The following is a 72089-nucleotide window of genomic DNA, read 5'->3' on the forward strand; positions in this document are numbered from 1 at the left end:
CCCCACTGTCGGCATTCCGTAGGGATCGTTCCCTCCGGGACACCCTGGTCCACTCCTCCATCACCCCCTACTCCCCAAGCCCCACCTATGGCACCACCCCATGCCCATGCAAAAGATGTAACACCTGCCCCTTCACTTCCTCTCTCCTCACCGTCCAAGGGCCCAAACACTCCTTTCAAGTGAAGCAACATTTCACTTGCATTTCCCCCAACTTAGTCTACTGCATTTGTTGCTCCCAATGCGGTCTCCTCTACATTGCAGAGACCAAACGTAAACTGGGCGACCACTTTGCAGAACACCTGCGGTCTGTCCACAAGAATGACCCAAACCTCCCTGTCGCTTGTCATTTCAACACTCCACCCTGCTCTCTTGCCCACATGTCTGTCCTTGGCTTGCTGCATTGTTCCAGTGAAGCCCAACACAAACTGGAGGAACAACGCATCATCTTCCGACTAGGCACTTTACAGCCTTCCGGACTGAATATTGAATTCAACAACTTTAGGTCTTGACCTCCCTCCTCCATCCCCACCCCCACCCCCCCTCTGTTTCTTGCCCCTTCCTTTTGTTTTTTTCCAATAAATTATATAGATTTTTCTTTTTCCCTCCTATTTCCATTATTTTTAAATATTTTTAAATCTTTTATGCTCCCCCCACCCCCACTAGAGCTATTCCTTGAGTGCCCTACCATCCATTCTTAATTAGCACATTCGGTTAGATAATATCACCAACTTTGACACCTATGTGTTCTTTTGTTCTGCCGTCTGTGACATCTTTTGATGATCTGCTTCTATCACTGCTCTTGCCTACAACCACACCACCCCCCTCCACTTCTCTCCCCCCACAAACCACCCCGCCCCCCGCAACAACCCCCCCCCACCCCCCACCCACCACCTTAAACCAGCTTATATTTCAACCCTTCCTGGGATTCACCTAGTTCTGTCGAAGGGTCATGATGACTCGAAACGTTAACTCTTTTCTTCTCCGCCGATGCTGCCAGACCTGCTGAGTATTTCCAGGTAATTCTGATTTTGTTTTGGATTTCCAGCAACCGCAGTTTTTTGTTTTTGTTTTTATCTCCTTGATCCATATTGCTTGATACCCCTTCACGTCTGAGGCCTGAGCAAGATGACCTGCCAGGCTTCCCCTGGCCCCTGGGCTCCTCCCTCCAGCCTCAAAATTGAGGGCAGATGGGAAGCAGCCCTTAAGTTGCCATTAATTGGTGATTCAAGGGCTTCAACTGGGGTGAGCGTAAGCAGGCCTTTGTAGGCCTCACCCACCCCATTTAAAATTGACAACAGTTTGGGGTAGGCGGGAGGACGATGGGAAGGCTACTCAGATAGTTTGACTGCCCATTTCCCCACCCCCCCCTCCGCACCTGCTACCCGCTACTGAGAGACCATAAAATTCTACCTTTGGTCAGGGTTATAAGGCTTCTGCACAAGCCAGTTCCTCTCAGATATGGTTCCAGAAGAAGATGTTTCCCTTGGAATACAGCATTATTGCTGAAAAAAGAGACATGTCAAAGCTTTTCATCTTTCATTCATCAGAACACTTTGCAAAATACCAATAAAGGGAGAAACAAACTTCCAGTGATCACAGCTGCATGTAACAATTTCCTTACAAGTCTTAATGGGCTCCATCCTGCACACAAATTCACCTTTGAAATGGAGCAGTCAAATGAACTCCCCTTCCTTGGACGTACTAGTTAAGAAATCTGCCAAGAAGTTCTCTACCTTCCTGAAGCCTACCTTCACTGGTAAATATAAGCATTGGGATACTAGCAGTTCCACACACTATAATATAGGTCTTATTGGCAAACTTGTAAATGGGGCCCAAGCCATTTGCTCACCATGCAAGCTTGATGCTGAAATGGGGCACATCAAAGGCATCCTGCAGGGTAATGGTTACCTTGATCAGATGATTTTGTGCTCTATACCAGTCTGTGCTTGCAAAACTCAAAACATAGTGTCCATCATTAGAAGTGATTCTGTGATTGGACAACATTTGCTAAATAACCCTCAGTGTATTAAGAATTGTGCTGACAATCAATTTAAGATTGTCAGTCGGACTTGCAGTGTGGCACATTTGCGTGTGCAGGAAGTTATACATATTAATACACAGGGCCCAGTTCTTCACAGGTAGAAAGGATATGAACACACATTGTGCCTGTTTCAGCTAAACAAAATAAGTGACAGCCATTTACTGACTCATTCCTCAGGCCAAGGCCTTCACCAATCAAGGTTAAGCTGCCTGGTTTAAATTTCAAGCAATGCTTGGCAGTTAACTGTCAGTCACCATCATTGGTGCATTCTCCATCTCAATGCCTCTACCACTTGCTAATCAATCTGAACTCTCTTCTCATACAATATAAATTGTTGTTTTTCTCCTTTATTGGTATTCTTGTGAAGTGTCCTGATGAATGCAAGATGAAAATCTTCAGCATGTTTCTTCTTTTAGCAATACTCAAGTTCTGTAATATCAAATGGCTATTTGAATACAGCATTAATGGAAGAATGGACAGAGGATATGTTGCTAGAAAAAGGAGGAGGAAGACATGAAGTTGGGCTCCCAGGGCCTTGAGCCTGGTCCATCATTCAATTAGATCATGGCTAATCTGTACTTCAACCTCATTTACCCATCTTTGACCCATATATGTTGATACCCTTTTACATAACAATCACTTGTTGCATAAGATAACAGGAGCTATCGGAGCAATGAAACTTGAACATCATGAAATAAATGAATGGTAGGACCCTGGAAAGTACTGAAGATCAGAGGGACCTTGGTGTGCATATCCACAAATCCCTGAGAGTAGCAGGGCAGGTAGATAAGGTGGTAAAGAAGACATATGGGATACTTCTCTTTATTAGCCGAGGCATAGAATACAAGAGCAGAGAGTTTATGCTGGAATTGTATAAAAAGCTGGTTAGGCCACAACTGGAGTACTGCATGCAGTTTAGGTTACTACATTATAAGAAGAATGTGATTGCACTGGAGAGGGTGCAGAGGAGACTTACCAGGATGCTGCCTGGGCTCGAGGGTCTGAGCTATGAGGAAAGATTGGATAGGCTGGGGTTGTTTTAGTGTCCAGAGCTATGGGTCAAGCACTGGAAAATGGGATTAGTGTAGTCAGGTCTTTGTTGACCAGCGTGGACATGATGGGCTGAATGGCCTCCTTCTGTGCTGTCAAAGTCTATGAGTCTATAAGATCAGAGGTTTTGGGGGAAGGAGGGAAAATCATCAACAAGTTACTTTGCTTCTACTTTTATGTGCATAGGTAATTCTGCAGTTTCCATTAAAGATGTCTTCATACACATGGGCCCCTATTATAACCCTAAGGTGTGTAAGGAACAGGCAGTCCACTATCACATGCAAAATCCAGGTATAAGTTCAGTGCATCAGTCTATGGCATTTTAATCTTGGATCTCATTATAGGTGATTTCAAGGGCCAATCCAAAGGCGGGCTTCGGAGCAGTTGAGAGCCGGATGCAAGGGAGGAAGAACTTGACAATGAATTCAGAATGGTCAGAGACTGTGCTTTGATTTATTGATACCTCCCTTGATTTTCTGCTGTGGACAGTGAGAGGCCGAAACCTACTGCTGGTACAGGTGTGGTTGTAGCAGCCCAGGAGCTCAGCAGCAGGAGCATAGCAGCACGGTGCTGGCTTCAGCAAGCAATTAATGACCTAAGCAGGTCAGGAATGGTGAGTGCTGTTGCACATTTAATGATACTGTGCTGTGAACATGACACTCTCACTTCCACCACCTTCCTTTCCACACTCACCACCCTTGTCGAGCTACTCCAACACATCGCTTATCATGCAAACACACCCATCCTTCTCTTTCTAAACACTCGTATCCTCAATTGTTCATCCACCACTGCCACTCATGCTCATCTTTATGTAACTTCCTGCCTCTACCTGATAGTCCATGCATTGGGTGAACATATGTCATGACAGTCACGCTGAACAGGTCCAAACTTACATCTGTTGCAGGGAAAAAAAAGATTAGAACACAAGACAGTGGTAAAGGACTGGAGTTGGGCCTCCACAGATTGCACGGGTGAGGGCTGCAGAGGAGGAAGGCTGGAGGTCACTGGCAACTTTGTGTCTCTGGCCAGATGGGGACCTCCCAGTCACCTGGTCCAATAGCACTAATCGTGGTTTTTAAAATCATGACTGTGACATATGACTGTCAATACTGGCTGAAACCACAGTTTACAACTCCACACTTAAAATCACATATGCCTCTTGAAGTAAGATATCATTGTGTCCATTAAACATTTTGGAACATAGGGCAGAATTTTCCCAAATTTGCACCAAGTGTGGTAGTGAGCAGGTAAAACCCTGTTTTAAACACCGGCCTTGATGGTGGGTTTTCACACTGTATCATTCTGATCCAGCCTCATTATTTATGCATTCCTGGGAAACACACCATTTCATGGCAGGCGGGCTCTCATTCGCCTGCTCGCCATCACCCGCCCCTGCATCGCACTGGGCACCTTGTTTAAAGGCCAGCAACATTCACATATGTCAGTGCTTCCAGCTCGCCACTGCTGCATGGAAGATATGGCCCTGAAACTGAAGAGGACTGTAGGCCACAGGCTCAGTGTTATGTCCATTGAGCACCTTTTGGATGCAGTGGAGGCCTACCGGGATGTCCAATACTCCCTCATGACCACAGGATGGGCAGCAATAGCACTAACCTGGCTTGGGAGGCGGTGGCAGCTGTGGTCAGCTCCAACGCCCTGCAAAAGAGCGCAACCACTCAGAGCTGTAAGAGGATAAATGATCTCCTCCATACGTCACTCAGCTCATCACTCAACTCACAAACCCATCACACATCCACAGGGCCCACAATCACTGCCGATTCAAGGGACACCACCATTCACTTTCTCACACTCACTGTCATTGTCCTCATCCCATCCATGGGACCACTCACCACCCACACAGGCCAAGCGTACTTGTCATCAAGGCCTGGTAGGTGCCCTGCTTACACTTTCTCCATCTCTGTCCATGCAGGACAAGCTGCCACACAAGAGAATGAGGTCACGGACATGTGGCAGAATGCCCGAAATCAAGGTCCTCACAGACTTGGAAAATAGAGCCATCCAGCTGGCTGGTGAGGATCTGAATCCTTCCTGTGCTGATGGTGAGGTCGGCACTGCTCTACCAAGTGAGGATCCAACAGTGCAACATCCATCAGAGAAACATGCTGTGAGTGATGTGTCCTGTTTCACAGGCCACTGTCATGAACTAATTATCTCTCTTTGCTTTTGCAGACACATCTGCCAAACAGCCAACAGAGTCCATGACCTAGGGCCTCAATCAAGCCCTAAAGAAACCTCTGATGAGGAATCTGGAGGCACCCTCCCGGAAATCCCATCACAGCGCTCACCCACACCCTCCACCAGCACAGAGACACACACCTCAGTGGGACCTAGCTTTAGAATAGACCCGGATCACAATCTGGTGAGCACATCACGCTGTCTGATCCACAGCAGGCGGAGGCAGGGACTTCCCAGGTCCCGGGTGCTCGGGGGACTGCTGGAGGCCATAACATTGCTGAGTCCAAGTCAGATGACCAGCCTCTGGAATTGGTCATGTCAGAGTTGCTGGAGATGCAAAGGCAAGCTTGGGAACATCTGGAAGGGATGTCTGCTGCACTTCTCAGATCACAATGCCTGATGGGGGAGTCTGCCCACCTTCAGTCTGAGGTGATAGCACCAGCATGCCAACGCACCAACATCAACACTGTTAGATGGCGGCTGCCATGGAGACCTTTGTCCAGTTCTTCACTCCTGAACTGCTGCATGGGCTCAGCTCCATCACTGATGCCATACTTGGCCTCCAACAGTGCGTATGCGAGAGGGGTGTGAGGAGCTCGATCTCACTCCAGCTATCCCTGCTCCTCAAGGAGTCAGCCTTGGGCCCCCAGGCACCCAGAGGGAGGATCCGCATGTGTACACTCCAGGCCCATCTATCCAGGTGACCCCAAGAGTGTCAAGACTCCCCTCTTCCTGTGACCTCAGCAGCTCCAGCTCCACAGGCTGAGGATATGATGTGGTCCTGATCATGGGGTCCAAGCGAGCTGCGTTCTGCCTGACAGGAGTCAGACATTCTCCGAGGCTATGCGAAGATTTATGGAGTGTCCTCTCTGCATGTTGTCATCATCCTCCTGCAATCGAGCGACTATTAGGGCCTCCACTGTTCCTCCATGACAGGAGCATTCTCATTCTCACAGAGGGTATGTGCGCTGCCATAAGCCAGACTGGAGCCAAACGTTCACAACTGCGATGTGAGGATCTATGGGGTCACCTCACTGCATGTCGTCATCATCCTCCACAAATCTAGCAACTATGAGAGCCTCCTGATCACACCTGCTTCATCTAACCAGTGCGAGGGTCTCATCCCCGTCATCGGCGCCTCCGGGGACCTCCTCAGCCTCATTCCCATCAGCATCCTCCTCATCAGAGGAGACCTCCAGCTTCTCCATATGCTCCTCAGCCAACTTGTCTCCCTGTTGCAATGCCAGATTGTAAAGGGCGCAGCAGATGACAACGATGCGTGGCACTCTCTAAGTTCTATATTGCAGGGCTCCACCAGACCGGTCTAGGCACTAGAACCTCACCTTCAGCATCCTGATGGTCTGCTTCACCAAGGTGTGAGTTGCAGCATGAGCCTCGTTATACTGTCGCTCTCATGCAGTCTGAGGCCGCTGCATGGGTGTCATCAGCCACGACCTGCAGCTTCCATGAACCCTAAAGACTCCAGGGATCTGTAACCAACTGAGGATGTATGCATCAAGCACACTCCCTGGAAACCGTGCACACATCTGTAGGGTGTGTTTCTGGTGGTTGTGCGCCAGCTGCACATTCAGCAAATGGAAACCCTTGCAGTTGATGAAGTCACAGTTTGTTGTGGCGGAGATCTGTGTGTCACATGAGTGCAGTCAATTGCACTCTGCACCTGTGGGAAACCCAAGGTCTGGGTGAATCCAATTGCTCTTGCATCCTGGCTGTCCTGGTCCCAGGCAAAATGCACTAAGCTGTGTGCCCTCACAAAGATGGCACCTGTGACCTCATGGATGCATTTGTGGGTGGAGGCTTGTGATATCCCACAGAGGTCTCCTGTGAAGCCTTGAAAGGAGCCACTGGCATAGAAATTGAGCGCCGTGGTCACTTTCACAGCCACTGGCAGTGGATGCCCTCCATGTACCCATGGCGCCAAATCCTGCAGCAGGTGGCAGGTGTGAGTCACCAGATCCCCAGACGTGCACAGCCTTCTACAACACTGGTTCTCAGTCTTCTGCAGGTTGAAAGGCGGTGTCTATAGGCCCTGGGTGTGATTCTGGGGCGGCGTGTGCGGGAGTCCCAGCCGCCCCTTCTTTCTAATATTGCTGTTCCTGTCGCTGCACAGCCAGGAGCCTCGGTCTCTCTCTCTCCTCTGTCATCTTCACTCTCTTTAGGTCATCAGGCATACAGCTAGTTCTCCAGGCTCCATGATCCTGATGTCCTCCTCCTGCAGGATGAAAGAGGGAGACGTGTGGTTAGCATGGGTGTACTAAGAACCTGTCCTGGTTAAGTGTGAAGGCCCCTTAATGCTTCCTGGAGAGTGTTGGCCACCACTTGGATACCCAGAGATTAGTGCACTGCATGGCTGCCCTGTTAGCTTGAACCATGGGGGAGACTGGTCCAAACCAGGCTACTGACATTGCAAGAGGCTGTAAGCGCCTCCAGCAATGATTGATCCATGGCCAGCTTTAGTGAGGAGGTTGTGCAACGTGTGCAGTCATCCAACTGTTCTGCCATCTACTAAAATGCTCATGAATTTGCAGTCTGTGCTGGGGGGGTCCATGGGGTGGGTGACTGGGGTCGGTGCGGGGAGTTCTGGAAAACTTGGTGGCACTTTGATGCCTCTGCATTGCTTGAGTGGACAGATAAGCTAGGAGCCCAACCCCAATCGTATCAATGTGGCTGTGCCTGAACTGTCTCAGTAGCAGAGGAATGGTCACTTTCATCATGTTTCCTGAATGTGTGGCCACTTCACTCGGCCACGCTACCCCCACCCACCCCTGAATGCTTGTCCACTATATTCAACAGAATGGCTGTCACTGTCCACCCACTCCTGCCACCAGTCGCCTCAGAGACAGGGCTGCCCTTGACCCACTGCTACAGTCGGGCAGGGCGGAACTTAAACCCGACCCCCCCATCGCACCTGAAGTCTGTTAAGCAACAGGCAACCCCGGCGAGCTCTGCAGAACGTTACTGTGCACTCACCTCCAGTTCACCCACAGTGCAGGCTGCCAAGTGCACGTCGCCTGCGTGCTGTTGTGGAACACGCGGCGTGCTTTCCTTCCTGCCGACGTGGACAGATGATCCGGGGGTGGGGGTGACGCAAGAGCCTGGTGGGATGGCCTGATAATGATGTGCTGTTGTATTACAATGTGGTTCCCGATGACCGATGGCGGGAAATGTGGCTCGCCGTTGACAAGCTGAGCACATAATCGCAACCTGCCTTCCTGCCGTCGTGAAACCAATCGCACTATATTGTCCGCTCACACCACCTATCACGCCTGCCGCGAACGGGCACGGAAAATTCCACCCATAATTGGAGAGAACTTTTGGCACATTTAAAACACAGTTCAGATACCTGGATATCCTGAGGTGCATTGTTGTACACTGCTCCAAGGTTTGTTAGTTGTTCGTAGCAACCTGTGTTTCTCCACATTTTATTAAGTTTTATTAGACAGAAAATCAGATAAGCTCAGCATACCTGGGGTAGAAGACCAGCAGTTATATTAAAAAGCCAGCAAAATTAGCCCTTAATTACGTACAGGAACTAAAAATTATTTTTAGCAATCTGGAAACATGGAAATATATTTAGCAGCTCAATTGGGATTTTGTCCTGAAATAGAAATAAAGGTAATGAGTCAAATTAGTGTCAGAGCCCCCTTTGGAATTATATCAACCCAAATTCTAATTTCTAGTGCAATCCATTATTTGAATGGACAATATGGTAGTGATTCATTCTTAGGAATACAAAAGCTGGATGGAGGGGATGGGAGGTGGTGGCAAAATATAAAGGGGTTCAATTAAGGCCTAGAACTCATTTTAATTCACAATAACTAGTGATTTGCAAAAGAAGCAAATGTGACGTGAGAAAAAACCTTTTCACACAGCAAGTGGTTCGGGTCTGGAATGCACTGCCTGGAAGTCCGATGGAGGCAGGTTCAATTGATGCATTCAAAAGAGCATTAGATGGTTATTTGAATAGAAACAATGTGCAGAGGTACATTGAAAAGATAGGGCAGTGGCACTAGGTCATAATGCTCATTTGGAGAACCAATGATGACACGAGGGGCCGAATGGCCTCCTTCTGTGCAGTTAAGATTCTGTGATTCTGTGAACTGATCTATGTAGTTTTCAGTTAGAACTTTCTGCAAAGATGATGAGCCTTAGACCACACCTGGAGTATAATGTACAATTTTGATTTCCATATTATAAAATTGATATGGAGTCACTGGAAAGGGTGCAAAAAAGATTTGCATGGATGACAACAGAAAAGTGAGCTTATAGCTATAAGGAAGGGATGAACAGGCTGTCTCTCTTTTCTCTTGAAAAGAGAAGCCTAGGGAGTGTCTTAATTGAGATCTTAAAATTATGCAAGGTTTTGATATAGTGGACACAGAAAGACTGTTTCTGCTTGTGGGGAAGAGCAAAACTAAAGGTTATCATTATAAAATTGTTATAAAAAATTAATTTGGGAATTCAAAAGAAATTTACCCAGAGGCTAGTGAGAATGTGGTCCCCGTTTTCACAGAGGCTGGTTGTGGTGGATAGTACAGATGGCAAAGCTAGATAAGTATATGTTGTTTAAAAAAAAAATAGATTGTGATGCTGATAGACTTAGGTGAGTAAGAAGGCTTGAGAGGAGCATAATAATGACATAGATTGGATGTGCTAAATTACCTTTTCTGCACTCTAAATTCTAAGCAATTCTATGTAAGAACCAATGACATAAATAGAATCAGGACTGAAGTTCTGCTCTGGGAGTTTGAGGAGCTAGTATCCAAATTTTTAAAAAAAACAGAACCTCAAAGGTAATAATCTCTGGATTACTAACTGAATCATGGGCAAATTGACAAAGTAGTAAAGAGGTTAGAGGCTGGACTCAGCAAAGAACCGTGTTGGAGGCAAGGTTTCAGTTCATGGGCCACTGGCACAAGTCATGGAAAACGAGGCAGCTGCCCTTTGAGATTGGATCCACTTAAATCAGAGAATCAAATAACTAGTGCAGTAGTTAGGACTTTAAACTAAAAAAAATGGGTGAGAATTCAGATAAGGATAAACTTATAACTCTGAAGAGAAAAGTCAAGGATGTAGAGTAGAGCAGTGATTTGGGTAAAAATGAGCAAAGTATGTCGGGAAGTGTCAAAAGGCTAGAAACTTGTGTGCCCCAGCTTTTGGATGCAGGAGTTACGACTCACAACTCACTTTCCCTGGATCCAATTGAAATAGGCAACCCGTAAATTTGGTGCATGATTGTAGCATTTTAATGACTTCTGTGCACTGGCGACTGCCTCTGTGCTCTGCAGGGGGCCAAGCAGCATTGTGCAGAAACCCTGTGATGAAGTCAACCTGATCTTCTTAAAGGCACATTGTTCCTTTTAAAGTGAAGCTGCACTGAATAATATAGGCGGAATTTAAATAATGGAACATTGAACACCAGGGCAGAGAGAGGGTTCCCAGGATTCCAAATAGTCTCGGAAAGTGCTGGCCCGCAAGAATTAGAAGAAATAAATATCTAGTCACCTGGTCTTGAAAATTACAGCACTAGCTGCCATAAAGCAGGCAAATTTAAAGGGCCAGGGAAATTGACAGGCCAGGAATAAGTTATGTGTCTAAGGAAAATGGATAGGATTTAGGGGGTGAGGGTGTCCAGGGTCTGATTGGGGGGGCATCGGAAGTCTTGGGGGAGTTCTGTGGGGTTATCTGGGTCTTTACAACTGTTACTCAGAAGTTAAAAGGGGTTTTAATTCTTCTAACTTTTTCTGAGTAGCTATTGGTATAACCGTGGCGGAACCATCTGAAATTTGTGAAAGGGTTTCCCAGCACATTGCAATTGTCCAAAGAAAGCATGCACATCTGGGCAATTGCCATGCAAACCCTTACCTGAGAGCTTCCCAGAGAGGTTCCCCAGTGCATCTTTGGGGTACCTCCCAAATCTGAAGCTGGGGAGCTTGGAAGTTATGGACCAATGTGAGACTGTATGACTTCATGGTGGATCTGGGCAGGTGAAGAGACGCGATGGTTCTGTGGGGACTAGGGCACCTCCAAGGACCATCCTCAGAAAAAAGTGGGAGCAGGTGGCTAGGAAGATCATTTCCCTGCATCTAGACCCAAGGCAGCAGTGCCATAAGAAGTTTAATGAACTAACATAGGCGGTCAAATTCGGTGAATGCATCTTCACAATACATCTCCTACTCACCACACTACCAGCCTCTTATGCTGTTCAATGCACCACACCCCCATAACTCACCCAGCAGCACCCCTGGTACTCAGAGCTCCTGCCTAACATCCAGATACCATCTCATTGCTGTCTGCCTCACACCCACCTCTCGCTGTCTACACATATCCCAGCTATTCAGTTATGGCAGGCACATCAGCAAAACACAGTTTTGCAAGTAATTAGGACAGTTAATAGAATGTTATCATTTATTACAAGGGGAATTAAATACCAAAGTAGGAAGGTTATGCTTCAGTTATACAGGGCATTAATAAGACCACACCTGGAGTACTGTGTACAGTTTTGGTCTCCTTATTCAAGGAAGGATGTAACTGCATTGGAAGCAGTTCAGGGAAGGTTTATCAGACTAATGCTGGAATGGGAGGGTTGGCTTATGAGGAAAGGTTGGCAGGCTAGGCCTGTATCTGCTGGAGTTTAGAAGAGTAAGAGTTGACTTGATTGAAACAGTTAAGATCCTGAGGGGTCTTGACAGGGTGGATGTGGAGAGGATGTTTCCTGTTGTGGGAACAGGAACTAGGGATCACTGTTTAAAAATAAGGCATCGCTCATTTAAGACAGAGTTGAGTAGGAATTTTTTCTCAGAGGGTGGTGAGTCTTTGGAACTCTCTCCCTCAAAAGGCGGTGGAAGCATAGTCTTTGAATATTTTTAAGGCAGAGCTAGATGGATTCTTGATAAGCAAAGGGGTGAAAGGTTATTGGGGGGTAAGCGGGAATGTGAAGTTGAGGTTAAAATTAGATCAACCATGATCTTATTGAACTGCAGAGCAGGCTTGAGGGACTGAGTGGCCTACCCCTACTCCTAGTATGTATGTTCGTTAGACCATAATCTACCTAATCACTGACATCCTGCCCTCTCTTTTGTGGGATGAGGTGCCACACAATATAAAGGAGAAGAGCAGAGCTTGCCTGTGACAAGGATGCCTGCATTTTCCTGAGCTCGGTGGAGGATGTGGCTCTCAGCATCATGGGGCCGGCATCGACAATGATAATATATTCCTGCCTTAACCCCATTCTCAACTCCTGGCTCAGCCTCATCCTGCTATCTGAGTATGATGATGATGCATAAGCTCCTGCTGGTGTGACCATGAACATCTTACCTCCCACTCCACCCATTTTCCTCAATCCTTCTGATTTTCTGGTTTCAAACATCCAAGAACTGCCTCCTGCTCAGTCCAATGAGGAAGAGAAAGAGCAGCAGCACAGCACTGATGAAAAGACTCTCGTTTGCTCTGACACTTGTAGCCATCAGCTCAGATATTGGCACTGCATATAGCTTGGAGGCAAGTATAGAGTAGGAATCAGCAATTGGGTGAGGCACGAGTGGACTGCAGCCATGCCAGGGGTAAAGGATGGCTTGTTTCCCTGTTCATCTGAAAGCGGGGTCACAGACGGATTCTATTTGAACTAGGGCTCAGAATCTCAGCCATTTAGGACTCATTGGGTAAGGAGACATTTCTTCACTCTCAGAGGGTTGTAAATTTTGGAATTCTCTAGCCCAGAGGGCTGCAAATGCTCAAGGATTGAGCATATTCAACAACAAGATTGATAAGATTTTGGACACTCATAGAATCAAGGGGAAAGGGTGGGTGAGCGAAGTTAAGTTGAAAAATCAACCATGATCTTATTGAATCATGAAAAGGTTCAAGGGGCTGTATGGACTTCTTCTGCTTATATTTCTTATGTTCGTATGTACCTGTTCATGATGCAATGGATAAATGTTGGCAATTAAAATGGATATTTTGAGAAATATTCAGTACTTCATTTGAAATGTTATGCTTTTATATACTTGCAGAGATTGCAAGAGATACTAGAAAATTAGGTAGAGCGACACAAACATGTTCATGTGGATACAAAATGTTCTCAAATGTACATTTTACATGAAAATAAATGTCCCTGTGTATGTTAAAATAAAATGTTTTGCTATGGCCTTAAATTAACTTCCTGTTGTGTCATATAACATTCAACAGAGCAGGGCAATACCAGACATTTGTTTTGATACCAGGAAGAACATTAAGTTCGGATGTACAGGTACAAAACTATCAAGATTTACAGAAGTTTAAATATCAAAGCTAAAGAGAAATTCAAATGTTCTTTTTCAAACTCATTCTCAGCTCCTCTTCTATAGCAGGTATGAATGGATTTCAATACAATAATGAGTAATGAATTAATGGTAAGAGAAAACAAGTTTATATGATCAGTGAATTCTGTTGGTAGAAACTCCATAGTAGAATTGTAAAAAGACCAAGAGATTGTGACAGTTTCAATATAATTAGACACCATGTGATTACAAAATGAACATTTCTGGCTTTGTTACATAACTCAGCGGCAGCATTAGTGGATCAGCCAAAGGTTATTTTGCATTTTATTTTATGTTCTATATTTAAGTTGCATGTTTTAACATGGAACTGTAATTAGCTGTGCATATTTTCAAAAACACACTAGATAATGGCTGGTATAGTATATAGAGAAAAACTTTCAGGCAGAAAATCATTCAACCAATCCTTTGACCCTTGAAAAAATGCATTCATCCTAATAAACTGACTGGGAAGGCCAATTTGTTCAGATTATTAAAAAGTACTTTTTAAACATTATGCTTGATGTGCTTTAATGACTCAACTACATAGAGGTGGTTGAAAATTTATCAATAATGGAGGTTGAAATGGCCTTGGTTCACAAAGCTGTGCAACTGAACCAGATTAATTATACTAGATTGAACAAAACCATGTCCTGAAATGATGCAGTGGGAGTTCGACCTCATGGCACTCCATTTTACAGGCATAAAATGGGCACAACAAAACCCAACTTTATGGACCAATGTCCTGCATGCCAAATATGTCGGAAAGAAATCTGATTGAACATGGTGTTGGTGCAGTTTTCACTTGTCCCTGATGGCTACCTAAAACCGCTATTAGTATCCTTAAATATGCAAGTAAGTGACCTGGGGGGGATTTTCCGGCCTTGACGTCGGCAGCACTTCAAATTTTCCCATCCCACCTGCAACGATGCCGCTGGTGGTGGGGCAGGAAAATCCCTGTTTTAGGTGTCCTTAGATGGCCCACGATGAGTGAAATTAGGCAGTTAAAATTGTTCAGGTTTTTACCAGCCAGAAAGCCACCAGGAGCCTATTGAATGTTAACCTGCTGTCCTGGGTAGGTGACTTGTACCAGTGACTGGAATTTCAGTTGGTGGCTGAGAAGCTGCTATGGTTTTTCTGCTAAGTGAACACAGCAGGAATATGTGCCGGGGTGATAAGAGGCCAAAAAAGATGTTTTTCTGTTGTGGAAAGGAGGAGCAAGAGGGCTCATCTGGACCATGTAAAGAAAGCTTCAGTTCATTAACTAAAAGCCCTCTGACATTAATTCCCTTTTCAAATGTGGGATCCTTGAAAGATGGGCTGGGAGTCAAATTGTCACCTACTTTATGTCGGTGGCAACCTCTGGGTCATGCAATTTTCCATTGTTTCCACCCTGAGTGGGTCATAGAATCACAGAATAGTTACAGCTCAGGAGGAGGCCATTTGGCCTTTGTGTCTGTGCTGGTTCTGTGAAGGAGTAATTCATTTAGTGCCACTCCCCTTCCTTTTCTGTACAGTTTTGCATGCTTTTTCCTTTTCAGATAACGCTCCAATTCCCTTTCAAAAGCCACAATTGAACCTGCCTGCACCACATTCTCAGGAAGTGCATTCCAGATTCTAACCACTTGCTGAATGAAAAACTTTTTCCTCATATCGCATTGCTTCTTTTGCCAATTACCTTAGACCTGTGCCTTCTGGTTCTCAATCCTTCTACCAAAGGGAAGTGTTTTTCCCTATCTATTTTGTCCAGACCCTGATGATTTAAAAAACCTCCTCACAACCTTCTCTTCTCCAAGGAGAATAGTCCCAACTTCTCCAATATTTCTATGGTACTGAAGTTCCTCATCACTGGAAACATTCTCATGAATCTTTTCTGCACTCTCTCTAATGCCTTCACACCTTTCCTAAATTGTGAGGCCCAGAACTGGATGCAATACTCCAGTTTATGCTGAGCCAACGTTTTATCCAGGTTTAACATAATTTCCTCGCTCTTATACTCTATGCCCCAATGATAAAGCCCAGGGTGCCTTATGCTTTGTTAACTGCACTCTCAACCTATCCTGCCATCTTCAATAATCACCTACATAATCACCAGGTCCCTCTGCTCCTGCAATACCTTTAGAATTGCACCCTTTACTTTATATTGTCTCTTTGTGTTCTCCCTACCAAAATGAGTCCCTTCATATTTCTCTGCATTAAATTTAATCAGCCAGTTGTCCACTCATTCCACCAACATATCTATATCCTTTTGAAGTTCTTCATTAACCTCCTCATAGTTCACAACACTTCCAAGTTTTGTATCAGCTCAAATTTTGAAGTTGTGCCCTGTAAACTAAGGTCTAATATATATCAGGAAGAGGAGGGTCCTAATACCAACCCCCAAAGAACTGCACTATAAATTTTCCTTCAGTCCAAAAAACATCCATTCATCATGTTATGGATAAGGAGAGATGGTAGGATGGATCTTCTTTTATCCTCCTTTCAACTGATCGAACAGATGTGTTTCTAATAATGAAAATGAGGTGTTTTAACCCGAGTCTGTGACTGTTAAGATTAGACAAATGACAGGTTTCCTCGTAAGTTTTAAAAAGTAGTCTTTATTCCTCAATCCCGAAACACATTCACAACCGCACCCATTCACTCATACACACAGACACACACATGCGTGAACAGATGGTGATGACAAAAGAGGTAGCATGCACTTTGGCCTTAAAAGTCCAAAAATTCACTGTTACTCTTGCTTCTCGCAAGATGAAGTCTTGTAACATAGCAGACATGTGATTCTTTTTTGGTCCATAGAAGAAGTAGAATCTGAACGTTGATGAAGATGGATTCACAGTGGTTTACTGCCTGCGATAGTAGGTTTCTCTTGCTTCACTCAGGTTGAGGTGCAGTCAAACTCCTATAGCAAAAACCTGGTTTGGTTCTTCAAACATTTATGTTAAATTCCCTGCCTTCCGATGGATATTAGGCAGGGTCCTCTTCTTTGTTGGTCTGGAACTTTCTGTCTGTCTTGTTGCTCCCAAATTATGCCTTATCAAATACCTATCAGAAATCTAGTTTCTGTTATGCGACCAAAGTATCTGTTTTTCATTGTCCTCACAAATGGTCTCTGCCAATTTGGCCATTGACAAACAATGGGGTTCAAATTTCACCCATTCACAAATCATTATGATAGAATCAAGCTGTTCACCCCCATTCTTTGGAGTTCCATTCTGAAACCTGTAAGTCCGTAAATCTAGTGTTTTTTTTTATTCATTCATGGGATGCGGGCTTCGCTGGCTGGGCCAGCATTTATTGCCCATCCTGAGTTGCCCTTGAGAAGGTGGTGGTGAGATGCCTTCTTGAACCGTTGCATTCCATGTGGTGTAGGCACACCCACAGTGCTGTTAGAAAGGGAGCTTCAGGATTTTGATAGAGTGAAAATGAAGGAATGGTGATATATTTCCAAGTCAGGATGTTGAGTGACTTGGAGGGGAACTTCCAGGTGGTGGTGTTCCCATCTATCTGCTGCCCTCGTCCTTCTAGATGGTAGTGGTTATGAGTTTGGAAGGTGTTGTCGAAGGAAGCCTTAGTGAATTCTTGCAGTGCATCTTGTAGATGGTACACACTGCTGCTACTGTGCGTCGGTGGTGGAGGGAGTGGGTGTTTTTGGATATGTTGCCAATCAAATGGGCTCCTTTGTCCTGGATGGTGTCAAGCTTCTTGAGTGTTGTGGGAACTGCACTCACCCAGGAAAGTGGAGAGTATTTCATCACACACCTGACTCGTGCAATGTTGATGGTGGATAGGCTTTGCGGAATCAGGACGTGGGCTGCCCTTCGTATGATTCCTAGCCACTGACCTGCTTTTGCAGCCACAGTTTTTATTTGGCTAGTCCAGTTCAGTTTCTGGTCAACGCTAATGCCCATGATATTAATAGTGAAGGATTCAGTGATGGTAATGCCATTGAACATCAAGGAACGATGGTTGGATTCTCTCTTGTTGGAGATGGTCATTGCCTGACACTTGTGTGGCACAAATGTTATTTGCCACTTGTCAGCCAGAACCTGGATATTGTCCAGGCCTTGCTACATTTGGACATGGATTGCTTCAGTTTCTGAGGAGTTGTGAATGGTGCTGAACATTGCATAATCATCAGCGAACAGCCCTATTTTTGACCTTATGATGGAAGGAAGGTCATTGATGAAGCAGCTGAAGATGGTTGGGCCAAGGACATGACCCTGAGGAATTCCTGGAGCTGAGATGACTAACCTCCAACTACCATAACTATCTTCCTTTGCGCTAGACATAACTCTAACCAATGGAGAGGTTTCCTCCTGATTCCCATTGACTTCAGTTTTGCGAGGGCTCCTTGATGCTCAAATGTGGCCTTGAAACCAAGGCCAGTCAGTTTCACCTCACCTGCTTTTTTATTCATGTTTGAACCAAGGCTGTAATGAGATCAGGAGCTGAGTGGCCCTGGTGGAATCCAAACTGGAAATCAGTGAGCAGGTTATTGCTAACCAAGATCTGCTTGATAGCACTGTTGATGACCCCTTCCTTTACTTTACTGATGATTGAGAATAGACTGATGGGGCAGTAATTGGCCGGGTTGGATTTCTCCTGCTTTTTGTGTACAGGCCATACCTGGGCAATTTCCCACATAGCCGGGTAAATGCCAGTGTTGTAGCTGTACTGGAACAGCTTAGCTAGGGGTGCGGCAAGTTCTGGAGCACAGGTCTTCAGTACTATTGCCGGAATATTGTCAGGACCCATAGCCTTTGCACCATCCAGTGCCTTCAGCAGTTTCTTGATATCACGTAGAGTGAATTGAATTGGCTGAAAACTGGCATCTGTGATGCTGGGGACCTCCGGAAGAGGGCTGCTTCATCATTGAGGATGGGGATATTTGTGGAGCCTCCTCCTCCAGTGAGTTGTTTAATTGTCCACCACCATTCATGACTGGATATGACAGGGCAGAAGAGCTTAGATCTGATCCGTTGGTTGTGTGATCGCTTAGCCCTGCCTATAACTTTCTGCTTATGCTGTTTAGCATGTAAGTAGTCCTATGTTATAGCTTCACCAGGTTGACACCTTGTTTTTAGGTATGCCTGGTGCTGCTCCTGGCATGCCCACCTGCACTCTTCATTGAACCAGTGTTGATCCCTGGCTTGATGGTAATGATAGAATGGGGGATATGCCAGCCAACGAGATTACAGATTATGTTTGAGTACAATTCTGCTGCTGTGATGGCCCACAGCACCTCATGGATGCCCAGCCTTGAGCTGCTGGAGCTGTTTGAAATCTATCCCATTTAGCACCATGGTAGTGCCACACAACACGATGGAGGGTATCCTCAGTGTGAAGGCAGGACGTTGACTCTACAATGACAGTGCGATGGTCACTCCTACTGATGCTGTCATGGACAGATGCATCTGTGGCAGGCAGGTTGGTGAGGATGAGGTCGAGTATGTTTATCCCTCACCACCTGCCATAGACCCATTCTAGCAGCTATGTCATTTAGGACTCAGCCAGCTTGATCAGTAGTGATGCTACTGAGCCACTCTTGGTGATGGACATTGAAGTCCCCCACCCAGCATACATTCTGCACCCTTGCCACCTTCATTGCTTCCTCCAAGTGGTATTCAATATGGAGGAGCACTGATTCATCAACTGAGGGAGGGCGGTACATGGTAATCAGTAGGTTTCCTTGCCCATGTTTGACCTGATCCTTCCTGACTGTATACCACTGTGCCACCACCTCTGCTGGACCTCTTCTGTCAGTGGGAAAGGACCTTCCCAGGGATGGTGATGTTAGTGTCTGGCACATTATCTGTGAGGTATGATTCCATGAGGATAACTATGTCAGACTGTTGCTTGACTGGTCTGTAAGACTGCTCTCCCAATTTTGGCACTAGCTTCCAGATGTTAAAAAGGAGGACTTTGCAGTGTCGACAGGGCTGAGATTGATGTTGTCATTTAGGGTGCCTAGGCTGATGCCGGGTGGTCCGTTTGTAGCAGTTTGTTACAACTGAGTGTCTTGCTAGGCCATTTCAGAGGGAATTTAACAGTCAACCACATTCCTGTGGGTCTGAAATCACATGTATGTCAGTCCAGGTAGGAACAGCAGATTTCCTTTCCCAAAAAGAGCATGAGTAACCCAAATGGGATTTTACAACAATCCACAATGGTTCCATGGTCACCGTTAGAGTTTCAATTCCAGATTTTTATTGAATTGAAAATTCCACCATCTGCCATGGTGGGATTTAAACCTGGGTCCCCAGAGCATTACCCAGGGCCTCTGGATTACTAGCCCAGCAACAGTACCACTCCGCCACCACCTCCCAGTGAACCAGCTTCTTTAACTATTTGGATAAGTGCAGCCTTTAAAACATCATTTAAAAGGGAATGAAATAGGTATTTGAAGAAGAATATGGGGAAAGGACAGTAAAAACAGCACTGCAGTAAATTGTTGCAGCCACTCCAGTACAGGAACCATGAGCCGTATAGCCTCCTTTTCTGCTGTATTTTTATGAAGATATAGACTATTCTGTTGAAAATACTTGCTGACAAAGATTCAATTAAGTAGTTCAACTGCATTTGTTCCAATAGTCCAAATATTTTGGAATATTCATCAATTAAGTTCATCTGTTGAAATATTTCCATTTTTTTGTAAAATGACTAACCAACAATGGAGATTCTATTTCTTCCAACTGTTCTATTACACTTACCCAGTACTTACCATTATCTTTTTGTCTCCTGAATTTTTACCATGATTTTAGCTGTTGTGAGAACAGAAAAAAATGTAAGATTACCATGGTAATAATGACAATAGAAATGATAGATCAAAGCATTGTCAAGGGCATTGGGATATTTCTGTGTTAAAACTCTCAAAGGATTTCTTTTCATATAACCATTTGCTACAAAGCTACAAGTGTTCCAATGTCAAATGTATGTGTTAAGTTTTGGCTTTTCGGTGTATAATGTGCAGATTTCAAAATAAATCAAATGGTATAGCTCAATATACCAAGAGCATTAGCATTCCTCAAAGAACTATCTCATTCAATGAAGCTGTTTCTTTGTGCTATAACATAATCTTATTGTTACTGGAATGCACCATGTGCATACTAATCTAATGTGAGTTTGCATGTTTTGTTATAATAAATACAATAAACTTAAACAGGTCCTTTGTTGGTTTAAGAATATCTGAGTTTAGAAAGATAAATCAAGTATTACTAAGCAAAAATGTTCAACTATTATCTGCTCTGAAGAGGCTGCCAATATTGCTAGAAAAGAGTAACCAGCCAAAAATTAAAATATTAGAAAGAAGCAATCATAGTTTATTGACACACAGATTCATGCCAAATCATTTACTCTGAAGTTAAAAAGGGCAAGCGTGCTCAAGCACTGAAGTCATAATGGTATTGTGCCTTTTCGAATGAGAAATATTCTGGCCAGTGAGATTGCACATCACACATAGGTTGTTTTCATTTGAATCACATCAACAATAGTAATTCTTACAATGAACATAGATTGCTTGCATGGTTTGATCATCTGATTCTGAAACTTGATTTGTGACGAGCAAGGTGGAAGCCATTAAAGAGAAGCAAGAAGCCAAAATGATTGACACAAAAATTATTTATTGTCCAGCGAACTAGTATTTCAGCTTGCCTTCTTCAGCATTGATATTCTTCCATTTGGTCCGTACTTCCATCTTTTGCAACATTGTAGCTGTGAACAAGGGTAGCAATGGTAAAGGCTATAGCTAGTAAGAAGGGGGCAGTTGCTAACTGGAAAACTGAATAAATAACTCAAAAAGTGACTTGTGAAGAGCTTGATTTGGAGTGCTGTTTTGTACAGATGAGACTTGGATCTTAACGGAAAGCAGAAACCAACTTGCTAAATACCCTTGAAATGTGGTTTTGGAGGAGAATGGAAAGGACAGCGAAAGTAATGAGTGGAAGTCTAAGGAGAGTGAATAAACAAATACATTTTCTGAATGTAATTAGGTAAAGGCAGAGAGACTGGGCAGGGCACATCTGAAGAGGAAACAGACTGGTAAGAGGCTTTATGGAGGAAAATTTCAAGGAAAAATAAGAAGAGAAAGGGAATATCGATGCTGGGTGGCTTGAAAATTGAAGAAAATTATTGGGAAAGGAAAAACTGATGCAGGACAGAAGGACATGGAGAAGATTATGAGCCAAGGACCTGTCTTTGGGCGAATGAGTGATGATGAGTGAAGTAATGCATCTAAGCAATATCAACTTTAGGTTATAAATCACTGAGACTAAATATTGTGGATAATAGAAACTAGTAACAAAAGTGTCTACGGATGGTGAATTTTGATTTTAATAAGTAGCACTGTTCATATCCATACTATATACAATTTTAACTCACTAGTCATTTGACCTGTCCTCTGACCCAGGCACGTTTAAGTTTCTGTACAGTATTCACGAAACTGAAACATATAAGCCTCATTGCATGGTGATGTCATCATCACCCCCAGCACCCCACATTAAATCAGACAAGTAGCAGAAACATGCATTATTCACCATTGCACCATCAGGGATCACACAGAGAATGAAATTGTTATTAGTTGTTGTCAGTTACACCAACTTTCCAGGCATAAAACAGAAGCAAAACTCACCAACAGTCGCTTGGTAGTATAGAACTTGAGCATTGCTGTATAAGGAGGATGGGGCAAAATCATCTGCACTGATTGGCGGCGACATCATGGCAGGTGTGAGCGGACAATATGGTGAGAAGTCCAAAAATAGGTTTTATGCTGTCGTGAAACCAGTTTGCGATCATCTCCTCCACCCCTCAGTGGCAAGCTGTATTTCCCAGCCATGCATGTCGGGAACCTAATTTCAATATTCAGCATATCGTTATAAGCCCTGCTCGTCAGAATCATATCCCCCATGCAGGATCATCCAAGCACGTCAGCGAGATTGCACTTCAATATGTTTCACAACTGTACATAAGCAACATGCACCTGGCGAGCTGCACTTCACTTGGGACTTTGAGGTTTGTTTGCCTACCTTGCTTTGGGCAGCACTTGTGGTCATCAGTGCCGGGCTTCGCAGGCAGCACCGCATCACTTTTAGGGAAGATCACAGGCAGGTCTCTACCTACCAGACGAGCTGTAAGACGGAGGTGGCTTTTCTATGGCTGCAGGACTAGGGCTTGCTTGGCGAAGGGGGAGAAGTGACCTCAGGCAAGGGCAGACGCTGCAGGGTGAGGGCTGTTCTGGGGAAGGAGGATATCCCAAGTTGTTTGTGGGGGAGCACATGTTGATCTGTGCAAGTGGCCTCAAGATGGTGTGGGCTGAGGAGAAAGTCTCCAGAGGAGATGAGGACAGATGGAGATGTGAGAGTGTGTGTGAGTGAGTGAGTGGTGATATCCCTTGAGCAGTGAGTGAGATGCCATTAGCTTGTGAGTTTAGAGTGATGTGATGGTTGACTTACCCTGGCGGCACGGATGAGATCATTTATCTGTTTCCTGCACTGGATGGCTGACCTCTTGTGTGCAGCATTGGCACTGATTACCTCAGCCACCACCTCCTGCAGCCAGAGTGGGGGAAGACGACATTGTGGCGGGTCTCCAAGGTGTCTAGATGTCCCAGGGATGCGACACTGAATCAAGGAGCTGTACTCTTGAAGCTTTTGGGGCCATGTCTTTGCTCGGAGTAGGCTTGGGCTGCAAGCATTAAGAAGTGTGTGCTCGGCTGTAGTGTAAATATGGCGCCCAGTGTGAGGAAGCGGTGAGGTGATGGGATGGCGGTCAAATCAGAGGCTGCCCGTCAGCAATACAACTTGTTTCCTGTGGCTACATAATTAATGAGGTGAGGAGGAGGGTGATACGGTGTGAAAACTTGCCATTGCGGCCAGCTAGTAAAATATCTTTTTTCACGCTCACTACCACACTTAGTACAAATCTGGGAAGTTCAGCCCATGCTGTCAAAGCTTTTCATCTGGCACTCTTCAGGACAGATGCAGGAATGGCAAATTTAAAAGTGAGCAAAAATTTATGCTGCATGAGAAAAGGGTGCTGACTTGCCAAATTATCAGCACTTTTTTCTCATGTAGTGTAAAGCAGTCAAATGCAAACATAAGAACATATGAAATAGGAGCAGGAGTAGGCCATTCGATCCCTCAGACCTTCCCCACCATTCAGTAAGATCATGGCTGATCTGCTCCAGGCCTCAACTCCATATTCGTGCCAGCTCCTCCTAGCCCTCAACTCCCCGATATTTCAAAAATCTATCTAACTCGTCTTTAAACATTTTCAGTGATCTAGCCTCCACAACTCTCTTGGGTAGAGAATTCCAGACATTCACTACCCTCTGAGAGAAGAAATTCCTTCACATCTCAGTTTTAAGTGAGTGTCCCCTTATTCTGTAACTGTGCTCTCTAGTTCGAGAACCCCCCACTAGTGGAAACATCTTCTGAACATCTACCCTGTCAAGCCCCCTCAGAATCTTGTACGTTTCAATAAGATCACGCCTCATTCTTCTAAACGCCAGTGAATAAAGGCCTCACCTGTTTAGCCATTCTTCATCCCAGGAATCAGCCTAGTGAATTTCTTTTGAACTGCCTCTAATTCCAGTATATTCTTTCCTAAAGGGGGACCAAAACTGTACACAGTACTCCAGGTGTGGCCTCCCTACACCCTATACAGTTGTGACAAGACTTCCCTATTTTTGAACTTTAACCCCCTACCAATACAGGGCAAAATTCCATTTACCTTCTTAATTTCTTTCTGCACCTGCATGCTAACTGTGTTTCATGTACAAGAACACCCAGATCCCTCTATGCTGCACCTTTTTGGAGTCTCTCTCCATTTAAATATTAGTCAGCCTTTTGATTCTTCCTACTAAAATGCATGACCTCACACTTTCCTATATTAAACTCCATCTACCAAGTTTTTGCCCACTCACTCAGCCTATCTATATCCCCATGAACATTCCTTATATCCTCACCACAACACGCCCTCCCACCTATTTTTTTATCATCAGAAAATTTGGATACATTACACTCTGCCCCCTCCTCCAAGTCATTAACATAGATAATAAATAATTCAGGCCCTCGGACTGACCCTTGTGGCACTCCACTAGTTATATGTTTCCAACTGAAAAAGACCCATTAATCCCGAATCTCTGTCTTCTGTGTGTTAGCCAATCCTCAATCCATGCAAATACATTACCCCCAATACAATGAGCACCTATCTTGCGTAATAACCTATTATGTGGCACCTTATCAAATGCCTCCAAATACATTACATCTGCCAGTTCCCCTTTATCAACTCTGCTTGTTATTTCCTCAAAGAACTCTAGAAAATTTGTCAAACATGATTTCCCTTTCACAAAACCATGTTGATTCTGTTTGATTGTGTTAAGCTTTTCTAAATGACCTGCTATTTCTCCCTTAATAATGGACCAACATTTTCTCAATGACAGATGTTAGGCTGACTGGCCTTTAGTTTCCTGCTTTTTTGTCTCCCTCTCTTCTTGAACAGAGGCGTCACATTAGCAGTTTTCCAATCCGCTGGGACCCTCTCGGGATCCAGTGAGTTCTGGAATATTTCAACCAATGCCTCCACTATCTCTGCAGCCACTTCATTTAAAACCCTTGGATGCAGGCCATCAAGTCCTGGCGACTTGTCTGTCTTTAGGCCCATTAGTTTCTCAAATACTTTGTCCCTTGGGATAGAGACTGTTACAAGATCTTTCCTCCCATTAGCTCTTTGTTTATCTGATATCTTTGGGATGTTTACAGTGTCCTCCACCATGAAGGCCAATGCAAAATACTGGTTTAAGTTACCTGCCATTTCCCTGTTCCCCGTTATCAATTCTCTAGTCGCATCCTCCAAGGGTCCCATAGTCACTTTAGCCACTCTCTTCCTTTTTATATACCTATTGAAGCTCTTGCTCTTTGTTCTCATGTTTCGTGCCAATTTACTTTCATAATCAATTTCCTCCCTATTTATTAGCTTTTTTGTCATCCGCTGCTGGTTCCTAAAAAATTCCCAATCCTCTGGCCAAACACCGGTTTTCACTGCTTTGTATGTCTTAGCTTTTGATTGGATACTCTCCTTGACCACCTTTGTTAATCATAGGTGGTTCATCCTTCTCATCGAGTCCTTCTTTTTGACCTTATTTAAGTTGAGGACACTGGTTTGAGACCTGAGTTGCTCATCTCAAACTGAATTTGATATTCTACCATGTTGTGATCACTACCCCCTAGAGGATCCTTAACTACGATGTCTCTTATTAATCCCACCTCATTACACATTAATAGATCTAAAATAGTCTGTTCCCAGATAGGTTCTGCAACATATTGCTCTAAGAAACAATCCCTGATGCACTCTACAAATTCGCCTTCCATGTTACCCCTACCAATCTGATTTGTCCAGTCAATATGCAGACTGAAATCACCCATGACAATTATAGCGCTCTTCTTGCACGCCTCCATCATTTCCCAATTTATACTTTGTCCTACAGGGAGGCAACTCTACAGGGCCTATAGATAGCTCCCACCCATGATTTTTTCCCTTGTTATTCCTTATTTCCATCCACACTGATTTCACATCACAATCTATTGCACCTGTATCTCTACTCACCACCACATTGATACCTTACTTTATTAACAAAGCTACCCCACCTTTTCCTTTTTGCCTATTCTTCCAAAATGTCAAATACCCTTGAATATTGAGTTCCCAGTCTTGGTCACCCTGCAACCATATGTCTGTAATTGCTTTTAAGACATATTAATTTATTTCTGTTTGTGCTGTCAACTTATTACAAAAGCTGCGTGCATTCAGATAAAAAGCCTTAAGCTTTGACTTTTTACCATTATTACTCATTCTGGTTCTAATTTCTGCTGCACTCTTCTGCTAATATTTTCTGCCCCTTCCTGTCACACTTTGATTATTGTCTGCCTCTTCGCTACCATGTACCTCTGCTCTAACACCGTCCCCCGTCCCCCCAACTAATTATTTTAAAGCCCTATCTACAACCCTATCCTCATTATGTAACTAGGATTGTTCCTGTAATATGGTTACCAGAACTTTATGCAGTACCAAAGCTGTCATCTAACTATTGTTTTATATTGTTATGGCATAACCTCTCTGTTCATATACTTTAGGCCTCGGCCAATAAAGGACAGTATCCCATATGTATTCTTGACCACTTTATCTAGCTGTTCTGCTCCCTTCAGGAATCTGCAGACAAACACTCCAAGGTCCCTTTGTTCTGTTGCATTTTTCAGAATCCCATCATTTATTGTGTATTCCCTTGCCTTATATCCTCTGCTAAATGCATGAACTCAAACTTTCTCAAATTGAATTTCATTTGCCACATTTTTACCCACCTGATCAGTCCATTGCTTTATTTCCTTTCATTCCTTCATTGCATTTAAGCATCACTGGCAAGGCCAGCATTTATTGCCCTATCCCTAATTTCCCTTCAGAAAGTGGTGTGAGCTCCCTCCTTAAACTTTTGCAGGCCATGTGGTATAGGTACATCTGCAGGTGCTGTTAGGAAGCGAGTTCTATCTGACAGTGACAGTGAAGGAATATCTATATAGATTCGAGTCAAGGTGGTTTGGCACTTGAAGGGGAACTTACAGGCAGTGGTGTTCCCATGTCCCTGCTGCCTTTGTCCTTCTAGGTGATAGAAATTGCGAGTTTGGAAGGTGTAGTCCACGTAGCCTTGGTGAGTTGCTGCACTGCTTACTGAAGCCGGTGCACATTGATACCTCTGTACACTGATGTTGGAGGGAGTAAATGTTTAAGGTGGTGGATGGGGTGCCAATCAAGAGGATTGCTTTGTCCTGGAGAGTGTCTAGGTTTTTGAGTGTTGTTGGAGCTACACTCATCCAGGTAACTGGAGAATATTGCATCACACTTCTGATTTGTGCCTTTTAGTTGGTTGACAGGCTTTGGAAAATCAGGAGGTTAGTTATTCGCCACAGAATTCCCAGCCTCTGACCTGGTCCTGTAGCCACAGTGTTTATATGGCTGGTGCAGTTAAGTTCCTGGTGAATGGTGACTCTCAAGATATTGATTGTAAGGAATTCAGTGATGGCAATGTCATTGACTATCAAGAGGGGACGGTTAGACTCTGTCTTATTGGAGATGGTCCTTGCTTGGCACTTGTGTTAAGCGAATGCTTCTCACTGCTTATCAGCCCACACCTAAATGTTGTCCAGATTTTGCTGCCTGTAGGTACAGACTACTTCAGTACCTGAGGAGATGCAAATGTTACTGAACGCTGTGTAGTGATCAGCGAACATTCCCACTTCTAATCATATGATGGAGGGAAGTATTGATGAAGCAGCTGAAGGTGAGGGAGCTAGGGCACTATCTTGAGGAATCCTGCAGGGGATGAAATGATTGGCCTCCAAAACCATAACCATCTTCCTTTGTGCTAAGTGCAGAGTTTTCCCCCAATGCCCATTGACTCTAGTTTTGCTCAGGCTCCTTGATGGCACACTCAGTCAAATGCTAAGATGAAAGCAAAATACTGCGGATGCTTCAGAGCTCTGAAGAAGAGTCATATGGACTCGAAACATTAATTCTGTTTCTCTATCACATATGCTGCCTGACCTGCTGAGTTTTTCCAGCATTTTCTGCTTTTATTTTGGTCTTGATGTCAAGAGCAGTTATTCCCACCTTGCCACCGGATTTCAGTTCTTCTGTCCATGAGGTCACGAGTTAACTGGCCCTATTGGAAACATAAATGTGCATTAAGCAGTTATTTCTGAGTAAGTGCCACTTTATAGAACACTTGATGACAACCACCGTCACTTTGCTGATGATTGAAAGTAGATTGATGGGGTTGTAATTGGATTTGTCCTGCTTTTTGTGGACAGAACATACCAGGGCAATTTTCCATTTTATCACATAGATTCCAGTATTGTAGCATTACTGAAGCAACTTGGCTAGAACCACAGCAAGTCCTCATCACTACAGCTGGAATACTTTCAGGACCAATAGTCTTTGCCATGACCAGTGTCTTCAGCCTTTTCTTGATGTTACATGGATTGAATTGAAATGGTTGAAGATTGACATCTGTAATGCTGGGGAGTTTAGGATGAGACTGAGATAGATCATCCTCTTGTTATTTCTGGCTGAAGGTTGTTGCAAACATTTCAGCCTTGTCTTTTGCATTAATGCACTGGTCTCTTCCATTGTTGAGGATGTGGATGTTTGTGGAGCCTCCTCCTCCTATTAGTTATTTCATTGTCCACCAAATTTTATGACTGGATGTGGCAGGAATGCTGAACTTTCAGCTGATCCATTGGTTGTGGGATTTCTTGGCTCCGTCTATGCAAGCTGCTTCAGCTATTGGCCTACATTTTTTTTAATTCATTCATGTGATGTGGGCTTCACTGGCTGGGCCAGCAATTATTGCCCATTCTTAGCTGCCCTTGAGAAGGTGGCGGTGAGCAGCCTTCTTGAACCGCTGCAGTCCATGTGGTGTGGGCATACCCACAGTGCTGTTAGGAAGGGAGTTCCAGGATTTTGACAGTGAAGGAATGGCAATATATTTCCAAGTCAGGATGGTGACCAACTTGGAAGGGTAGTTCCAGGTGGTGGTGTCCCCATGTATCAGCTGCCCTTGTCCTTCTAGATGGTAGTGGTCATGGGTTTGGAAGGTGCTTTCTAAGGAGCCTTGGTGAATTCCTGTAGTGCATCTTGTAGATGGCACACACTGATGCTACTGTGCATTGGTGGTGGAGGGAGTGAATGTTTGTGGATGTGGTGCCAATCAAATGGACTGTTTTGGCCTGGACAGTGTCCAACTTCTTCTGTATTGTAGGAGCTGCACTCATCCATTCAAATGGGGAGTATTCCATCACACGCCTGACTTGTGCTTTGTAGATGGTGGACAGGCTTTGGGGAGCCAGAAGGTGAGTTGCCCATCGCATGATTCGTAGCCTCTGACCTGCTCTTGTAGCCACAGTATTTATATGGCTAGCCCAGTTCAGTTTCTGGCCAATGGTAAACCCCAGGATGTTGATAATGGGGTATTCAGTGATGGTAATGCCATTGAACATCAAGGGGCGATGGTTGGATTCTCTCTTGTTGGAGCTGGTCATTGCCTGACACTTGTGTGCCACAAATGTTACTTGCCACTTGTCAGCCCAAGCCTGAATATTGTCCACGTCTTGCTGCATTTGGGCATGGACTGCTTCAAAATCTGAGAAGTCGTGAATGGCACTGAACACTGTGCAATCTTCAGCGACCATCCCTTTTTCTGAATTTATGATGGAAGGAAGGTCATTGATGAAGCAGCTGAAGATGTTGAGGCCTAGGACATTACCCTGAGGAACTCCTGCAGTGATGTCCTGGAGCTGAGATTACTGACCTCCAACTACCATAACCATCTTCCTTTGCGCTCAGTATGACTCCAACCAGTGGAGAGTTTTCCCTCTGATTCCCATTGACTCCAGTTTTGCCAGGGCTCCTTGATGCCACACTCAGTCAAATGATGTCTTGATGTCAAGGGCAGTCACTCTCGCCTCACCTCGGGAGTTCAGCTCTTTTCTCCATGTGTGAACCAAGGCTGTGGTGAGGTCAGGAGCTGAGTGGCCCTGGCGGAACCCAAATTAGGTATCAGTGAGCAGGTTATTGCTAAGCAAGTGCCACTTGATAGCACTGTTGGTGACCCATTCCATTACTTTACTGATGATCGAGAGTAGACTGATGGGGCGGTAATTGACCAGGTTGGATTTTTCCTGCTTTTTGTGTACAGAACATAGCTGGGCAATTTTCTGCATAGCTGGGTAGATGTCAGTGTTGTTGCTGTACTGGAACAGCTTGGCTAGGGGCATGTCAAGTTCTGGAACACAAGTCTTCAGTCTATTGCCGGAATATTGTCAGGACTCATAGCCTTTGCAGTATCCAGTGCCTTCAGCGGTTTCTTGATATCAAGTGGAGTGAATCAAATTGGCTGAAGACTGGCATCTGTGATGTTGGGGACCCCCAGAGGAGGCAGAGATGGATCATCCACTCGGCACTTCTGGCTGAAGACTGTTGTGAATATTTCAGCCTTATCTTTTGCACTGATGTGCTGAGGATGTTTGTGGGGCCTCCTCCTCCAGTGAGTTGCTTAATTGTCCACCACCATTCACAACTGGATGTGGCAGGACTGCAGAGCTTAGATCTGATCCATTGGTCGTGGGATCACTTAGCTCTGTCTATCAAATGCTGCTTATTTTGTTTGGCACGCTTCACCAGGTTTTCGCCTGATTTTTTGGGATACCTGGTGCTGCTCCTGGCATGCCCTCCTGCACTCTTCATTGAACCAGGACTGATCCCCTGGCTTGATGGTAAGGGCAGAGTAGGGGACATGCCGGACCATGAGGTTACGATTGCGTTTGAGTACAATCTGCTATTGCTGATGGCTCACAGTGCCTTATGGGTGCCTATTCTTGGGTTGTTCAATCTGGTCGGCATCTATCCCATTTAACACGTTAGTAGTGTCACACAACACGATGGAGGGTATCTTCAATTTGAGTCCTGTGTAGTCCTATGTTGCCGCTTCACCAGGCTGGCACTTCATTTTTAGATTTACATGCTGTTGCTCCTGGCATGCTATCCTATACTTGTCATTCAATCATGGTTGGTCCCCTGTCTTGATGGTAATGTAGAATGAGGGATATGCCAGGCCATAGGTAATAGGTCATGATGGAATCCAATTCTACTGCTGTTGATGATGCACAATACCTCATGGATGTTCAGTTTTGAACTATTAGATTTATTCAGAATATATCTCATTTAGCAAGGTGGTAGTGCCACAGGACACAATGGTAGAAGCCCTTAACATGAAGACGGGACTTTGTCTCCACAAGCAATGTGTGGTCATTCCTCTCAGCACTGTGAGGCACAGATGCATTTGTAACAGATAGAGCTGTGACAGCAAGGTCAAGTTTTGTTGGTTCTTTTACCAGTTGCCACAGACCCAGCTATGTCCTTCAGGACTTGGCCAGCTCGGTTAGTAGTGGTGCTAACGAGCCACTCATGGTGATGGACATTGAAGTCCCACGATCAGAATATATTTTGTGCCCTTGCAAACCTCAGTGTTTCTTCCAAGTGGTGTTCAACATGAAGGGGTACTGATTCATTAGATGAGAGGGAATGGTATGTAGTGATCAGCCGGAGGTTTCTTTGCCCAGGTTGAACCTGATTCCATGTGACTTCATGGAGTTCAGAATCAATGTTGAGGAATCCCATTGCCACTCCCTCCTGACTATATAGCGCTTTTCCACCATCTTTTGTGGGTCTGCTCAGCCAATGGGGCAGGACCTAACAAGAGATGGTGATGGAAGATTCTGGGTAATTGGCTGCAAGATATGATTCAGTGAGTATGACTGTCAGACTGTCCCTTAACTAGCCTATGGGACAGGTCTCCCAATTTTAGAACAAGCTCCCAGATGTTAGTGAGGAGGAATTTGCAAGGTGTTCTATTGATGTTTCCGGAGCCTATGTCAATGCCAGGTTGTCTGTTTTATTCTTCTTCAGTTTATCTTTAGTGATTTGATACAACTGAATAGCTTGCTGAGCCATTTCAGATGGCAGTTAAGAGTGAAGCACATTGCTGTGAGTCTGGTGTCACATGTAGGTCAGACCAGGCAAGGATGGCAGATTTCCTTTCCTAAAGGACATTAGTGAACCAGAGGGGTTTTATTATATTTCATTACATTTTCATTACAGAGGTTAGCTTTTCATCTCAGGTTTATTAATTGAATTAAGTTTCCTCAACGGTGATGGTTAGATTTGAACTCATGGGCTGAATTTTATTTCCAGGTCCCAAGCCTGAGACCATGCTGAATTCCAGGAAGGGGGTGTCAAAGTGGTGGTAACTGGGAGGATACTTTTGAAGGGGCAACCACTTAAGAGCCCATCTCCGAGAGCACAACAGTTAAGCACAACAGCCAGGTTTTGTAGCCGAGGGAGCCACTGGGAATGCCTGAGACTCTGGGCAACTGACAGCACCATTGGGAGACGTGGGTGCCACTGAAAGTGAGGGATGGAGAGATGCCTCAAGATGAAGATGCTCTCTGAAGGCTTATACATGGAACAAAATATACTGTGGCCACAGCTTCCAGGCCATCATTAATAGGAGAAACCATTTCACAGGACAGCCTGCAGCCAAAGCTGTGGCCCTCGAAAACCAGCAGATCCATGCTGATCTGCTTTTCAGGGTATAACTGTGGCCCCACCCTCTTCTGCCTGCTGCCAGGAGGCCACCACCATTCCATTTATTGGCTCCAGCCAAATCACGGGACCCATCTTCCATCTGGAAAATCCAGACGACATGTGAAAAAGTGCCCTCCTCTATCACCTAAATTGGCTTAATTGGCTACCTACCAGAGGGGAAGATAACCATCGCCCTAGAAACTGCCTCCCTGAGAATAAACAAAAAGATGGCAGACCGACATGCTTGCTGGTAGAGAGAACCTGCCAGCAGGCCGATCTCCAAAACCCTCTCCACTTTGGGATAAAAATTCAGACCAATGTCGCCAAACAATCATTCTGGGCGTCTATATTACTAGTCTGTTAATATTACCAGTACGCTACCATCCCCTACTGTCCTCTTGCAGTCAAGTTTCTTTCTCACTATCAACCATGGGGCCAAATTTTGCATCATCTGCAATGTTCTTAATCATGCCCCTAGATTTAAGTCTAAATAAATGATATGTACATCAAACAGCAAAGGACCCAGTACTGAGCCCTGCAGAACACCCATGGAAATAGCCTTCCAGTCACGAAAACATCCATTGGCCATTACTCGTTGCTTCCTGTCTCTGAGCCAATTTTGGATCCAACTTGCCACTTTGCCTTGGACCCCATGAACATTTAGTTTTGTGACCAGTCTGCCAAGTGGGAGCTTATCAAAAGCCTTGCTAAAACCCACATAGATTACATCAAATGCTCTACCCTCATTGGCTCTACTTTGTATCTCCTCAAAACATTCAATTATGTCAGTCAGACACAATCTTCCCTTAACAATTCCTTTGTTCAATCCATGTACTTCTGAACAAATATTTCTTCTGGCCCTTAAACTTTTTTTCCAGTAATGTTCCCACCACTGAGGTTAGGCTGACTGGTTGGAATTACTCAGAATTACTCTTTCTATCTTTTTAAACAATGGCCAACATTAGCTGCCTCCAATCATTTGGCACCATCCTTGTAGCCGGTCAGGTTTGCAAAACAATGGTCAGAGCCTCTGTTATCTCTTGTCTTGATCCCCTTAACAGCCTAGGCTAATTTCATTTCGGCCAGGGGTTTATCCACATTCAGGGATGTTAAACACCTTAATTCTTTCTCTTTCACTTTGTTAATTTCATTTAAAATTTCACACCCCTCCTCCCTGATTGTAATGTCTCTATAAGCCCTTTATTTTACGAAGACAGATGTTAAGTTTTCACCAAGAGCCATACCAAGGCCCTCTACTCCATATACAGGTTAACCTTATGATCCCTAATCGGTCCTACACTATCTTTAGTTTATCTATAAAACATTTTTTGGGCTTTATTTGCCAATATTCTTTTCTTGTGATCTGTTTACTTTCCTAATTTAATTTCACTCCTACATGTATTATACTTCTTTAGATTTTCTGCAGTAGTGAGCCCTTGGTTTCCATCATGAGCTTCCCCTTTTACTTTATCTGCTCTTCAAGCTCCTTGACTTCGAGGGAGTTTTGGATGCGTTCATCCCACCCAGTTTCTTTGAGAAAAAATAGTTGTGCTGGGCCCTAGATATCTTTCCCTTGAGTGCTTCCCATGGATCAGGCACAGGCTTACCTTCAAGTATCTGTTTCCAGCCACTTTAGCTAAACCATGGCCAGGAATTTACAGCCCCGCCATGGTGTGTCTCCCTCCGGTGGATGCGGCGAGCCATTTAAATCTCCATTCAGCTCAGTAGGACCATAATATCAAACCAGGAGAGAGGGGATGTGAGCTTTCTTCACATTGAGAACTTATATTCCTTTTTTTAATTCATTCATGGGAGGTTGGAATTGCTGGCTCAGCCAGTATTTATTTCCCCTCCCTTGTTGCCCTTGAGAAGGTGGTGGTGAGCTGCCTTCTTGAACCGCTAAAGCCCATGTGCTGTAGGTACACCCACAGTGCTGTTAGGAAGGGAGTTCCAGGATTTTGACTCAGTGACAGCGAAGGTATGGGATGGGGGAAAACCCTATCAGACAGGAAGAGGGCACTTCCCTCAAGGGTGCCCCAAGGTCTGCCCCTCCTGTGTCCCCTCCCCTCCTCAATGTTTGCAACCCAGACACAACCCCCACAAAAACCCCCTCCCCCAACCAGGGGCCTCTTCTTTTGGCCCTGTTGAGAGAACCCGGACTTACCTGCATCCTGGGCTCCCAGCACTTTATTCTATTGGACCTGGTATAGTTCCAGCAATAGCCACCAGTCCGAGGGGCATTACTGGTAATAGAGAGCTACCAGCCAATCAGCTTGACCAGCAACTCTCTGAGGTGATATTTCCTCCCCCAAAGTTGGGGGTGGGGGTGGGGAAGCTTCAGTTCCAGTCAATTAATGTGTCACAGAGTGATAAATGGCTACTGGGCAGTCATCAGAAGTGAGTGTGCGTTCCCCACTCACTACTTCGGTGGCTAGGTGGGAAACCTTAACATCTGAAAAATTCATCCCCATGGGCAGAAATTTTCGTTCAGCAGACAGGTGCACACCAGGCCTGCTCAAGCATGAAGTGACGCACATTGATGTCAGCCAAGTGTGCCAACGTTAACGCGCAGTTACGCGATGGTTCAGTCGGCGGGCGCTCGCCGGAGTCGGCAGAGCACCCACTGACAATTAAAAGGCCTGTTAAGGCCATTAAATAGTCAATTGAGTTAAAATTTTCACTGCCCAACCAATCTAATGGTTGGCAGGCAGGCGAAAAGCCCAAGTGGCCTTTGCATTTTTTGGAAACCTCATCCAAGGGCAGGATGAGGTTCCCTAAAGCAAATAAAAATAAAATAAAAGTTTTGCAATTGGATTAATAACATGTCCCTGCTTATGTGGCAGAGAGTCACATGAGGGGGCATGTTTTATTAGATTTTTTATTTTCTTTATTATTTTTTGTTATATCTTTTCATCTGCCTCAGGGAGATTATGCAGCGCTCACTCGCGCGCATGCCCAAAGTTCATGCTCGACCCGCTCGCCCTCGCCCCCCACCCATCCCTGTACAGACAGCACCTGGCGCTGCTGCTCGCGTTTCACGCTGGGCGAGCCTTAATTGGCCAACCAGCATGAAGTCGCGGTACGCTGCTGATCATGGGCAGCAGTTGTTCCCAATCGTCCCTGCCCACCCCTGCTGAGCCAACCCACCAAGGGAAAAATTCCGCCCCTTGTTTATTTCAGTAGACAGGGGATAATATTAATTATATATTAAAATTCCTAAATGGGTTGCGGCTTTACATTTCAATATGCATCTAAACTCCTATGCCAGATGGTATTTTTCCATTCTGTTTACTTGTAATATGTTCTATGTAAGTGGTACTGTAATGGGAATTTTTAACCTTACATGTTAACATCAGGACACCATATTGCTTGGTAGAATCACTATCAAGAGAAATAAAGGCTTTTCCAAATTGCAGGTAGGCATCTCAGGTGATGCCTATAGTCAATGAATGTTTTTCATGAGTTTTAATTCATCTGCTAAATTAGCATAATTCAGTAGAATTAGAAACTGCATTTGACAAAGTACTAGATGAAAGATGAGTCAAACTCAAAAGTTTTGTCGTTCAGGCAAAGCCTTGACAACAGTTTAAAGAAAAACTGCCTGAAAGCAATGAGTACTTATTAGAGGAGCTATATTGGGTGGGGTATGTATTGAGTGGGGTACCTCAGGGCTCAGTGTTGGATCCACTGCTGTTACTAATTTACACATAAATGAACTAAGCTCAGAAACTCAATGCAAAATGGTCAAATTTGTGATTATATGAAACCAGGAGCAGCTGCAGAATTGGAGACAGAGGAGCTCAGAAATTACTCAATGAGTTGGGCAAGATAAGTATGTGGGCAGGTCAAAGACAGATTAAATTTAATAGCACCAAATCCAATTTACCAAGCATACTTTAGCAGCAACTCCCCACTCTACAACCTTATGTATGTAGGTGCATTAACTGAATAAGATAATAATGTAAATCATAATGATCCATAGGCAGATGAGCAGCTAATCAGCTATGATTTTCCAGTCCTTTCCCAATTTATTAACACTGACACTTCACTTTATCTTCCAGCCTGATGCATTTGACCTAGTCTATTCCCAACTGCTGCTTCTCTTTAATATTATCCATTTCCCCTTTCTCTCTATTGCCATAAATTTCCTTGCCCTTCATTACCATTAATTTCCCCCTTCTTTCTCCCCTTCATCTGCCCCTTCTTTCTCCCCATATTTTCCTCTATCCTCTCACCATATATTTCTCCTTTGCCAACCCTCCTACTGATCCTCTCTTGGTCTCTTGATATGAGTTCTGCACCCTTCACCCAGTCATATAATATTCCCTCTCCTTTTACCAGCAATCTATCCCCTCCCCATTGCTCTAATTTCCCCTCAACATTTGTTTATCTCAAGTCCAATGGTTAATGCACCAGACAGGCCATGCTCTTTCTTTGGGCACTTCCAGCATCAATGGCCTCAACTGCTAACGTTGCCCTGACATCAGTATACATAAATGATCAACCAGGCCATTAGTGGTGGAAATGTGCACAGAGAAAGAGTGAGACCATCCAATGTGTTAGCCATTGGATGCAGAAGGGCAGGAAAGGAATTCAAATTCCACAGCTTGAACAGGGACACCAAATGTTGAATGACCAATGAATAGTTGGCATGTATATTCATCTAACATCCATCCAAGTGACTATTCTCCACATGAGTGTAGTAAATGCGTATTAGTAGGCTATTCAACCTATGAGGCATCGCAGCCAGGGAAATCCTGTCCTTGTCCAATGTCCATCTGTGTACCATCCAGCAAGTAGTGTCAATAAATTTATCTTGTTCTTTGATTCCATCTCAGAAAACCTGTCTGATTAATTCTTTATAATCTGAAAGCGTATTCTGCCATCTGTACTAGTGTGTATGTGGGGCAGATGGCATGTGTGTGACGTATGAATGAAGGTTATGATACCTTCATATCAATAATCAGAAATGGAAACTATCCCTTTTTAAGATTTTGTGACTATGTTAGACAGGTGCCTGCCTTTGCATAGCTAGTAGTGCACCCACCTTTGAGTCTGAAGGCTATGGGCTCAAATCCTGCTTCAGGACTTGAACATAAACATCCAGGCTGCCATTCCAGTGCAATATATTATGACCAAGTGAGAAGGATAAAAATTGAGTTCCCTAATTTACCATTCCCTGTCTGGCTGTAACATGGTTAGTTGTGAACTTAGTGAGGATGTGCTTTGCCAATACGGCAGAAGGCTCATTATGTATGCTTTCAGATTATAAAGAATTAATCAGACAGGTTTTCTGAGTTTGAATCAAAGAACAAGATAAATTTGTTGACATTACTTCCTGAATTTAAAAAATGCTAGGTAAATCATAACCTTCATTCATACACCACACACATTCCATTTGCCCCACATATACACCAGTACAGATGGCAGAATACAGGGATAGACTTAAAGGTTTTTTACAGTTCATGCAAAAAATAAACAAAGGAGTATACATGTAACTGTCCTTTGGTCGGTCCCAATGCAGTGATTCCACATTGCAGTCATTTTGTTCAGTTGTCTTCCTAGGTGTAGCTGTAAGGAGCTGATTTCCACATTTTATCCTCAAAAGATCTTGATTTCCAGTAGATTCCTCTTCTCAGGATGCTTACTGTGCAATATATGTGCTAGCCATCACCCCTTGAATGGCATTATCATCACTGAATCCCCCACAATCAACATTCTAGGGGTTACCATTGACCAGAAACTGAACTGGACTAGCCATATAAATACTGTGGCTACAAGAGCAGGTCAGAGGCTAGGAATCATGCGATGGGCAACTCACCTTCTGGCTCCCCAAAGCCTGTCCACCATCAATAAGACACAAGTCAGAAATGTGATGGAATACTCCCCACTTGCCTGGATGAGTACAGCTCGCACAACACTCAAGAAGATTGACATCATCCAGGACAAAGCAGCCAGCTTGATTTGCACCCCATCCAAAAACATTCAATCTCTCCACCACCGACTCACAGTAGCAGCAGTGTGTACCATCTACAAGATGCACTACAGGAATTCACCAAGGCTCCTTAGACAGCACCTTCCAAACCCACAACCACTACCACTGAGAAGGACAAGGGCAGTAAATACTTGGTATCACAACCACCTGGAAGTCCCCCCGCTCCCCAGCCACTCAGCAGCCTGACTTGGAAATATATCACTGGTCCTTTGCTATCACTGGGTCAAAATTCTGGAACTCCCTTCCTAACTGCGCTGTTGGTGTACCTACACCACATGGACCGCAGCGGTTCAAGAAGGCAGCTCACCACCACTTTCTCAAGGGCAACTAGGGATGGGCAATAAATGCTGGCCCAGCCAACAAAACCCACATCCCCTGAATGAATTTAAAAAAAAACTTCCGAGAGAGAGAGACCCAGCTCTTGCAGCCTTTCAGTATATCCTTCTGACCTCTGCTCTGACTTGGTAAAATCCTTGCTGGCTGTATAACTCTTTTTAGTCAACCAGGTTAACTAAATCAAATTAGGGGCAAAGTAAAAGACAGCCCTTAAAGGGAAACTGCAAAAACAAAGACAAAATTTCAAGGAAACTTACAAACATTAAACTAATACGTGATTAACAGGGTCAATATAGCACCCCAGTCCCCATGGTGCCCACCGAGCACGGAAGGCCTTGACAGTTTGCTGGCTGTATATTCCAGAGGAATTTGATTACCATGTCTGCTCTACTCATTGTGTTATAGAACAGATTTCAGAAGCTTTTGAAGAGTAGTAATGTAAAAGTCAACAGGAGATGGGGTCTTTCACACTCCTGGGGAGTGTTGAGAGTCTGTTACTTTTCATCCCACTTGGGGGCAGAATGCAAATTGTATATTTGGCAGACTGGCACCCTTTCCAATATCTTAATGGGATTACAGTTTATTAAAAATCCAGCCAGAAAAAAGGCATTAGAAATTGTATCTTTGTCTTAAATAAAAACACATCATCATAACAAGTAGCAAGGGAATGTTGCACTGTTCGAGGTGCTGCCTTTTAAGTGAGACATTAACCTGAGGTCCTATTTAACCTCTTAGGTGGAGGTCAAAGATCCCATTACACTATTTCAAAGGAGAGCAGGGAAGTTATCCTGCATGCCCTGGCCAATATTTTCCTCTTAAATAATATCACAAAAAAAACGATTATCTGATCATTATGACATTGCTGCTTGCGGGAGTTTTCTGTATGCTGCTGCATTTCCAACATTACATCAGTGACAGTACTTCATTGGTTGTAAAGCACCTTGGAACACCCTGAGATTGTGAAAGATGCAATATAAAAGCAATACTTTATTTTTAGAAAGGATTTGGAAAAATACATATGTTTTAATGTTGTACTTCTGTTGCATTTTAATGTTGTAATTTTCATTGGAACAGGAATATGCTATTTAGCTGCTTCAATTAGAATGACTGAATAGGCTCAAGAGGCTGAATGCCCTCTTCCTGCTTCTATGTTTCTAAGGTCAGTGGAGGTTCTTCCAATTCCCTACTGTAACTACAGCAAGAACACCGGAAAAGTGACCTAAATGACTATTTACACTATTTATTCTGAGCTTTTGCTGAAGTTATGGCAGGAGATCGGAGAACCTCAGTGGAAATTCTACTCATATTCACACATTTAAAAGAGATGTTAGGATTTTAGATGGTTAAGATGCTAATTTAAGTTGTTAATCCTGGCATTATTGTTGTTTATCCATGAGCTGTAAAGAATCAGCATTAGATTATTTCAGCAATTCAAAAACATCTCACATCCATTGTGTTGGAAAGCCATTGATCCATTTTTGACTGTGTACAAGATAACATATGATACAGACTTCCAGGAATCAGGATGCTGTACAGACAATCAGGTTTTAAGAAAGAAAGCTGCAAAGGCTTTTGCTGAGATTTGGAGGTCAGGATTCTGGAGGAACAGTTAGAAGGCATCTTGTTTAAGTCACATAAGATGATCCACTGATGTGGGTTGTAAGCCATATGTTCTTCATTTTGCCTCTACACATGAAGGTAAGTTGTGCTATTTGAGCTAAGTGAATCTGATAGCTGCTGCTCTGTATGCAAGCCTTACTGTGAAATAATGCAGTTCATCAATTCATGTCAATCCTCGTCTCATCAAGCATTTGCTTACTCTATCCTCAAAGAGGTTACAGTAGCAAATCTGCAAAAGACATAAATATCCATTCCAGATCATAAGGGAGGCAATTTTCACAACCTTGGATTCACAATATTGTGGAGGTAGATGCAGAGCTGTGCATTAATGGACAATGCTCATTTAAAAGACTGAATAAGTTCATTGAATCAGAGGAGATATTTATGACAGTACCAAATTTGTAATCAGAATGATGGTTGATCTTTGTTACGTTCCTCACTAAGGTGTACTGAACTGTTCCCACCTCTGCCCATCTGTATCAGCTATCTTAGCAGATAAGGGATTGAATCTGGGTCTGTTGTGGTCAGGTTAGCTCAGTACAACATTGGACAAATTTGTAAACAATCACCTCCTTCTTATAATGCTGATTCCAGAACTGCATGCAATACTCTGGCTGTGGCCTAACCAGTGTTTTACACAGTTCCAGCATAACCTCCCTGCTCTTGTAATCTATGCCTTAGCTAATAAAGGAAAGTATCCCATATGCTTTCTTAACCACCTTATCTACCTGTCCCGCTACCTTAAGGTGGACATGCATACCAAGGTCCTCTGATCCTCAGTACTTCCCAGAGTCCTACCATTCATCATGTATTCCTGTGCCTTGTTTGTCCTGCCCAAGTGTATCACCTCACACTTATCCAGATCAAATTCCATTTGCCACTGATCAGCCCATCTGACCAGCCCATCTAGATCCTCCTGTATCCTGGGGCTATCCTCACTATTTACTTCCCCACCAATTTTTGTGTCATCCGCGAAGTTACTGATCAACCCTCCTACATTCAAGTCTAAATCGTTTATTTTTACCACAAACGGCAAGGGACCCAACATCGATCCTTGTGGAACCCCACTGGACACAGACATCCAGTCACAAAAACACACCTCAACCATTACCCTCTGCTTCCTACCACTCAGCTAATTCTGGATCCAATTTGCCAATTGCCTTGGATCCCATGGGCTCTTACCTTCGTTATCAGTCTTCCATGCGGGACCTTATCAAAAGCCTTGCTGAAGTCCAAGTAGACTACATCAAATGAATTGCCCTCATCAATACACCTGGTCACAGCTTTCAAAAATTCAATCAAATTGGTCAGACATGACCTCCCCTGAACAAAACCATGCTCATTGTCCTTGATTAATCCCTGCTTCTCCAAGTATAGATTAATTCTGTCCCTCAGAATTGCTTCCAATAGTTTCCCCACCAATGAGGTTAGACTGATTGGCCTGTAGTGCCCTGGTTTATCCCTTCCTCCTTTCTTGAATAACAGTACCATGTTGGCTGTCCTCTAGTCCTCTGGCACCTCTGCTGTGGCCAGAGAGGTATTGAAAATTATTGCCAGCACCCCTGCTATCTCCTCCCTTGCCTCACATAACAGCTTGGGATCCATTTCATCCAGGCCTGGAGATTTATCTACTTTTAAGCCTGCCAGCCCACTTAGAACCTCCTCCCTTTCTATGCTAATTTCTTTAATGATATCACAGTCCTTCTGCCTGATTTCCATACCCACATCATCTCTCTCACTTGTGAACACCGATACAAAGTATTCATTTAGAACCCTACCTATGTCTTCCGGCTCCACACACAAATTACCACTATGGTCCTTAACGAGCCCTACTCTTTCCATAGTTATCCTCTTATTCTTAATGTACTTGTAAAATAACTTTGGATTTTCCTTTATTTTACCTGCCAATGTTTTTTCATGCCCCTTTTAGCTCTCCTAATTTCCTTTTTAAGTTCCCCCCTACACAATCTATACTCCTCTAAGGCTTCTGTTGTTTTGAGCCTTTGGTATTTGCTTTTGCCTCCCTTTTTCTCTTTATCCAATCCTGCATATCTCTCGACATCTAGGGTTCCCTGGATTTGTTGATCCCACCCTTTATCTTTACTGAAATATGTTGGCCGTGTACTGTCTCTATTTCCTTCTTGAATGAGTCCCAGTGCTCTGATGCAGATTTACTTAAAAGTAGCTGTTCCCAGTCCACCCTGGCCAAATCATATCTGATGTTATTAAAATCGGCCTTCACCCAGTTTAGAACTCTGATTTCTGGCCCATCCTTGTCCTTTTCCATAACAAACTTGAATCTATTGAAGTTATGATCACTATCTGCAAAATGTTTCCCACTGCTACCTCTACCACTTGCCCGGCTTCATTCCCTAAAATTAAGTCCAAGACTGCCCCCTCTCTCATAGGACCTTCCACGTACTGGTTTAAAAAGCTCTCCTAGATGCATTTTAAGAATCCTGCTCCTTCTAAACCTATCATACTATGACTAATCCAGTTAATGTTGGGGAAGTTAAAATCCCCACGGTGACTAGCCTATTATTTTTTACACTTCACTGAAATTTGTCAACATATCTGCTCTTCTCTTTCTCTCTGACTGCATGGGGCTCTATAGTACACACCCAGCAATGTGATTGCTCCTTTTTAGATTTTTCAGTTCTACCCATATGGCTTCATTTGAGGAGCCTTCTAAGATGTCATTGCTCCTTACTGCTGTAATTGATTCCTTGATCCATTTTGCGATACCCCCTCCTCTTTTACCTCCTTCCCTGTCTCACCTGAAGACCCTATATCCTGGAATATTGAGCTGCCAATCCTGCCCCTCTCTCAACCATGTCTCTGTGACAGCAATGACTTCATACTTCCATGTGTTATTTTGTGCCCTTAACTCATCTGCCTTTTTCGTCAGACTCCTTGCATTAAAATAAATACCATCCAACCTTGCCAAACTCCATTGTGCCTTAACTGGCCTATAAAATTTCTATGCCTTCCAGACTCACTTGCTTTTGAGGAAGAGAGTTCCAAAGATTCACGACACTTTAAGAGAAAAAAAATTCTCCTCATCTCTGCCTTAAATGGGTGACCCCTTATTTTTAAACAGTGAACCCAGATTATCCTACAAGAGAACCCCACTTTCTCACAATCCACATCCACCCTGTCAAGACTCATCAGGATCTTTTATGTCTCAATCAAGTTGCATCTTACACTTCTAAATTCCAGCAGATAGAAGCGTAGTCTGTCCAACCTTTTCTCATAAGACAATTCTCCCATTCCAGGTATTAGTCCAGTAAACCTTCACTTGAATTGCTTCCAACGCATTGACATCCTTCCTTAAATAAGGAAACCAATACATACTACTCCAGATGCGGTCTCATCAATGTTCTATATAACTGAAGCATAACTTCTCCACTTATGCATTCAATTCCCCTCACAATAAACAATAACATTCTGTTAGCTTTCCTAATTACTTGCTGTATCTGCATACAAACCTTTTGTGATTCATGCACTAGGGCATTCAGATCCCTCTGCATCTCAGAGCTCTGCAATCTCTCATCATTTGGATAATATGCGTCTTTTTTATTCTTCTAGCCAACATTTTCCCACATTACATTCCATTTGCCAGATCTTTGGCCACTCATGTAACTTATCTATATCGCTTTGTAGCCTCCTTATGTCCTCCTCACAACTTACTTTCCTATCTATTTTTGTATGATCAGCAAATTTACCAACCATACCTTTGGACTCTTCTTCCAAGTCATTCTGCAAATGGTAAAAAGTTGAGGCCCAAAAAGTAATCCCTGTGGCACATCACTCATTACATCCTGCTAACCAGAAAATGACACATTTATGCCCACTCTCTGCTCCCTGTTAATTAGCCAATCTTCTATCCATACCAATGTGTTACCCCCAACACCATGAGTTTTTAATTTCCACAATAATATTTGATGTGCCACCTTATCAAATGCCTTCTGTAAATCTAAGCATAGTCATTTCCATTTTATCCACAGCAAATATTACTTCTTCAAAGAACTCCAATAAATTGGTGAAACAAGCTTTCCCTCTCACAAAACCATGTTTATTCCATGTGATTACAAGTTTGCCTATATCACTTAAATCATTGAGATGTGGTTAATTTATTTTGATCAAGAATGTAAAATAGTGTTTACCACTCACACTGCAATCAACAATGCATTGAAATGTGTTTGCTCTTTGTGTTCAAACCTATGAGGCATAGCCAAATACATTTGCCTGTTTTTATTCTCAAGGTCCTTAAAGGTATACATTCGTTGTTAGATGGATGAGTTATTCCTTTCTATTGTTTAAGGTCTAATATTTGCCTACCAGTTAAAATGGCCATATTATTTCATGTATAAAGCATCAAATGTGTGGCACCAACCACCATCCATGCATCTAAACAGTTTGACATTCACACCAGATTACCAATTTTGAAACCAACATTGTTTTCTGTTCTGGCTTATGAATATGTAAGAACCATTCAGCAGTAACCTTCTAGGTTTTTCCACCTGACTTAGTTTTTCAAAGACAATTCATAAATTGAATAATTCAGACTTCATGGATGGATTTGAACGTGGCTCAGAGGAATGGATTGCAAGACTGGGAGGTTGGGGCCGTGGAATCAGGAAGGAACATGCTGGCATCCTGATTTTGATGTTGGGTGCACATTCTACCAGCAACGGAAACCTCCAAGTTGCCACTACAACATGCAGTAAGGTAACTGTGGTAGTTGTTATGATCCCAGGTGTTGATATTACTGGATAAGTCAGATCCCAGAATGGAACCTGGCTTGATAGAATATAATCTTTTTTTAAATCATGGAGGGTGCTTAGTGAAACAGATTCACAGGAGTCTGCTGCTGACTTTTTAACAACAAAGACATTTATGAAATAAGAAACATTAACTATATTACACTAGATAACAAAATAGTTGGAAAGATTTATACACAGACACCAAGGAACAAATTATTCAAACTCAAACTATCCCTTCTTTTCTAAAAATACCCTTACAGACACAACCCTCTATAAAGAGGTACTACAATTTCCACACCAAGGCTAGAGCTGGTTCAGTTGCAAAGAGATTTTTCAATAGACTTCAGAACATTCACTAGAAGTCCTTCCACTATTGGTATCTCCTTTGAAATCTGGAAAACATGCTCTAAATTCACTTTTACTTTAACTTTAGAGCAATAAAGATAAGTTCCATAAACTCATTTCCTCAGCAGTCAGGCATCATTTCCATCTAGGTAGACACCAGTGTTGTAGCTGTATTGGAACATTTTGGCTAGGGGTGCTTCAAGTTCTGGAGCACAAGTCTTCAGTACTATTGTCAGGGCCCATAGCCTTTGCAGTATTTGGGGCCTTCAGCCATTTCTTAATATCACATGGAGTGAATAGAATTGGTTGAAGTTTGGCATCTGGGGACCTCCGGAAGAGGCCAAGATGGATCATCAACTCAGCACTTCAGGCTGAAGATTGTAACAAATGCTTCAGCCTTATCTTTTGCACTGATGTGCTGGGCTCCCCCATCATTGAGGATGGGAATATTTGTTTAGCCTCCTCCTCCAGTGAGTCATTTAATTGTCCACCATTATTCATGACTCAATGTGGTAGGACTGTAAGGCTTAGATCTGATCCATTGGCTGTTTCATGGTCATCATCTGACCTTTAATTCCAGATTGTTGGAATTATTGGCAGGATACAAACCTGGGTCCCCGGAGCATTACCCTGGGTCTCTGGATTAATAGTCTAGTGGCAATAACAGTAAGCCACCACTTCCCCTTACATGCAACATTTTCAAACTGTATGGTTGTAGCATTAAACTCCACCGAAATAGTCTTAGATTCTTGTTATGAAACTTTGCTGAAAAGATTAGAGGATTATGGTCAGCATAAATAACAGTTTCTGCAGACTTGTTGGACATGTAGGCTTCAAAATGATGTAGAGCCAACACTCAACTCAAAGTCTGCTTTTCCACAGTTGGCTATTTCCTCTGACATGAACTTAACTTTTGAGAGAAGTAACTGACTGGCCGTTCGATCCCCATCTCGACCTCCTGTAGCAAAACTGCACCAACAACCACATCAACAGCCATTTTAAATGGCTTAGCATAATTTGGTATTGCTAAAACCTGTGGTGTAGTCAGTATAGATTTCAAGCTGTCAAAGCTCATTCTGACACTCGTCTGTCCATTCAAATATTTTGCCTTTCTTTAACAAGCTTGTCAGGGAAGCCACTTCAGTGCTGGAATTTGGAACAGACTTCTGGTAAAATCCACTCATGCCTATATACCGCAAAATATCTTTTTTCGTCTTAGATAATGGAAAATTCAAGATGGCCCTCATTTTTTCTTTTTGAGGTGCTACTGCGGCCAAAATAACCAGAGAGCCATAGAAACATTATGGCGCAGAAAGAGGCCATTGAGCCCACCGTGTCTGTGCCAGTCATAAAAAGAGAAAAAAGAAGTTAGCTGTTCATTTTTAATCCCAATTTCCAGCATCTGGTCCATTGCCCTGCAGGTTACAGTGCTTCAGATGCAGATCCAGGTACCTTTTAAATGAGTTGAACGTTTCAGCTTCAAGCACCAACTTAGGCTGTGATTCCAGATGCCAGCCACCCTCTGGGTGAAAAAAATTTTCCTCATGTCCCCTCTAATCCTTTTATCAATCACCTTAAATCTATGCCTTCGGCAATTGACCCCTCAGCTAGGGGAAACAGGTCTTTCCCCTCTACCCTTTCTTGGCCCGTCATAATTTTGTACATCCCAATTAGGCCACCCCTCAGCCTCTTCTGTTCTAAGGAAAACAACCCTAGCCTATCCAATCTTTCTTCATAGCTGCACTTTTCAAGCTCTGGCAACATTCTTGTAAATCTCCTTTGCATAGGTTGAATTCCATTTGCCATTTCACTGCTCACTCAACCAAACCATTGATATCATCCTGGAATTGACAACTATCCTCTTCACTATCAACTACACAGACAATTTTTGTACCATCTGCAAATTTCCCAATCATGCCTCCCACATTTGAGTCCAAATCATTATACATACAACAAACAGCAAGTGCCCTAAAACTGAGCCCTGTGGAATACCACTGGAAACTGCTTTCCATTTGCAAAAACATCCATCAGCCACTACCCTTTGTTTCCTGTCGCTGAGCCAATTTTGGATCCCACCCATGGGGATCTCACTTCTCTGACCAGTCTGCCATGTGGGACTTTGTCAAATGCCTTACTGAAATCTATGTAGACAACATCAACTGCATTACCCTCATCAATCCTCCTTGTTACTTCCTCAAACAATTCTATTAAGCTTGTAAGACACAATCTTCCCTTAACAAAACCATGCTGACTATCCCTGAACAATCAGGGATTAAGTCACAGTTTATCCTGTCTCTCAGAATTGATTCCAATCATTTGCCCATCACAGCCTATAATTTTCTGGCCTAACCCTCACACCCATTTTAAATATTGGTACAATGTTTGCAGACCTCCAATCCTCTGGTACCTTGCCTATATCTAATGAGGTTTGGAAAGTAATCTCAGAGCATCAATTATTTCCTCCCAGGCTTCCTTTAGCAACCTGGATATAATCCACCCAGCCTTGGTCATTTATCAAGGATGCCAGTTAATCCAGTGCTTCTTCTCTCATTATGCTTATTGTAAGTAATATTTCACACTTGTCCTCTTTAATTAAAATGGCTGCATTATCCTTCTCCTCAGTGAAGACGGAGACAAAGTACTCACTGAGAACCCTACATGCATCTTCAGCATCAATGCACAAATTACCATGTACATCTCTGATAGGCCCTTCCTTTAGTTATCCTTTGCTCTTAATGTAAAACATCTTAGGATTTTCTTTGACTTTAAGTGCTAACATATTTTTATATCCTCTTTGTTTTCCTAATTTCCCTTTTTACTTCCCCCCCTGTACTTTGCATACTCATCTAGGCTTTCTATAATATTAAGCTTTTTGTGATTGTTACAAGCTTTCTTTTTCTGCTTTATCTTACCCTGTGTTGTTCTGGATAAGCAGTGGGCTCTTGATTTGGAAGTACCACCCAATTTCTTTGTGAAGACATGTCTACCAGAGAATTGCACTTTTGAATATATACCACTGATTTGACACATTCTTTCCTCCTAATAGCTGTATCCAATTCACTTTTACCAGTTCACCTCTCAGCTTTGTAAACTTTGTCTTCCCCCAATTTAGAACTTTTACCCCTGCCTTTGTTCTTTTACCATAATGATACTAAATTTAACTATATTATTGTCACTATCTCCAAAATGGTCCCCCACTGCTACTTCATGCACTTGCCCAGCTTCGTTTCCTAAGACTAAATCTAGAATTGCACCCGTTCTTGTTGGGTTTGTTATGTTCTGGCTAAAAAAGTTCTGCTGAACGCAGTTCAAGAATTTTGTGCCCTTCACACTATTCACATCCCAATTGATATCAAGGTAGTTGAAGTCCCCAACGATTACTGCCTTATTGTTTTGCACTCAGAAACCTGTGTCCATATTTGCTCTTCTAAATCCCTTCCACCATTTAGGGGTCTATAGTACACTCCTAGCAGTGTGCCTGCCCATTTTTTATTTCTGAGCTCAACCCATATGGCCTCATTTGATGCTTCATTTAGTATATATCATCCCTCTTTACAGTTGTAATTGTTTCTTAAACCAATAATGCTACTGCCCCACATTTTTATCCTCCCTCTATCCTGCCTGAAAACTCTATATCCAGGGATGTTGAGCTGCCATTGTTGCCCTACTTTAAGCCAAGTTTCTGTTATAGCGATGATTTCATGCTGCCATGTATCTATCTCTGTCCTTTATTTACTATGCTCCTTGAATTTACATATACACCTTTTAGCAAATTCCTGTGCTGTATACCTTTTAACCTGTGCTTCTCCTGTCTTTCAGTCACTCATTCATTATTCATCTCCCATTCCCTGCCCTGAATTTGCGCTCAAGTTCCCAGTACCCTGCCAATCTAGTTTAACCGCCACCCCACCCACCACCACCGCCACCCCCCCACCCGCCATCAGCACCATTAGCATATCTTCCTGCAAGGATATTCACCCCAGTCCTGTTCAAGTGCAGACTGTCCAGCTTGTACAGGTCCCACCTTCTCCAGAACTTGTCCCAATACCTCATAAATCTGATGCCCCCCTCCTACACTAGCTTTCTAGCCATGTGTTCAATAGCTCAATTCTCCTATTTCCATACTCACTTGCACATGGGACTGGAAGCAATCCTGAGATTACCGCCTTAGAGGTACTGCTTTTCAACCTCCTTCCTAGTTCCCTAAAGTCTGCTTTCAGGACCTCATCCCCTTTCCTAGCTAAGTTATTGGTACCAACATGGACCACGACCTTTGGCTGATCACCCTCCCCCAGAAGAATGTCCTGCAGCCGCTCTGTGATATCCTTGACTCTGGCACCAGGGAGGCAACACACCATCCTAGAGTCACATCCATGGCCACAGAAAGCCTGTCTGTTCCCCTAATGAATGAATCCCCTCTTCCCCTCTTCTTCCTCCTCTCCTGTACAGCAGAGCCACCTGTGGTGCCACAAACCTGGCATTGACTGCACTGCTCCAAGGAACCAATGCCCTTACCAGTATCCAAAACGGAAAACTGATTGGCGAGCGGGACCCCAGGGGACTCCTGCACTACCTGCCTAGTCCTCTTGGACTGCCTGGTGGTCACCCATTCCCTTTCTCCCTCCAGGATCCTAAGTTGCAGTGTGACCACCTCACTGAACATGCTATCCATGCAACTCTCAGTCTCACAGATGTACCACAGTGACTCCAGCTGCCACTCGAGCTCTGAAACCTGGAGCTCAAGTTTCTGCAGCTGGTGACACTTTCTGCATTTATAGTCATCTAGGACATCAGTAGCATTCACGACTTCCAACATATTACAGAACACACATTCCAAACGACCAAGCTGTCCTGCCAATACTTCAGTTTACTTCCTTTATGTTAACGTTATTCTACTTGGGTTTACTTATACTATTTTGTTTTACCTGGCCTTCACTTAACTTTACTTCCCTATTGTTTGTGTTTTTTACAGAAATCTAAGTAACTCCTTTTAAGAAAGTGTTTTTTTAATTTTCAGTTAGTTGAACACCCTCCTTAATATCAGTTTCTCATCAACCAATGAACTTGTGTTCCTCCTGTGATGTCACTCTTGAATGTTTTCAAAACTCAGCCCTCTCGTGCAGCTTTCAACTCCTGGTCTCCTGTAGGCTGAGATAGAGAAGGAAAAAGAAAAGAGCACCTCCCTGCCCTCCTCACTGAACTCCTTCTCACCAAACTCGTAGCAATTTCACTCTATAATGGTGCACTCTGTGCTTTTGCAAATTCACTCTTTGCCAAGTTGTGACCAAATTGGCTCTTTATAATCAATCAACCAATTCATTCAAATGCTCTTCCCAAGTTTGGCTGAACACAACCAAATCATCAATATATACAACACAGTTGCATGATCCTTCAATGATCTTGTTGATTAACCTTTGAAAATTTATTGGTGCATTCTTCAATCTGAAAGGCATGACTTTATATTGATAAAGTTCTTCCAGGGTTATGAAAGCTGATTTGTCTTTGGCTGTATCAGTCAATGGAACTTGTCAATATCCCTTCAATAATGTAATTTTGGCAGCAACCCTTGCTTGTCCAATCTTCTCAATACAGTCTTCTAATCATGGAATCAGATACGAATCTGCCTTTGTGACCATATTAATGTTGCGACAGTCTGTCCACAATCGTTGTGATTCACCTGGTTTTGGTACTATTACAATAGGTGAGCTCCAGCTTTTATAACTCGGTTTAATAGCGTCATTCTCCATCATGATCTCTTAACTCACTTGGGTTAACTTCTCTGAGTTGAGTCTGTAAGGATGTTGCTTTATGGGTGATGCACATTAACATCATGTATGGCCAAAGATGTTTTCCCTGGGCTACTTACACAAATTGATTTATGAGTTTGTAATAACTTTCATAAGTCACCTCGATAGTTTTCTAGAAGATAGCTTAATATTACATCTAAATGTTTAAGTGCCACCGTATTAGACAATCTAATTTCTGGAGGATCGACTTTAAAATTTTTGATTTCTGATTAATTTGCAAATCACTCTGATATTTTAAATTCACTGCTGACTTATCTTACCACTGTAAGCACACTCCTCCCCTGACTACCATCCCTGTCATAATATTGCTTTGACATATTAACATGACACAGTTGCTGACTTTTCCTCTTCTCTGGAGTACTCACTGGGCCGAATATTGCTGTTGGCGTGCGGGGGCAGGCCAATCAACACATAAAATGACGTGAGATGATGTTGAGCGTGCGTCCCGACGTCATCGCGTGTCATTATGATATTGCATTCAGCAGGCGTGCGCCCACCAAACTGTCAATGGCCGATTAAGGCCAGTAGGAAAGCAATTGACCTTATTAATAATGCTGCCCATTCAACCTTACGCGGCTTTTGTGTTTTCCAGGAAACCTCATCCACAGGCGGAATGAGGTTTCCTGAAGGTTTTACAAAATAAATAAATAAATTTTGAACACTTCACAAACATGTCCCAGCTCATGGGAATGAGGGGACATGTTTAAATAATTTTTTCACTTTATTTTTCAAAAACTTTTATTATCCATTTAATCTCCCTGCGGCAGCTCCATGCCTCAGGGAGATTGCTGTGTTCTTTCGCACACATGGCTCTCTTTCACAGTAATAAAGGAAAGATTTTCTTGATCATCCTGAGCCATATCCTCCTTCCTAGTAGGTTGTGAAGGGACATGTTTTACCTGTGCCTCTGTGACAGTTTTAATACCCATTTCCTGGTACAACCTTTCCTGAGGGTTCCTTATGCATTCCTACTACTGCATTAGGTCTCTTGTTTCATTTCCAGCAATTAATTTCAATATGTCCAGTTTTATTACAATGGATGTACATTATTTTCTTTACATCACTTTTAGGTTCTAGCTTATCTCCTTTATTATTTTGGCATCGTTCTGTTTGTTCTCTAGAACAAGTACCTTTTCCATCACCAAATTTTATATTGCTTCAGTTTTCTTGTTGATTCCCATATGACCATTTCCCCACATGTAACAGTCTGTGTGAGGTATCATAGGTATCAGCCAAAACTGCCGCTTCTTGGATCTTTGATGCTTAATGCTCATCTAAGTAAATTTTAATGGTTACTGGAATGCTATTTCGGAGTTCTTCCATAAACATGATTTCCCTCATGTTCTCAAATGTTTTCTCTAACTCTGGTGATTGAAACCACTGATCCCATAGCGCTTCTTTTTCTCCTGCAAGTTCTACAAATGTCTGATTAGGTTTCTTTCTTATGGTCCTAAACTTTAATTGATAAGCTTTAGGTACAAGCTCATAAGAATTGAGTGTTGCCTTTTAAACTATTTTGTTTGCAGATTGTTCCTCTGACAAACTAGTGTACACATTCATAGCTATACCTGACAAGATACTTTGTAACAAGATACTTTCTCCTCTTCCTTTCTATGTTCTAAACTTATCTCTAGCCAATGCAAGCTGTCTGAACTCTTACTCTCCTTGTAACTCAAGCTCAACCTTTCACATTTCCATCTTTCAATCCTTCTTTTTCCTCCCTTTTCCTTTCTAATTTGTATTTTTTCTCATTTCCATTTCTTTTGTGCCTTTTTTTTTCCGTTTCTTCCGAATTCAAAATTTTAATTTCTCTTTCTCTTTTTGAATTCCAACCTGCCTATTAATTCACAGCAAATCCTGTTCCTATCCACAGCACCTCCACTTCCTCATTTATTTCAGGATTTACAGATCCTACTTAAATCCACTCAAGAAGCTTGACATCATCCCTGACAAAGCAGCCCACTTCATTGGCAACCCATCCACCACCTTCAACATTTATTCTCTCCACCACTAACACACAGTGGCAGCAGTGTACACCATCTACAAGATGCACTGCAGAAACTTGTTAAGCCTCCTTCAACAGCAGGTTCCAAACCTGCTACCACCTCAAAAGACAAGAGCAGCACAGCCTTGGGGGCTTTGCTGGGGTTAATTGGACAGGTTTTGCTTAATTGATTTGGGTCCCCCTACATCAACCCCATGGATAGCCAAGAACTGGCTGTTTTTTTAAAAAATATTCATGGGATGATCTGCACATACCAATTTATTTTCATGTAATGGGGCAGCTAAGTCCTTCCATAGGTGTTCAGGTGGGTAGTGCCTTTTGGCAGGCCTTTTGACTGGGCCGCCAAATCTCCCACATCGGGTCCTGCCATGATGGGGCTGGAAAATCCCGGCTGGCGAATTTGGATAGTTCCAACTCACTTAGCAGAGTAGTCACCCAGGAAAAGTTAGGATTAAAATCACTTCTAACTTCTGGGTAACTATAGCACTGAATGCCCCCACCCCTCACATCCCTGACCCCTACTGGAACTCTTGACTATTCCCCATCCCCCCACCACTGACTGATGTCCATCCCCCCGACAACCCCCCCCACCAACCACCCGACTACCCCCAACCCCTCCGAATACCCCCTTACACCTCCCAATCCTCCGACTAACTTCCTGATTCCCCCAAATACATTCCCACCCCACCACTTAAGAGCCTCATCCCGCCACTGCTGAGATTAACTCAGTTGTAAACAAGTCTGTCAGCATGTGCTGTGCATGACTGGTGAAACTGTTTGGGCCACTTGTCACTTTAGAGGGGATGTGGGTCCTTCCATCAAAGGCATCCAGTGCCTGATTGAGGGACTAGACATCCGGAAGCGGGGTCATTGAGAGTCACCCTATGCTCTTGCTTCCAAACCCCACTTCCCCTCAATCTCTCTGGGACCCCTATCCCATGAAACCTCCCACCGCCCAATTGCTTACCTGTAGCCTGAGTCATCATGATTCTGGGACCAAGGTGTGTCCTTCAGGCAGCACATATAGCCTCTCTTGCTGGCTCTCCAGCTGGCAGGCAATACCCCCAACACCTCAACAAGATTCTGCCCAATCTTTTAAGTTTTACTAAACAAAATTAGAGCACATGTTTGGGGTAATATACTGATATGAGTTGAGGATTGGTTAATGGACAGAAAACACAGTATAGGCATAAAGGGGTCATTCTTAGGTTGGCAGACTGTAATGTGGGGTGCTACAAGTGTCATTACTTGGGCCCCAGCTATTCACAATCTACATCAATGATTTGGATGTGGGGACCAAATGTGATGTTTTAAAGTTTGCTGATGACACAAAACTAAACAGGAATGGAAGTTGCACGCAGGATGCAAAGAGCCATCAAGGAGATTTAGGCAGGCTAATTGAGTGGGCAAAAACAAGGCAGTTGCAATATTTCACTGAAAAATGTGAACTTATCCAATTTGGTAGGAATACAGAGTATTTTTTGAATAGTGAGAAATTGGGAAGTGTCGATGTCCAAAGGGACCTGGGTGTCGTTGTTCTTAAGTCACTGAAAGCTAACATGCAGGTGCAGCAAACAGTTAGGAAGACAAATGGTATTTTGGCCTTTATTGCAAGAGGATTTGAGTACTGGGTAAAGATGTCTTGCTGCAATTGTATAGAGCCTTGGTGAGACCGCAGCTGGAGTATTGTGTGCAGCTTTGGCCTACTTACCTAAGGAAGGATACTCTTGACATGGAGGGAGTGTAATGAAGGTTCACCAGACTGATCCCTGGGATGGCGGGATTGTCATATGAGGAGAGATTGAGGAGACTGGGTCTGTATTCTCTAGAGTTCAGAAGAATGAGAGGTAATCTCATTGAAACATACAAAACTCTTCCAAGGCTTGACGGAGCAGATGCAGGACGGCTGTACCCTGTGGCTGGGGGGTGGGGGTTAGAGCTAGGGGACACAGTCTCAGAATAAGGGTAGGCCATTTAGGAGTGAGATGAGGAGGAACTTTTTCAATCAAAGGGTGGTGAATCTTTGGATTTCCTTACCCCAGAGAGCTGTGAAGTTTCAATCATTGAACATGTTCGAGACAGAGATCAATAAGTTTTTAAATACTAAAGACATAAAGGGATATGGGGATAATGTGGGAAAATGGCATTGAGGTTGAAGACCAGCCATGATCTAGTTTAATTATGGAACAGTTTCGAGGGGATGAATGCCCTTCTGTTTTTATTTCCAATGATTCTGCGCTTTCTTTTCAGTTCTATTGGCACTTTACATGAGGGGTGAACCATTGGCTTCTTCTCTGGATCAATGGTGATATCATATTCAAAATCTTCAAGGCATCCAACCATCTCATTAAAACACTTTGGATACATTTGGACCAGATCATTCTTGCTTTTCATTGGAGGTTGCTTTTCAATGGGTCACGGTCTTTTTCCCTGAGTGTCACCTGCTTCATCTCATGATTTACTGAGATAAGCTGCATCGCTTCACAACTGTTCAGCCCAGAAAAGCTGGACCATCTGTTTGAGTGGTAAAGAATGTGCAGTTAACATCTTTTCATTTGTGTGACCCTCAGATTTGGGTTGTTCCCAGCTCCCCTATGTGCCGTCAGCATGATATTGCTCAGGTTCAGAGCATCTTTCTTTGGGAACAATTTTCTTTCACATTTTCAGGAAAGATCTCCTGATATAGCCTGAGCAGGATGATATTACTTTGAGTGCAGATATCAAGCTTCAGCTTCAGATTTATAGTAGTGAGCTTATTTCTCACCTTCTTCCTGATCTGAATGTTTCAGCTTCCCCGAACTCTATGCATTTCAATAGGGTTAGCTATAGCAGCTGCAGACAGCAGTCTGGCATCTTTACTAGAAAGTGGATTCCCATAAATTTCCTATACCTGTTTTAAGTCTGCTAATTATAGCTTGGCCCTCTCTTTCTCTAAACAAGAACAGAGAACGAAGCCCCAGTATATCCAGCCATGGTTGCCAATTCATAGAGCCCAATCTGTGAGGTAGATTTTAACCTGCCTCCCATCACCTGGCTGGAATGGTGCAGGCAGGAGTGGGTAGAGGTATCCAGGTTGAGCAGCTGCTTACTTTTGCATAAAAAGTCTCAGCTCAGTAATCTGATTGGCACTACAATGGCATTTTAGCTGGCAGAGGTCAAGGGTATATTTTAAATTATATTTTTTGTGGGGGCTTTGTGTATCAACAGATGTAGAAATGCTTCCTTATTCCTCACACATTGTTGTTGAACCTACCTAGATCTCATCTTGTTTCATTCCCCCAAAGCCCAAAAGTGGCTGCCAAACTCCCTGCCCAGTGCTAATTTCATGACAGGGCCAATCCCATTAGGTCCCCAGTGTCCTCAGGCTGCCTATGCTACCAGCCCTGATGTCACTTCCACAGGTTTCTGGTTGGAGGCTGTCCTAGATTACTTAAATGAGACCCAGGAGTTAAAATGGTCCAGACCTCACACTGACTTCCTAGTATGAGTTTCTCAGCTGTCCATTCTGAATACAGCTCCAATTAAAATTGACTCTCTCCTTCCCGATCACCAGCTTGGATTATAGGAACATAAGAAAATAAGAAATAGGGGAATGAGTAGGCCATTCGGCCCTTCAAGCCTGCTCCGCCATTCAATAAGATCATGGCTGATCTGTCCCAGGCCTCAACTCATCATTTGTGCCAGCTCCTCATAGCCCTCAACTCACCAATATTTCAAAAATATACGTCCTCTTTAAATACTTCCAGTGATCTAGCCTCCACAATTCTCTGGGGGTAGAGAATTCCAAACATCCACTACCCTCTGAGAGAAGAAATTCTTTTGCATCTCAGTTTTAAATGAATGCCCCCTTATTCTGCAACCATGTCCCCTAGTTCAAGATTCCCCCACTAGTGGAAATGTCTTCTCAACATCTACCCTGTCAAGCCCCCTCAGGATCTTGTACATTTCAATAAGCTCATCCCTCATTTTTCTAAACTCTACTGAATAAAGGCCTAACCAATTTAGCTGTTCTTGATAAGTCAACCCCTCCATCCCAGGAATCAGCTTGGTGATTCTCTTTTGAACTGCCTCCAATGCCATTATATCCTTTCCTGAATACAGGGGCCAAAACTGTACACAATACTCCAAGTGAGGCCTCACCAACACCCTATGCAGTTGTAACAAGACTTCCCTATTTTTTAAACTCCAATCCCCTAGCAATACAGACCCAAATTCCATTTGCCTTCTTAATTACTTGCTGCAGCTGTGTGCTAACTTTTTGTATTTCACGCATAAGAACACAGAGATCGTTCTGTGCTGCACTTTTTTGGAGTCTTTCTCCATTCTTCCTACCAAAGTGCATAACCTCACACTTTCCTATATTAAACTCCATCTGCCAAGCTTTTGCCCACTCACTCAACCTATCTATATCCCTTTGCAGATTCCTGATGTCCTGATCACAACATGCCCTCCCACCTATTTTTGTATTATCAGAAAATTTGGATACATGACACTCTGTCCCCTCCTCCAAGTCATTAGTATAGATAGTAAATAATTGAGGCCCTAGGACGATCCTTGTGGCACTCCACAAGTTGCACCTTTCCAACCTGAAAAAGACCCATTAATTCCGACTCTATATCTTCCGTGTATTAACCAATCCTCAATCCATGCTAATGCATTATCCCCAATGCCATGAGTACCCATCTTGTGCAATAACCTATTATGTGGCACCTTATCAAATGCCTTCTGGAAATTCAAATACACTACATCAGTTCTCCTTTATCAACTCTGCTTGTTATATCCTCAAAGAACTCTAGCAAATTTGTCAAGTTAGGAGTTAGAGAGTGAACTAGAGGAGAGTGTATTCTGTAAGATGCACAGCACAGTTGGTCAGGCCTCACTTGTGATACATTTCAGCTAATGAGCCTACATGTCTACATCTCTTATGGCATTGTGGGAAGGTGCAAAACAGTGTGCTACATATGGTAGCTTCAGTGGAAGGTCTGCCAGCCATATACGCATTATCTTACAGAATTGCTTCATAATAACACAATGCAGCATGGAGCAGCTCCAAGGATTTCTGCAGCAGACCATTCATAGCTCAGGGTATTCTGAGTTATGCCAGTCACGATACCACACATAAGGGGCAGAATTTTATGGCCCCTCCCGCTGGTCGGATTTTCCGATCCCGCCAATGACAATGAACTTTTAAACGGCGCGCCACATCTTATAGCCCCAGCTCCACCATTATGGCCTCACCCCCGCCATGACACCCTAGGAGTTCTTGGTACACATTGTTCATCTATCAAGAGCTTAAACCCGTGCTTGCAATGACCAACTTGTCACTTTGTTCCTTGGGGATTGAAAATTCTAAATTGACACCCTAATGGAAATTAGGAACTGAATTAATCTCCTGTGGCAGAATCCATATTCAGATTTATGAACCTACAGTACTTAGCTCACCAATGGAACCAGAGGGATAGCTTTGTCACTGAGGACTTAGAATTTTTCACACCCAGCTCCAAATAACCCCATAGGCCACTGCCTCAGCAGGTATGGTCATACCACATTTGAATAAGCAATGGGAGCATTGGAAACTATGGGTCTTTGTTCAACCTTTTCATAGCCCCTGAAAATTCAACACCTGTCACATGTCAAATACCGGACTGGTCACAAGGTAAAGAGAATGAAAAGAAACACTTGTATTTATATAACATCCTTCACAACCTTACAATGTCCCAAAGCACTTTACAAGTATTGAAGTTTGAAATTAAGGCCCAGAGCTTCCAATTTCTGGATGGTCGTACCCCGGAGGTGTCCCCCAAGATGCGCTGAGGGACCTGCCAAAATTCCCACACAATGACTACATGGAAATTGTCCAGGAAATTCCAATGGGCATATACTCTGCCTCTGGAACCCTCCAAAACTTTGAGTTAGAGTTAGAGATTTTGGATGTTACCAGAATAGCTACCAGGAAAAGTTAGAAGGATTAAATTCAATTCTACCTCCCAGGAAACTATACTACTGACCGCACCCCACACCCACACACTCATCACTGGACTCCCCTGGCTATCCCCCCAACCTGACCACCCCCAAACCCTCCCAACTCCCCCATGACCCGACTCCCCACCGATCCAGCTACTCCCTGAAAACCCAATTCTCCCTGACCCAACTAACTCTCCAACTTACTCCTGACCCAACTACCACCCCAACCCCCTGTCTACTGCCCCCAACCCTCTGACTATCCTCATATCCAACTATTCCCCGACTTACCGACTACCCTCGATCCAACTCCCCCCACAAACCCGACTACCCCCGACTCTCCTCCAACTCCGTCCTGACCCAACTACCCCACCCTACTCTCCCTGATCTGCCCATCGCCCCTGACGCTACCCCCCCACCCCCTGAATCGACTACCCCACCCGACCACGCTACTCCCTCACCCACTCACCTTGCAGATTTATGGCCTTAGCACATTCAAACTTACTGGAATACAGTAGCTAGTGCTGTAGAAAGGGGACATGGCTTAGTCTCCCCCGACGATCGTGCAAATGTGGAGCCCTGTTGCAAGGTAAGTTAATAGGAGAGGAGTGGCAATCCTTGGAAGATTAGGCCTATAGCCGCTGTTACAATTCAGCAAACTATAATACTAGCCTATATTATAGATGTCAACAGAAATTCTAGGATTGTTCTGCTGGCTATTTTTAATGGTTGAAGTCATGTTACGTGTTTCAATTTTCTAACACAATTCTTGAAAATGTATTAGCTGGGAATCAAATTCAGGTCAATGAGAATTCTGCAAGCGTAAATGACCTCAGTGCAGCTATGTCACCTCATTGAAGAATCTAGTCCCAGATGACTGAAGTCACAGCATATTAATGTGTCTGATGTCATAAGCTTAAAGTGTATTTGGATTGATGAGAATATTTTGTTGATTCTCTTAGTAACAACATAACCAATTTATGGTGGGGACAGGAATCATTACGTTGATTGGGATTTTGTTTGGCATAACTTATGAGGCATAAATGTAGACCTACTACATGACTGAAGCCAAGAACCACATCTGTAACTAAGGAGACATATTCACTGGAGGATAAATAGGATTTGGATGAAACCAATATAATTCTACAGACAATTAACTCCAAAGTGTTCGTTTTTGCTGACATTAATATTATTTTCTATTCAATGTAAATTATACTAAAAGTTCACCATTATGATTGGCCTAATCCAACTTACTGACAAGCAAATTGGTGGAAAATAATTGTTAATGAGCTGAAGTTCTGACCCATATCCTCTCTATCACAAAGACCAAATGCTATCAAAATTAGCAATTTAAAATTTCTGAGGTGGATTTATGTTAAGTCAAATAGATAACCTGATCACAGATGGAACTGAGCTAAGCTGGAGCTGCAGCTGTTGAGAACCTTTTAACTATATTCTGTTAAATCATAAAATTTCACAGGACAGGAATTTGCCACTCAGCCCATCAATCTGTACTGTACATTTTCTCCACACCTGCCAACTTGCCTAATTCCACTCCCCTGTTTGCTTCCTATATCCTTTCATGTTTCTCTCTTATAAGCAAATTTCTAATTATCTTTTAAAATTATTTATTAATGCTCTATCATTAGCAATTTGTGGCAGAAAATATTACCATCTACAAGATGCACTGCAGCAAGTCCACAAGACTCCAGCAATACATAAGAACATATGAAATAGTAGCAGAAGTAGGCCACTCAGCCCCTCGGACCTGCTCTGCCATTCAATAAGATCAAAGCTGATGGTGCACCTTCCTGCATCATCCCTATATGTTTTGATTCCTTTAGTAACAAAAACTCTATTGATTACTGTAACTGAATATATTCAATGACAGAGCATCTACAGCTCACTGAAGTGAACAATTCCAAAGATTCACAATCTATTGAGTGAAGCTTTGTCTCATCTCAATCCTAAATGCTTGACCCCTCATCCTGAGACTGTGACCCCTAGTTCTATACTTCCCAGCCAGGGGAAACACCATCCGAGCACCTATCCTATCAAACCCCTTAAGAATTTTATGATTCATTGAGATCGTCTCTCATTCTTCTAAATTCAAGGGAATATAGGCCTAGTCTATTGAATCTCACCTGACAGAACAATGCCCACATCCCAGGGGTCAGTCCAATGTAACTTTGTTATATTTCCTAGAGGGCAAGAAATTCATTCCTCAAGTAAAGAGACCAAAATCTGTACACAGCAATCCACGTATGGCCTCACCTAAGTCCTATATAATTGCAGTACCACATCTTTGCTCTTTTACTCCCATCCCTTTGTAGTAAAGGCAAAAATACCATTTGCTTTCCTAATTGTTTTCTGTACTTACAATGTTAATTCTGTGACTCAGGTACAAGGACGCCTAGAACCTCTGAATACCAATGTTTCTCAGCCTTTCACCCTTTTAAAACAAACCTATTGTCTATTTATCCCAGCAAAATGGATAACATCACACTTCTCCACATCCCATCTGCCATGTTCTTATACACTCATTCAGCCAGCCTGAATCCATTTGCAGCCGTTTTGTATCATCCTCACATATTACATTGTCATCTAATGTTTCATCATTAGCAAACTTGGATACATTAAACTCTAAGGGCGGAAATTGGTGACCCCATCACGGTTGGGGTGGGGCCATAAAACACGGCGAGCCATTCAAAACTCCATTGACTTTGATGAGATAGTACAATCCTGCTGAAATAAAATTCTGCCACAAGTCATTGATACATAGGGCAGAATTGTCCACTCGTTGGGTGGGCGCACCCGATCCGAATGAATGTAAAATGATGCATGATGACATTGGGCAAGCGTCCTGACACCATCATGCAATTACTCGATATTTTGGTTGGCAGGCACACACGGGAGTCTGATCCCCTTCGCCATTAATTCAGAGGCCAGCTAAGGTCCTGAACAACCCAATTGATGGCGATTTAACTTTGCCCGTGTGATTTTTTTGCTCGTTGCGCGGGCAAGGCGGGCAGCCCAAAATTTGCAGAACTTCATCCACGGGCGGGATGAAAAGGGTCAGCAGCATTGCCAGTGTGAGTAGTGAGGAGTTTAGGAGATAGTTTGCTGTTGGTTGCTTATTGGTATTTGGCAGCTTCATCTCTGATTGGGGCTTCATTCTTAGCATTTCCAGGTTTCATTCCAGGACTCTTGGGTGTCAGACCGTGTGGACCCTTCCAGGTATCAGACAGCCTTCCCTTACCCTGGTAATGGGGATTGTGGTCTCCACTGGTGACACCTCCTCTGAGGAAGAAGAAGGGCAGGAGGGAGGGGAGGCCAGGTGTCCCAATGCAGCTTCCAGAGGAGGGATCTGTAGGAGGAGAGGCACAGGCACAAGGGGCGCAGGGCAAGCAGGTAGTCCAAGGCAGTAGGGGCCGCAGAAGACACCACTATCCTCCTGCCAGGGTTTACAGGCAGTGATGCAGCTACCTCAATAAATCCGAGGAGCAATGCCAAAGGAGGCTCTGCCTCTCAAGGGGGACAGTGACCTCCATTTGTCAGGTGATTGCGCCTGAGATCAGCTCCAACTGTGTTGGTGGACACCCCATGCCAGTGGCTCTGAAGGTCACAGTGGCCCTCAACTTCTATGCCAGCAGCACTTTCCAGGGGTCAGTTGGGGATCTGCGTGGAGTCTCCCAATCAGTTGTCCACAGTTGTGTCAAGCTGTTCCAGTACAGTTACAACATTGGCATCTCTCAGCAATGTGGAAAATTGCCCAAGTATGTCCAGTGCACAAAAAGCAGGATAAATCCAACCCAGTCAATTACCACTCCATCAACCTGCTCTTGATCATCAGGAAAGTGATGGAAATAGTCATCAATAGTTATATTGTGACACTTACTCAGTTGGGTTCCACCAGAGCCACTTAGCTCCAGACCTCCTTACAGCCTTGGTCCAAACATGGACAAAGAGCTAAACACAAGGAGTGAGATGAGCGTGACTGACCTTGACATCAAAGCAGCATTTGACCAAATTAGCATCAAGAAGCCCTAGCAAAACTGAAGTCAATGAGAATCAGGGGAAAGCACTCCACTAGTTGAAGTCATGCCTGACACAAAGGAAGATCATTGTGGTTGTTGGAGGTCAATCCTCTCAATGCCAGGACATTGCTGCAGGAGTTCTGAAAGAGTGTCCTAGGACCAATCATCTTCAGCGACTTCATCAATGACCTTCCCTCCATCATAAGGTCAGAAGTGGGGATGTTTGCTGACGATTGCACAATGTTCAGCACCATTCATGATTCCTCAGATACTGAAGTAGTCCGTGCCCATATGCAGAAAGGCCTGAATAATATTTGGCTGATAAATGGAAAGTAACATTCACGCCACTCTAGTGCCAGGAAATGACCACCTCCAATAAGAGAGATCTCCCCTTGACATTCAATGGCATTACCATCACTAAATCTCCCACTACCAACATCCTGACAGTTAACATAGACCATAAAGTGAACTGGAACAGCCATATAAATACTGTGGCTACAAGGGTAAGTCAGAGGCTGGGAATTCTGCAGTGAGTAACTCGCCTTCTGACTCCCCAGTCCCTGTCCACCATCAAGTCAGGAGTGTGATGGAATGCTCTCCTCTTGCCTGGATGAGTGCAGCTCCAACAACAGTCAAGAAGATCGACACAATCCTGGACAAAGCAGCCCACTTAATTGGTCCACCATCAACCGACTTAAATATTCACTCCCTCCACCATTGACGCACACGGCCAGCAGTGTGCGCCATATACAACATTCACTCAGCAACTCACCAAGGCTCCTTCAACAGCAAGTTCCAAACTCATGACCCCTACCACTTGGAAGGACAAAAGAAGCAGATGCCTGGGAATACTGCCACCTGCTAGTTCTCCTCCAGGCCATTCACCATCCTGACTTGGAAATATATCACCATTCCTTCACTGTCGCTGGGCCAAAATCCTGGAACTCCCTCTCTAACAGCACTATGAGTGTACCTACACCACATGGACCACAAAAGTTTAAGAAGGCAGATCACCGTCAACTGCTCATGGGCAATTAGGGGTGTGCAATAAATGCTGGTTGACCCAGCAATACTCAAATTCCATAGAAACAGAGAAATATAGATACTAGGAGCGGGAGTAGGCTATTCGGCCCTTCGATCCTGCTCTACCATTCAATATGATCATGGCTCATCCTCTATCTCAATGCCATATTCCTGCTTTCTCTCCATACCCTTTGATGCCCCTAATATCCAAAATATTATCAATTTCTTTCTTGAATATACTCAGTGACCCGGCCTCCACAGCCTTCTGAAGTAGAAAATTCCACAGGTTGATCATCTTCTGAGAGAAGAATTTTTTTCTCATCTCAGTCCTGAATGGCCTGCCCCATATCCAGAGACTGTGGCCCCTGGTTCTAGACTCCTCAACCAGGGGAAACATCCTTCCTGCATCTAGTCTGTCTAGCCTGTTAGAATTTTATATGTTTCAATATCTGTCTAGCGTGTTAGAATTTTATATGTTTCAATCAGATCCCCTCTCATTCTTTTAAACTCTAGTGAATACAGGCCCAGTCGATCCAATCTCTCCTCATATGACAGTCCTGTTATCCCTGGTATCAGCTTAGTGAACCTTTGCAGCACTCTCTCTATGGCAAGTATGTCCTTTCTTAGGTAGGGAGACCAAAACTGCAATACTCCAGGTCTCAACAAAGCCCTGTATAGCTGCAGTAAGACATCCCTACTTCTGAACTCAAATCCTCTTCCAATGAAGGCCAACATACCATTTGCCTTCCTAACTGCTTGCTGCACCTGCCTGTTTACTTTCATTGACAGGTGTACAAGGACACCCAGATCCCTTTTTACATCCACATTTCCAAATATATCACCTTTTAAATAACACTCTACCTTTCTGTTTTTCACACCGTAGTGTATAACTTCACATTTAACCATGTTATACTGCATCTGCCATGTGTTTGCCACACACACAACTTGTCTAAAACATCCTGAAGTCTCCTTGTATCCTCCTGACAACTCACAACCCCGCCCAGTTTTGTGTCTTCAGCAAACTTGGAAATATTGCATTTGGTTTCCTCATCCAAGTCATTTATATATATCGTGAATAGCTGGGGCCCAAGCACTGATCCCTGTAATACACCACTAGTCACTGCCTGCCATCCGGAAAAAGATCCATTTATTCCCATTCTCTGTTTCTGGTCTGTCAACTAACTCTCAATCCATGCCAGTATATTACCCCTGATCTCATGTGCTTTAATTTTGCCCACTAGTCTCTTATGTGGGGCCTTATCAAAAGTCTTCTTGAAATCCAAATACACACATCCACTGGTTCCCTCTTATCTATTTTACTAGTTACATCCTCAAAAAACTCCAGTCGATTAGTTAAGCATGATTCCTCTTTCATAAGCCCATGCTGACTTTGTCTAATCCCTTAATGATTCCAATTGTTCTGCTACCACTCTTTTTTAATAGACTCTAGCATTTTCCCGACTACTGATGTTAGGCTAACTGGTCTGCAATTCTCTGTTTTCTCTCTCCCTCCTTTTTTAAACAGTGGAGTTACATTTGTCACGCTTTTTTTAAGAAACCTATAAGGCTCGGTGGACTTATTACTACTGAATTCAAGGCACGCATCTCGAAATAAATACACATTGGAAAATAATTGTGGCAGTTGTTTCAAGTTTCCCTCTGGGAATTGAATAGCCCAGCATTTACCATCCGCTGTGCCATAACAGTTTCCCTGCTGCATCCACATGGTATGACCTTGTTCACAGAGCTGCTGTCGACCGGATAGGAGTCAGACATTCATATATATGTGAGAATCTATGCAGTGTCCCAACTGCATGTCATCATCATTCTCCTGGAATGTAGAAACTAAGGGCATCCACTGCAAGTTCATGACAGGATCCTTATCACAGAGGGTATGTGCACTGCCATCAGCCAGACAGGAGTCAAACATTCACAGATGCAATGTGAGGATCTATGGTGTCTCCTCAAAGCATGCCATCATCATCCTCCAGGAATCTAGCAGCTGTGAGTGTCTCCTGAGCACATCCAGCCAGTGCCGTGGCCCCATCGCTGTCATCCTCGTCTTCGAGGGCCTCCTCGCTCTCATCCCCATCGACATCCTCCTCATCGGAGGAGATGTGCAGCTCCTCTATCGCCTCTTCAGCCAGCTACTCTCCCTATTGCAGTGCCAAGTTGTGAAGGGCGCAGCAGACGACAATGATGCGTGACACCCTCTGTATTGCAGAGCTCCAACAGACCCGTCCAGGCACCAGAAGCTCATTTTCAACATTCCGATGGTCTGCTCCACCAAGTTGTGAGTTGCAGCATGAGCTTCATTATTCCGTCGCTCTGCTGCAGTCTGAGGCCGCTGCACGGGTGTCATCAGCCACGGCCTGTGTGGGTAGCCCTTGTCTCCGAGAAGCCAACCCTGCAGCCTCTGTGGACCCTGGAAAGCATCAGGGCTCTGACACCTACTGAGAACGTAGCAGTCATGGACACTTCCTAGGTACCATGTGTAGACCTATGGGATGCATTTGTGGTGGTTGCTCTTGTGGTTGATGTAGTTGACCGCATGTTGCCATGGAGATCTGAGCACCACATGAGTGCAGTTGATGGCATCCTGCACTTGTGGGAAACCTGAGATCTGGACAAATCCCAGCGGTCTTGCTTCCTGGCTTTCCTGGCTCTGGGTGAAATGCATCCATTATCTCTATAGCTACCTTGTTTATTAAGGGAATTTAAATCATTGCAGATTATGATTTAATTCTTTAAGTGTTTGCCATTTCTTATTTATCATCATGGGTGGAGTTTTACTGCCCTGTCGCAGTGCCATAAAATGCGACAAGCTGTTCAAAAGCCCGTTGACTTCCATGGGACCATAAAAACCTGCCAGTGTAAAATTCCACCCCATGGGCTGAATTTTCTGTTTGGCAGGGGGACGGAGCGAGACTGGGCACAAGTGGGCGGGTCTGTGCCGCCATTTTACACGGACGAGCCAATTAAGGCCCGCCCAATGTAATGCCTGACTCCCGAGGATAACGGGAATGGGAGGGCGGCGGAGGGAGTGCGTTGTCCGACGAGTCCAATGGCGGCCCAGCGGCCTGTTTATCTCAAGCCCTGGCAGTCTTTTCAAGGCTGCTCACAATGGCAAGTGGAAGGACTCACCAAAGGGCTTCTGGTGAGCAGGCCTGTCCGGAGGGTAGGCCAGCGGAGCAGGCCCGGTTGGAGGGTAGGCCAGCGGAGCAGGCCAGGCCAGAGGATAGGGCGGGGGGCCAGTGTGCCCCTTGTTTCTCAAATGACTGCCTTGTTGCCCTCCTCGAGGAGGTGGCAGCATGGCAGGAGGTGCTGGTTCCCCAGGATGGGAGGAGGAGACCCCCCAAATGACAAAATGTGCCTGGGAGGAGGTGATGGAGGTGGTGAACTCCTGCGACGTGTCGCAAGCGCTTCAATGACTTGTTGCCCTCTAACAGGGTGAATATCATGTCGGCATTGGTCACGTAACCCAGCAGGTCGGATTACCTCCCCTGCTGCCCACACCCCACCCCCATGTCTAAGTGTAGGGCTGGATTGAATCATTGACGGCATTTGTTCTTTGCTGGGTGGGCAAGCAGAAACTGCCCATGCTGAGGTCAGCCTGAGAGGGTGATGATGAGATGCGTTTTGCCCCCGCAGCATGTGTTACACTAAATACCACATAACTGGTTTGGGGGCAATTTGGAGGAGCTGCACCTAGGTGCTGTGTTTGAACTCCAGACATGTCCGAGTCAGGGTGATGACGTGCTGGGAGGGGAGCTTCAAGGTGGCATGGCAACGAACCATCTGCTGCCCTCTGTGCTCCATGTGCTTGTGCCTTCTTGCTATGGAAGGATATACCGTGTGGTGCCTAATGTGATGTAGGCAGCATGTGTCCAAGGGAGGATGTGGAGCAGGCCTAGCATTTTTGTGTGAGTGTTCAGCAGCAGCGGGGTGAGAAGACACTGGAGACCTGATATGTCCTACTCTGGTTGGAGTGGGCTGTGAGTGAAGAGAGTCCATGCGCTATTTTCACTAATCAATGCTTGTCTCTCATTTTCGGGAGAAGAATACTCATAACACGGCAGAGCGTGCGAGGACTGGCAGCGGCCAGACACAGATCGCCATTCTTCACCGCTTTGGTCAGGAGGCCCTGGATCTGCAGAGGCGCCATGCGCCAAACTCCACTGGTGTCGGTAAGACTAGGGTGCTATGGCTGGGTATTTATGCCCAACAGTGAGGTCAGCATTTTTCTCCCAACAGCCATAGCATTGCTGAATGTTAATTGATTTAACTTTGCAACAGGACTTGACCATTGCTTATGGAAGGATGAGCGCATAATGATCCGGGGGACAGGGATACACTTTGACATTGTCTCCACCTTAACTGATCCAATGTCCTTGTTATTCATTTCAGCATCAGTGGAGCAGGGCCGGGAGGAGGAGCAGCAAAGGCCCCCTCTCACACCTGAGGGCCCTGAAGTCGCACTAGTGTCACACCATCTCTGCAAAGCAGACACCAGCGCAGATACTAGCACCTCAGTGGGAATTCGAACATTGACTAGCATCCTGAGGCACAGCGGCGAGGGCATTTCGCAGTTGCTGGAGGAGCTGGCAGAGGCAGAGAGTGCCCTTGACACAAGCAGTCGGAGGACTGCTGGGTACCAAGCACATGCTCAGTTCCTGCCTGATGACGTGCCTCTGGAGTCGTCCACAATGCAGCAAATGCAGGGAACGCGGGAGGACCTGGCTGAGATCCATGAGGATACACATGTCATGGTCTCCTTTATGGAGGAGCCCATGTGGAGCATCAACATTGTGTTGACCCTCATCGCCGAGAGCATTGCCTCCTCCATTGAAAGAGTGGCGACTCTCATGGAGAGGCAGCTCCAGGGACAGAATCAGGTGTCCGAGGGTTGCACTTGGACCTGCAAGTCCTCACACAGGCACTGAGCTCAGGTGGTTAAACCTGCAAGAGACTTAACGAGCCGCTCCGCTCAGGAAGGGTGAGTACCGTATTGGTATGGAAGTGTTCAGGTCTGGCCGTTCCAACACCCCGTCCTGTGGTGCTCAGGGATGTTAGAGCCTGTGTGACAACCATCAATGACGCCAGACCGGGCCAAGGGGGCGAGCACTGGCTGCTTGGACTGAGTGCCTTGATGCTCGAGGGCCACGACTCGGATGTGCCCTGCCAGGTGTTCCTCAGCTGGGGTTGGCCAGACTGCAATGGTGCTACAGGTACAGAGTGGATTAATCAATGTTCCTCTATCCTTTCAGAAGAAGATGGCCCACAACAACATTGAAAGGCCATGGACCAGCAGAGGCCCCCAAAACCTCCTAATCCTCACGAGATACGAGCAGGACGCCTTAGAGCTGGATGGTCGCCAAGCACCTCAGTCAACCAGCCCCAGAGAGGCTGAGGTGTAAGACGAAGGTAAACGTGCAGTGCACAGTGCTGAGAGTTTCAAATGGTTCAAACATTATTGTGTAATCTCATCATTGAAGGAAGCCTCAAAACTGAATTTCCCATTGGTCATTGAAAGCCAATGGCATCATGATGCACATCTCCATTGTCTCACCAGGGTGCCTAGCATGCACAGTGATGACTTTAACTAGACATGCCATTGTTCTCCCTTATATTTGCCACTACACACCCAATAGCAGGACCCCGAAGAGCCACCTCTGACACCAGACCGCCATGGGGCTTTAGGTACACTTGTGTCACACCCACTGTCTGAACCAGGCACCAGCGCAGATACCAGCACCTCGGTGGATGTTAGATCATTGGCTAGGATGTCAGTGCACAGCGATAAGGGCACTTCATACTTGCCTGAGGTGCAGGCAGAGGCAGAAAGGGCCCAGGGAACTGGCAGTCGACGAACTGCTGGGGAACAGGACAATGCTCTGTCGAAGGCAGATGGTGAGCCTTTGGAGTTGCCTGTTAGATACTGGATGTTCAGCGGGATGTGTGGGAGGATCTGGCAGAGATCCATGAGGGTATGCATGTCATGGTCTCCTTTATGGAGGAGCCCATGCAGAGCATCAGCACTGTGTTGACCCTCATGGCCGAGCGCACTGCCTCCTCCATTGAGAGAGTGGTGACTCTCATGAAGAGGCAGCTCCAGGGACAGAATCAGGGGTTCCTGGGATTTCACTCGGACCTGCAAGTCCTCACACAGGCACTGAGCTCAGGTGGCCAGTGTCAGTGTGGGAGATGGATAAGGCACACAGTATCCCAGCTTGGTGCCCGTCCATCAGTGGAGAGCTACTGGATTCATCATCTGTGGCCTGGCAGCTGCGTCAAGATCCTCTTCCTTCAGTGGGATCCTGCTTCCCAGTGCCAGATTGTGAAGAGTGCAGCAGGCAACCACTATCAGTGACACCCTCTCTGGGGGGTAATGTGGTGCTTCCCCTGAATAGTCCAGGCATCAGAAGCGCATCTTCAGAAGACCTATGGCTCTCTCTATCACTGTCCTTGTGGAAGCATGGCTCCTATTATACTGCTACTCTGCCTCTGTTTTTGGGTGACAGAGAGGCGTTACAAGTCACTTTTTCAAGGGATAGCCCATGTCACCCAGCAGCCATCCATCCAGTTGGGCTGGAGTATTGAAGAGCTTTGGTGCCTGGGAGTGTCTGACGATGTACACGTCATGGGAGCTGCCTGGGTACCTTGCACAGACTTGTCGAATCAGCATCCTGTGATCACACACTATTTGCATGTTCATGGAATGGAAGCCCTTCCTGTTAACGAAGGCACCTGGTTGACCCATTGGCGCCTTGATGACCACATGTGTGCAGTCGATTAAACCCTGGACGTGGGGGTACCCAGCAATTGCAGCAAAGCCTCTAGTTGCTCAGCCTGGCTGGCCTCGTCCATATGGAAATGAATGATAGTCATTACCCGCCTGAGCAGAGCTTCTGTCACCAGCTTGACGCAACTTTGAACAGCTGATTGGGAAACTCCACACAGATCCCCCACTGAGCCCTGCAAAGAGCCGGAGGCATAGAAGTTGATGGAGATTGTGACCTTCAGAGCCACTGGCATGGAGTGCCCACCCACACAGTCGGAGCTGCTCACAAGCCCAATCATCTGATAAAAGGAGGTCTCTGTCTCCCTTGAGAGACAGAGCCTCCTTCAGCATTGCACCTCAGGCATATTGAAGTAGCTGCATCGTCATCTATAAACCTTGGCAGCAGGATAGTGGTATTTTCTGCGGCCCCTTCCACTTGGCCCTGCGCCCCTTGTGCCTGTGCTTCTCCTCCCACAGATTGTTCCCCTGGAAGCTGCATTGGGACACATGACCTCCTCTCTCTTCTGCCCCTCTCTTCCCCCACAGAGGAAGTGCCTCCAGCAGAGACCCCAATTCCCATTACTAGGGTTACAGAAGACTGTCTGATACCTGCAAGGGTCCAC

This window comes from Carcharodon carcharias, chromosome 1 (assembly GCF_017639515.1).
Source record: "Carcharodon carcharias isolate sCarCar2 chromosome 1, sCarCar2.pri, whole genome shotgun sequence".
Lineage (NCBI taxonomy): Eukaryota > Metazoa > Chordata > Chondrichthyes > Lamniformes > Lamnidae > Carcharodon > Carcharodon carcharias.